General features: G+C 40.8%; 1 protein-coding gene across 1 annotated transcript; it reads left to right on the forward strand.

Moving 5' to 3' along the window:
• The first annotated feature begins 24,407 nt into the window (after positions 1 to 24,407).
• Positions 24,408 to 26,583, forward strand: LOC147904748 (sugar transport protein MST3-like). Its single transcript, XM_087392274.1, has 4 exons — positions 24,408 to 24,540; positions 24,745 to 25,067; positions 25,232 to 25,858; positions 25,957 to 26,583. The coding sequence occupies exons 1-4, from the start codon at positions 24,408 to 24,410 to the stop codon at positions 26,581 to 26,583; spliced, it is 1,710 nt and encodes a 569-aa protein (XP_087248400.1).
• The last annotated feature ends 45,506 nt before the right edge of the window (positions 26,584 to 72,089 follow it).

Here is a 72,089-nt window from a genome sequence, read left to right on the forward strand (position 1 = left end):
GGTTTCAGATGTGAGCCAATGCACATTGACTTAAAAGAAGGCAACAGACCTATTTTTCAGAAGTTGAGGAGGACACACAGAGAGCTTTTGCCCGTGCTGAGAGAGGAGTTGAATAAGTTGCTCAAGGCTGGGCTGATATATCCAGTGGAGCATTCAGATTGGGGTAGTCTAGTGGTAATCATTCCTAAGCACATAGGAGGATGGAGAGTATGTATTGACTACAAGCCTCTCAATGCGGTAACTAAAAGCAATCATTATCCTCTTCCTTTTATTGATGATATATTGGATAGAGTGGCAGGGTATGAGAAATACAGTGTGTGTGATGGATACTTTGGATACTTCCAGATTTCAATTGCCGAAGAGGATCAAATCAAAACTACATTCATCACACCCTAGGGTTGCTTTTGTCATAGAGTAGTGCCATTTGGATTGAAGAATGCATCGGCATGGTATCAAGAGAATACTGATGAAGTGTTAGCTCCTTTCATTGATAAATTTGTGAGAGCATTTCTGGATGATATATGTGTGTACAAATCCAAGAGAGAGCATGCATGGAGGCTGGATCAAGTATTCCACAGAATGGATGAAGCAGGAGGACAATTCAACCCACGAAAATGTCATTTGGGATGCTCCAAAGTGAAATTATTGGGACATATAGTATCCCAAAATGGCATTGAACCTGATCTAGAGAAGGTGAAAGCCCTTATCTTACTTCCAGCTTCCTCTACATCAAAACAGTTGCAGACTTTTGTGCAGAAAGTGAAATATATGACAAGATTCATACATTTAGTCTCTCAACTGTTGTATCCTTTGCAATAAGCTATGAAAGAAGAACCTCTGCAATGGAGTGAGGATTGTGAAGCAGTGTTCAATAGAGTGAAGGAAGTGTTGGGAGAGATTGCTTGTGTGAAAGCTCCAGATTTCTCTCAGATCTTTTATGTGAACCCTTCATTTGGACCTGATGCTGTGGGAGCCATTTTATTACAGAAAGGGGAGGAGTCCTATTATATGAGGCCTATGTATTATGCAAGCAGAGTCAAAATAGAAGCAGAGAGGAGATATACGGAGGCAGAGCTAATTCTGTTGAGCTTGGTGTATGCTTGCAAGAAGTTCAGGGCATATCTGATCTCAAAGCCATTTGTGATTTTGACTTGCTACCCTTTATTGCCTCAGCTTGTTAATAATTCAACACTTTCTCGAAGCATGATGAAATGGTTAGTTGAGCTACAAGAATATACTTTCTCATTTTTGGTGGAGAGCACTTCCAGAGCCACACTGGCAGATCTGTTAACATACAAAGAGGGTCCCATTTTGGTAAACAAAGTAGAGAAGAAGATAGATAAAGAGGAGCATGCTATCATTCCAGGAGCATCTATCTTGCATTTTGATGGCTCATACAGGAAGAGTCTACATCAAGCTAATGGAGGATATGTGATTACTGATTCAGAGAGCAAGCTGATTCAGAAGGAGGGAGTCCATCTGGAAGCCGAAAGTAATAATGAGGTAGAGTATGCAGCATTATATGAGGGGTTGCTGGCTGCACTTAAGCTGAAGATTCAGAAGATAATGATCAAGGGAGATCCTCTACTTGTTGTAAAGCAGGTTCTAGGAAGTTGGCAAGCAAGAAACCCGAGGTTGAGAGGGTATCTAGCCAAAGTAAAAAGCTGCTTCAACAATTTACACCATGGAATATCCAGCATGTGCAAAGGGAGGATAATCAAATGGCACATGAATTGGCTCAGGAGATGAGTGACCAAGATCCAGTGATAGCAAAGATTGAAGATCCAATGTACAGAGAAAGAGAATTCCTAGCTCAAATAGTGGATTTCTTACTTACTGGACATCTACCTCAGGAGCTTAAGAAGAATCAGAAATATCACTTCATACGGAAGAGCATACAGTATATGATGATTGATGATGAGCTTTACATGAGAGGAGCTGATCAAATCTTGAGAAGAGTGCCTTGGAGAGAAGAAATATATTATATACCGTCATCCAGTCATGAAGGAGCTTGTGGAGGACACTATGCTTTTAAGATTACACTGCAGAAAATGTGTGGCCTTCAATACACAAGGATGTGCAGCATTGGTGCAGATCCTGCCATGAATGTCAGAGGATGGGAAAAAGAATTCTTAAAATGGAGCCGAGAAATATTATGCTGGATTATGATATCTTTGAAAGATGGGGGATAGATGTAGTTGGTCCTCTACCCAGAACTGCCAGAGGGAAATGTTATATGTTGACTGTAGTGGAGTATTTATCAAAATGGGCAGAGGTGAAGGCAGTGAAGAGAGTGGATAGCAAAGGGGTTGCTGATTTTATATATGAACACATATGCTATAGATTTGGGATTCCCTTGGATTTACTTTCAGATAATGGTCCTGGATTCAGAGGAGAAGTGACAAATTACTTATGTAGCAAGCTGAATATAAATCATAAGTACATCACCCCATACTACCCTCAGTGCAATGGGTTGAATGAGAATTTTAATGGATATTTCAAATTGATGATGACTAAGATGACTGGGAGCCACACCAAAAACTGGGATTTGGAGATGAATAGAGTTTTGTGGGCATACAGGGTAGCAGTGAAGCATAGCACTCAATTGTCTCCATTTCATTTAGTATATATGGGAAAGAAGCAATTTTGCCATTGGATGTAGAGATACCAGCTTTGAAGATTTTAGTTGAAGAAGGATATGAGCCTGTAGACAGCTACAGGGAGAGATTACTAGCACTGCAGGTAATGTAGTTAGACAGGGATTTGGCTTTTGAGCACTATGCCAGAGTGCAAATGCGGAGGCAAGAATTGGAAAATGTAAAAATCAAGAAAAAAGAAATTGAAGATGGAGACTTGGTTCTCAGATACAATAGCAAACTTAATAGTACATTTCATACTGCATTTCAAACCAAGTGGGAAGGTGCATACAGAGTGGAGAAGAAATTACAAAATGGAACTTATCAATTGACTGATTTAGATGGTAAAAAACATAAGAAGAGAGTCAATCGTGTCCGGTTGAAGAGATACTTTGCACGGTTGATGGTAGCATTGAAAGAAGAAGATCATGAAGATAATGAGCAGTGGCAGAATTAATGGAAGTCAGTGCAAAGCAAAGAAGAAGAAAATTTGGATCTGTCATCTCTTTTTGGCTCACTGTTGGACATGAATGTCACAGCAGAAGAAAGGGGTTGCTAGCGATGTGTGGACAAAAATGTAAATATGTTTTTTACCTGTTGCATGTTGATGGGTAGGTGCATAGCTATGTATATAGCTAGTTGGTGGTGGCATTGAGTTCTGGACACTCCCAAAAGGACTCTACACTGATGTACAGATGGTAGAAACTTCTACAGGGATTTCTAGGAAATGATGAAATGCAATGTGGTTGTACCATACTTCCAGAGCAAGGGTGTCCAGTGTGTGGTCAAGTGAAATGTTTTTGGGGTTATGTAAGTCAAGTCATGAAGGGTTTTTTTTAAATATTTTCCTAAGTCAATGTGTACTTGGATGTTACCATGTCAAGGGGCTTTTTATTTACAGGGGCACATGCAAGTTTTAATGTGCATGCTAATGTGTGTGGAATTGTGTGACTAAAGGTCCAAAATGTGCATTTAATGTGATTTGGGGGAAATGTCTTGAGAGTGGTAAAATGTCACTGATGAGGTGGCAAATTAGGCTGAGGTGGCTGGACTGATTGGGAAGGCATCGTGCTCATGCATGTGGCTACGTGATAGAAGAGGTAAGCTTCTAGTTGATGAGTAAGCATGGTACGTGGAGCTTGGGCTTGCAGATCAGGGAGAAGTGGCAGGAGAGAATGAGGGAGAAGGGGCTGTGAAGAGCTTGTGGGCTGGTTGGAGGCCATTGCGATGGTGGGAGGCTCATAGGGTGAAGAGGAGAGAGCAACTAAAGGAGCGCAACTGTTAGTTGGTTGAAGGGCTACACTATAGGAGGGGGTTTCCATAGATGAAAGAGGGTGTGTGTGTGCATAAGCGAAGGGCTGAGCACCTACGAAGAAAAAGGCCTACGTACGTGATGAGATGGGTGTAAGTTTCCGACTGCAGGAACTTTGAGTATATGAGCTCTGAGAACAAGCGTAACCTTGCATTGGATGGCGTGCATTGATTGAAGGTTAGAAAGAACCATACGGGCTGGTATGGAATCTGAAGCATGGGCTTTGTACGGGGGCTATAGTACGAGGTTGTACGGGGTGTAATTGCTGATTGGTACGGGCTAGTAGTACAGTGCCTTGATTGTAGGCTGTACTTACATGTAGGGTCATTAAATATGTCTTCTACGAGCTGTACGAAGGATGGTCATCGATAAATGCAGGCTATACGGACTACTGTGCATGGTTGTATGGGGTGTAAGTACCTGTTGTTGTACATATGATTGTACGACTGCTTGTACAGTGAACATACCTACAAGTTTATAGATGATTATACCCGCTAGTTCTTCATTTGGATAGTTTGTGGGCATGAGGGGCATAGGCTGGCCGTTGCCTCAAGTTGTGTACTCATGGTTGGGTAGTGTTAAATGCTAATTACCTAAGAGTGAGCAAAGCAATGATTATAGAAGAATGCACATAGAGGTTATACTTGGGGGTCTTGCTGGCCATTGAACAGTGGACTATGGTTTCATAGTATTCTAAGGCTGACTGTTTTCTGAGTTCTTTTGGGGAAGTTCAGTTCTGAGTTTAGTCCGTTTCAGGCTGTATAGTCTTTCCCCTCTTTCAAAGAGTCTGTGTGTTGTGTTAGTCAGATTGTGTAGGAGATAGACTTGTTATTTGTGTGCTCTGGATGTCTGCTCTAGAACTTGGTCCATCTATTAGAAGGCTAGAATTTGGAGCAAATCTTCATGTTGAAATCTTGTATTTAGAAGTGCATAAGCATATCTGGTCTGTGTTGGCTTATATGAGAGAGGAAGAGCAGAAGGATTTGCTATCACGGCCAACAAGATTAGAGTGAGATGATGAATTTTGTTTTGAACTAGTAAGAGATAGTGACTTCCAGGGTCTATAGGAAGTCTGGTGCCTCTGTTTGGTGCTTTGGGTGAGCAGAAAGAAGATTTTATAGGGAGTACAAAGGCATAGTTTAGCTCTACCATTTTTTTGCAATCAGCGTCTCTCCAAGCTGTATATTTTTTGAGGGCATCGATAATGAAGAACGAGTGTCTCCTAGGCCACCTTGGCTACAACATCTGAGGTGCCATCTAAACCGCTCCATAGGAAGTTCTTGATAGGTCTCATGAGCTGAGCGGTACAACATCTACACTTGCACCAACAAGAGTAAACAAACCAAGAAGTGGCCAATATTACTCGGTTCACAACCACAACTCTAGATGCAAGGTCAAGTCTGGCAGATTTTCGGCAGATTTTCAAAAGATGAGTTTCCTCCTGATACTCTCCAACATGAGAGCAAACTGCTGTGCTGGAGAGATGCCCACCCCAACGTGGCATCCCAGATATCTGACAAAAACACCCCTCTGAATCCAAGTGAACCGTATGTCATTGTCCTAGTCTGGAGTGTCCTCATCATTGATCCAAAAGCCATTGGATTTGTTCCAATTAATGTGTGCACCTATTGCAATGCAAAAAATCCAATGCTATCCTAAATGAGGTTAGTGTCTGTGGAGTGGCATCCAAAAAAACAATCGTATCATCTACCAACTCACTGTCTAAGAGCTCATCCTCCTACCTCAATGGAAGTTTGAGCCCTACAATATTAGCTTGAGCTCTAATGTAATAGCTTATAGTTTCAACCCAAATAAGAACATAAAGGGGGCTAGAGGGCATTGCTGGCAGACTGATATCTGGTAATATCAAACCTGTCCCCCTTGACTCCACCAATAAGAACCTGACTGTGGGTTGATTTGAAGGTCCCCAAGGCCCTGAACGTTCCAACTGACAATCCTCATCTACGAGAGGAAGAGGTTGGATGAAGGATCCTACCCAAGCTAGTAGTGAAGAAAGCCCTCTCTTGAGAAAAGTTCCTCCTATGAAGAGGAGGGAAGTCAATTGGGGATAGCACACCCACAGCTACTAAGGGGGAAACTCTATCCACGGATGTCTGAAAAATGTGCTCCCTGAGTGTAGAAGGTACAAAATCCTCCTCTACCTCAAACTAAGCCAAATTTGTGAGAATTGAAAATGCATTCCTACAAGGCACTCTACCGCAAGAGTGCGAAGGAGCCCTGCAGGGCAAAGATTTGTGCCTTGGAGTTATGAATGGATGATGTCCTCAGCTCATCTTTGTCAAGTTGCATGGGTTGGGGCACCAACATCTATCAGAATAATTATGGCTTGAAGGTACTAATAAACTTGATGTAGTGCTTGGGATTCCATGGAACTTGTGAAATGTTTATGCTTGTGGGTACCTCCCCTATAAGGGCAATGGTAGGTAGAATCACAAGAACCTAGGAGCAGGTTGTTGTGTATCCACTGTGACAATCATCGATATAGGAGTAGAAGCAGAGTCCATACCTAGTGACTTTCCCTTAGGTACCCATCATTGGGGGCTTGGAAATTTAGCTCCCTTCACTGTGATAGTAGGTTCTTGTGTTGCTACTGCAGTTGTGGGTGGTGGCCTTGATTGCAACATAAGAACTCATGGGTAGAGTGGAGTCGCTTGTGGTCTTTCCTTGGTATGAGTCTTCCTAGATGGGCTAGCAGTAGGTTCTTATGATTCTACCCCCATGTTAGGGGCAGGTTCTTGCAGTACTATGACTACTGGTGAGTGGAGCAGTGAGGTTGCAGGTCTTAGGCACCTAGATATACTCATTCCACTCATAGTAATCTGGATCTTGGAGTAGCCCCTTAGGAATCCATCTGGGCTAGTTTCTTTATCTTTTGGCTTTTTATGCGTGTCTTCTTGCTTGATATTTCCTTGGACTTGCAGCTTGCAGTCGAATCAGTGTGGAGAGTAAGGGTGGAATTGAAGCCACATGTTGGGATTGATTTTCTAAAGAGGTACTCCTTTTGGAATCCAGTGGCATTCTTTTCCCTTAGAGGAAGGGGAAATTAATGTGGAAGTTACAGCTATGGGTGGCCCCTTCACTTGTCCTCTCAATGGTGTGATGGTATTTATACATGAAAGTTACAACCACCACCTGATATCAATAGAGGAGAACGAGGAAGCTTTGGTTGTATTTTGTGGAGTAGCAACCTTATTGACTAGGACCGGCATAGTGTTGGACTTACAAGTTGTTGATGGGCCTGAGATCCCAAAGCTGATTGAGATGATTGAGGTGCATCCATCATTAATCAATGTTGTTGTGCATGCCAGTCAATTTGGATATTGACCGCCCAGCACCAAGTTCTGCTGAGAATGACATGTTCATCCATGGCACCTATAGGCATAACATGTAACATTTGCTAGTCGTGCTATGGTTATTTACTAATATGGGCAATTCCACACAACCTATTATGGGTGACATATAAATCCATTCAGTACGTGTACCATGACTAAAGTGGGTTTTAGGGTTACCTTAGATGTTAGGTGTTGGGTGCACATCTCATAGGATATGAGATTATGGCTTGGGATGAAGGCTTACGTGGAGCAAATAGTTTCTTTGCACAATTGCAAGTTCACTTGTACCCTAGCCAACGCAATGGTGAGATCATCCATGGGGTTAAAACCCTTCCATGGATGATTGCAAATTATTATTAGCCCTAAGTTTTTCGCCTTTGCTTGCCAAAGCCCTAGCTTCCTCTATTGTTTTTCCTTCTATAGTTCCTTTTCCCATGGATATCCTTTAGCTATTGGAGTTTTAGGGGACCATAATAGTGTTTGAGTTTGCTACCATTGATGTAACCATCCATTTTAATGCCATCAAGGGTCACGATTATGCATGATCCTTGTGGTGTGATTTTCACAACCCGGTATGAACCCATACCATGATATTTCAATTTATGTTTCATGTTCCTTACACTATAAAAGATGCAAGGTCTCCTTCCTTTAGGTCCTTGTTCTGAAGGTTACAATCAAACCACTTTTTACGGCATAGTTTCTTGACCTTAATGCAAGATGCCACTCTCAATCTTATCCCATAGAGCTTTTCAAGCTCAACTATTTTGATAATCTATCTCTAATTGCAACTTTGAGGATTGGGACTATGAATTCCATAGGCATGACTGCTTCAACCCCAAATGCTAGGCTAAAGGGAGTGCAGTTGGTGGCGACCTTATATGTCATTTGGTATGCCAAAAATGTCACAGTGATTTTATCTTCCTAGTCAATACTACTGACCTCTATGGTGCAGGTCAGTTGCATAAGGTCTTATTTGAGCTCTCAGATTCGTTGTTTGCTCTTGGGTAATAGCGTGTGGACTTCCTATGGATGTTGACGAACTCGCTCATTAGAAAGCGAATTGTATCATTAATAAAATGGGTTACACTGTCACTCACAATTTCTAGTGGAAGGCTGAAGCATGGTATTATGTTCTCTCTAGTGGAAGGCTGAAGCATGGTATTTCTAGCGATCGTCGTCACAACCACCTTCTTGTTAGCCTTGTCTTTGGCACTTTGTAAAATAATTTGTGGCCACGATAATATATTGAGCCTGAGTCCCTTTAGCAACTAGAATGATTGATCCTACAACATTGATACCCCGCTTTTCAAAGGGATGATCTGTAAGGACTCTTGTTAGGGTCATATAATTGTGATTGTGGGATATGGAGGCTCGTTGGTAGGGGTCACAACTTTAACAAATTCAGTTGCATCCACAAAGAGAGTTGCCCACCATCCTGCTTGCAATACTAGGGTAATACCTTACAGGCTATAAGCTCCATAGATGATGCCCGAATGGGCTTCTTCCAAGAGCTCCACAAATTCATCCTCATGGATATAGAGATGCATTATACCATCCTTGTCGATAATAATGTTTTTGATTCTAGATGAGCTAGGATGTACCCACTAAAAAGACTATTGCTTTTTTTGTGATTGGTGATTTAAACCGATTGATACATGAGAAGACTATTTAGCTATAAAGGAATATTCATGAAAATGTTTAGGCTATGGATTACTTACAATAACAACTTAATGATTTGATAAAAATATGCCTTATGAGAGTATGTCTTAATCCATTGCAAGTCACATAGTGATTTACAAAAAAGTCATTTTGGCTCCATCGTTGGTAAATTTCTTGCTTAATTTCATGATAATTTTTCCATGAAAGATGATTCACACACACACACACACACACACACACACGTTAATCATACGTATTTTTCTCCAAAGGTTTATGGATTATTGAGTAGAGTAGAAAGCTTTCACATGAAGCACTATTAATTCTTATATTTTATTTACATCCAAAAGGTTCACGGATCAACAACTGGTGTAGAAAAGACAACAATGCAAACAAATGAGATATATGTTTGCCAAATAAGTAAACTTTTATTTATTTTTCTAAATTAGTATTCCAATAATTGTAAATTTTTTCAAATTTTGTATAAAGATATGCAAAACAAATAATCTACTAATGATCTGTTTACTTTCTTGATTGTATCTTTGTAGGTTGATGCTTTTAAAGGAGGCAGTGAGTAAATATTTTCATAAGGACTCAAAAGACAGTTTGATTAGGAACAATGATTGTTTGGATCTTACATTTAGAGTTCATATTGTACCAATAGGAGTTGATTATGTAGCAGATTGAGTAGACAATGCAATCATTAAGGTTGCTTGTAAATTTAAAGCAAATTAAGTAATTAGTTCAAGCCATAGGCTTAAATGTTGCTTGGAAAAGTCTCCATGTAACATCTTTATAGTTCTATATATTTTACTTCAACATCGACAAAATATATTCTTTATTTCTCAATCAACTAATGAATAATATCTTTTATCAAGTAAAATGTCTTGAATTTGTAAGATTCTTATGATTTATTATTTTTAAACACCAAGTGTATTATGAGTGATACACTGACAAGTATTCTGTGTAATATGACTATTAGTATGCCTTTGAATTTTGAAAATATTTCATAGTTAGACAGTAAATTTCATTGATCGATACAGTCTGTCAATGTAACATTTTAGCCATTTAGAATCCCACTTTAATGTCACTCTTTTACAAATTTTAAAAGCTAGTAAAACCTAACTTTCTAGCTGTTGATTAGAAACTCATAAATAAAAAAATTAATGTAACTTTTTGGCATTTACAACATACAAAATAGAACCTTCATAACAAATTTTTGCAATTAACAAGCTCTTGAATAACACTTTTATGTTGTTAATGACATAAGAGATGCAGAATGTGGTCTCGCTCTTACCATTATCATATAATAAATGGAAACTTATATGCTATTTTGACATAAAAAATGGTAATTTTTATGCCATCTTTTGCCATTCCAAATAAGACTAATGGTAACTTTTATGTCACCTTTCCCATTTCAATCCTAATAAATGGCAAGATTTGCCATTTCTCACATTTGATCTAAAATGTAGTGCCATTTCATACATTAAAAATGGCAAAAATATATGTCACTCTTGGTTGCCATTCCATATGTGGAAATGGGAAAAATATGTCATTTTTGGTTGCCATTTCATATGTAAAAATGGCAAAAATATATGGCACTTTTGGTTGCCATTTCCCAAAAATGGTGCATGTGGAAATGGCGGTAAGAAAGTGCCATTTAATAATGTAGAAATGGCACTTTTAGGCTACCATTTTCTACCTAGCTTCATAGTAGTGTGTGCAAAGATGCAAAGTATACAAATACATTCTAGTATTTGTGTGGGAAGAGTGCATGCGCGTGACATAAAACATAAAGAGTTTTTTTAAAATCACACAACACAGTATCTCATAGGTAGCATCTAATTCAGCTTACATTGAAATCTATAAGAGGAGGGCAAAAAGTAGAGGCTTCTCAAGTTTCACATTTATAGAAGGGATATAATTATTGGCCGAAAATTTCAGAGATATATAATATAGGGTAAAACGGGTTACAGAGGAGTTTTCTAAATACATTTTGAATGCACATTGTACACATGGCATACACAAGTTGGACCTCCCAAGGTCCCATTTTATCTAATATGGTGTTAAGTGGTAGCAAGTGCTGCATTTCTGTTGCTCTTTCTTAGTGGCAGCAAGGGAAGCTTGCACTCAAGTTATTTCCTGCTCTTGGTTAGTGGTAGCAAATGGTATCTTCCACTCAAGCAATTGGCCACCACCCATGGTAATGGAAGCAATGGGCACCTAATGATAGCTATCATGCCAATTAGTGGTGGCTACCATTTGCTACAAGAACAAGAGAACTCATACTTAACAGACGTGGTAGCTACTACTCAATTATTTCTTAATTATTGACAGAGCTCCTACTTGAGTACTGCTGGTAGCACTTGGTAGCTAAGTGCCAGCAATGGATGCCTAATGATAGATACTAATTTGTTTAGTGGTGGCTATGATTTGCTACAACAATCATAGCACTCATAGTTAACAAAGGTGGTAGCTAGTAGTTAGTTATTACATAACCACCACTTAATTAACTCCAACTTGAGTGCTACTGGCAACACTTGGTAGCTAAGCGCATCATTCAGTAACTAGTCATAGCAAGTCCTAGCAATTCAAGAAATGATAGCCACCATGTAGCTACTCAAAGGGAGAGTAGTGATCATCTATAACCACACAACAATAATGAATAGGTACTTATTTGCAGCAAGTCATAATGGGAGCTACCATGTAGCTAATGGTAGCTAACATGTAGCTAACAAAAACAAAACCTAAAAGTGACCATCAGCTCGTTAGAAACATACCATAGAGAATTAAGGAATGAGCTTGTGATTTTTGAAGGGATACAACCTAAAGGAATATCACCAACCTAAGGCTACTCAAGAAAATGCACTCGGTGTTTCCTGCCTATCTTTCAATAGACATCCTTCTTATTGGGCGAGACATGTGTATTACTGGTCTAGAATGATAGCACTAACTCCTTCACCTCTTTTGTAATTGCGCCCTTTATGCATGGTTTGACAAAACATGTGTGCCTCAGGATCTATGGAGCACTCTAAGGTGGATGGAACCTGTGTGGAAACATGATGAAGAGAGTGCTCATGACATGTATCTCAAGTCAATTAGGTTCCAAGATAGATTAGCTTGGACTCATAAAGAGAATCTTGAGATAGTGCAAAGTGCTTGATTGATATTACTTCAAATGAACCTCCCTTTTATAGGTGAGGGTACTTACATCCATTTGCTTGCTCACATGTGGGATATCTCCTCCATGCCATGTGGTAGCTTACCCTTTGCTCATACCTTTGCTCTACAAGTGCTCATGGCGCCACAACTCTCAACACCTCCCCTTGGTGCCATGATCCTTTGGCTACTGCAAGGTGGTCAGATGTGAGTTACATTCCATCACCTCCCCTTAGTGCATGCATTGCTACTTAAGGTGGTAAAGTGTGGTTTACATGTCAATACCTCCCCTGGGTGCTTTCATAGCTACTCTCAGGTGGTCAGGTTTGATTACAAACATATAGGCAAGGTTGGCAAGGTTTTTGCTTTTCAATACATTCCATTGATGTCACCTTTTGGCTCATGGCTTGATGATGACTTGTTTGCTTCTTTGTTTGGTGTAGCTACCTGCATGATGCTTTGTTCTTCCATGTGCCTTAATGCTTTGTGTGTGGATGCCATGCTTCGGGCTATGGTCACCTCATACACTTGTGCTTTTGGCATGCTTTCTGCATTCATGAGTTGCTTTTCCAATTATTGCAAAGGTCTTACCAATTGAATTCTTTCAATATTGGCAGTGTCTAATTGCATACAATGATTCTGATTTGACAGGCGTGTAGAGCTTGAAAAGGCGATCACTTTTCCCTTTTGGAGCGTGTTCAAATTCTTCCTGGATTGCAAGTTATGGCTTGTTGAAGCTTTTGTGAAGAAGAGGGGGTCTTGATGATGTGGCACAGGGATTCACATGCTGAATTCCATACTGTGCTTACAAAGGGACTGTGCTTGGATGGCACTGCTGACTGTGCATGCTTAGGTGGCATTTAGCTAACCTTAACCCTGCCTTGGTGGGTGACCTTAACCTTACCACAGTCAGGTCTTATCTGCCATGTGTCAAACTTTTAACCAAATGAGTTAACCCAAAGTTTAAACAAACCTAACCATTGTCACATCAAATCTTGACACGTGTCAATCAATGGTGAACCTAGACTTTGAAGAAAACACTCCGTGATGGCGTTGAAGCAACGACGATGATGGTGGCGACGCAGTATGGCATCACGGGCGGTCAATTTTGGAGCGTGCATAGAGATGGTGTCGCGGGCTGGTCTGCTAGTCCCGGGAGGCCGCTAAGGCTGTCTGAGTCATGGTAGACAAGTTGAGTCGTTCGCTGTTTGCTTCGGTCGCTGGAGTCGCCACATTTGGAGACGGAGGAGACGACCATGGAGGAGTCCTGGAGGTCGCTGCTGTTGTCGATGGAGGTCGTAGGGAGCCTAAGATGATCGCTATGCTCGTTGTCTCGCTGCTGTCGGTGCTGTAGGAGGAGCCGCTGCTCACATCGGTTCTTTTGCTTTTGGAGCTACTAGTCCCGTTCGTGGGTGCTCAGGCTGAGAAAGTCGCTAGGCTGCAGATATCCATGTCCAGGTCGCTTGTGTCTTCCAATGGATGATTCGACTGAGTGATGCGAAGGAGGAGCATAGATATTTGTCTCCTCTCGATAAGCTTCACAATCTAAGGTCGAGCCGTTGTTAGGATGTGAGCCGCTCTCAGAGACAACAGAGCCACTCTGATTTCGGCTATGATCGCCAAGCTTCGATTGCTGCTCCCTGGCTTGTATTTTGTCCTGGCCGTTATGGCTAGGGTCTATTCGCTCTTGTTCTTGAACGATGCAATCTGCGGCTGTGTCGTCCCTTGAATGTCATGGGAATGGGGCGATGCAGCCATCTCGAGCTTTGGGAGCTTGAAGCTCTATTGGAGAACCTCTCTTTGGACCTCTCTTTCTATTCAGAACCTCTCAAAGATGGGTGTAGGTAGAGCTTCGGGCTCTCTCTCTCAAACCTTTCAAATCTCTCCTCACATGGATCCTCACAAAGAAACTACTCAAGGGACGGAAATTTGTTCTTAATCTAAAACTAAAACTAACCTAGGAGAAAAAACATGAGCTCCTAAGGCATGCCTACAACTAATCTAGGAATGGGAGCAATCCTCGTGAACTACTAATGAGCTAAACTAGGAGAACTAAACCGATGCTCTGATACCATGACAAAACATGTGTGCCTCAGGATCTATGGAGCACTCTAAGGTGGATGGAACCTGTGTGGAAACATGATGAAGAGAGTGCTCATGACATGTATCTCAAGTCAATTAGGTTCCAAGATAGATTAGCTTGGACTCATAAAGAGAATCTTGAGATAGTGCGAAGTGCTTGATTGATATTACTTCAAATGAACCTCCCTTTTATAGGTGAGGGTACTTACATCCATTTGCTTGCTCACATGTGGGATATCTCCTCCATGCCATGTGGCAGCTTACCCTTTGCTCATACCTTTGCTCTACAAGTGCTCATGGCACCACAACTCTCAACATGTTATCGTTCACACAAATGCAGTGGTATCATCTCCAGACACATTCGAGATCTAGTAGCATAGAAGTTCCTACAATGCACACCCAGAAGTCTTGACACAGCCGCCAGGATATTTGGTTTCCTAGCTTGGGCTTTGGTATTCATGACCATCATCATGCTCACCCACTTCAGAAACAACTCTTTAGAGCTTTTGGGATTTTTCATGTACTTGAGGATGTTATGAAGTCTGCTTATCAATAAACCTTGTTCATGATCCGCAACTGCCTGTGAACATGAACCTTGTAGCTCTCAAAATAATGGGTGCTCAATAATGCTCCTAGAAATTTCAACCTTTGCCTCCTCATGTAGACCTTGTGTACATTGCTTGAAGTACCTCACAACATCAAGAGAAATCTTCTGGCACTTTGCAACATTCAAGTCCATGGAGTTTGCTTGAAGCTTCACCTTAATTTGGTATTTGCGCTTTCTCTTTGCCTCATACTCCTTGATAAGAGCCTATTTGCATGTCGCACATTCCAATGAGCCACCAAATTGACACACAATGTGCATAGGTTCACCTTGGTATGCATTTTTGCAAAGAAAACAGCCATAACAAGCTCCCCATGATTGTATAGTTGCAATAGTACTGAGGAGCAGTCCTCTTTTCTTTTGTAGAGAAATGATGGTATTTATATTTATAATTCCAGAATGGTCATAACATTCAGTACACAGGCCATACAGGGTAGTCTTCCAAGAGAACTAGAAAACCAAAACAGTAGAAGCGGCCTGAAGTGTAGCAATTTTGAGTCACATGGTCTAATATCTTCAAATGAGAACAAGCCAAGCCACATCTAGCTCGAGGTTCTCAATAATCTTATTGATGGACTCATTACACTCTCATAATTTTTGCAACCTACTGAGCCGCCATTCTCTTAATTTTCATAATCTTTGTGCCTACAATCATAAGCTTTTAGGTGCTCTTAGTTCCAAGCATACAAACATATGTGAGGTGCTCTGTGAGGTCTTCAAGTAAAGCGGCGAGCATCTAGTCCCTGGTCTGTAACCTAGAAGGGTGGGATCCATGGATGCGAGCAAAGAGTGATGTCAAACTCTCCTACTCTGTATGTTTTTTGAGCTACTGCAACTCATTTTTTGAGAACATAATGTTTTTCACAGCCGATGGAAGTGGATGAGCATTGGCTGAAGGATGGTCCATCACCAATCACGATGAGAGGGCCGACTCAAACACAATATCAATATGTTAGAAAGTGTTGTGGGAGGAAGAAGTCCAAGGGTGTAGGAGAAAGGGAAGGAGGGGAGGCAGTCGGAGGGGGGGGGGCTGAGGGAGGCATTGGACAAGAAGGGAGGTCGGGATAGGAAAATGAAGGGGCGAGGTAGGAGGAGGGTAGCTAGGAGAGGAGGGTAGCTAGGAGAGGAGGGTGAGGGGCATGGGGAATGAGGTTGAAGGGGCATGGAGGAGGGGTCGAGAGAGGAAGGACGAGGGGCGGGGAGAGGAAGGACGATGGACGGGGGGAGCGGAAGGGGGACAAGGGTGGGGGCATGGGGAATGAGGGTGAAGGGGCATGGAGGAGGGGTCGAGAGAGGAAGGACGAGGGACGAGGAGAGGAACGACGACGGACGGGGGGAGCGGAAGGGGGAAGGGCTAAGGGTGGCGAGGGAGGGGGCCGGGGAAGAGGGATGGGTAAGGTAAGGGGAAGGAGCTGTGGGAAGAGGAGGGGATGACAATTGGGAGGGGAGAGGGAGATGACGGGAGAGGGGTAGTAGGAGAGGGCGTGGAAGGGGTTGGTTGAGAGGGGAGGGGCTAGCTCAGAGGTAAGGGGGAGGCTAGTAGCAGCTAGAGCTATGCTAGTATATTTTAAATAAAGTACGCAGTGCACACCCGTGTGTCACCTATATCCAACCATATCACCCTGACACCTACACATTCTCCAAGAATCTGATTTTTTTGCATCTGTGACCTCGTCTTCTTCCCCTCCTGGATTCTTTTTTGAAAATCATTTTCCTTAGTTCCTTGCTCCTTGGGGGCATTTTATCCCATTCTCTTCTAATAACATAAATCATTTCTCATTTATTTGTTTCTTTCTTTATTTAAATAAGAAAGCACATGGTGCGATGAAATTTTTCATGGATTGCAAGAGAACTAAACAGAGGCTACAAGATAGGAAAGTTGATATATTCATTCAAGATACAAAGGACATTGAAGGCCATGGAAATCGATGATACAGTATCCAAATGGCAATGGAAGACACATTGCCACAAATGTAGAGGGAGTGACAATGCCAAAACAATCTCCTCCTTGCTCAGTAGCTAGCCTTGAAGAAGTAGATGCACCCATTTGAGTAGTGCCATGAAAACAAAGAACAAGAGATGTGGTTTCAAAACTGGTGGGAGCATTCAAGGCAACAACAATATGTATATTTTTCTTGGGGTGTTAATAAACACCAATTGGTGGTGCTAACAAACACGGGGGAAAGTGAGTAGCTATCCACTGTCATAGCTATCTATCTACCATGTAGTACCTACCATGGTGTTGTAGCCACCACGAGGTAGCTACCATGGTGGCCACTACTCCATGTGGCCACTATCTATGCACCATGTGGAAGGTACCAAACGTCAAGTCACAGCTATGTATATTGATATATATATTTTTCATTATGGTTGCAAACTCATATAGATATATGATCGCTTGCAAATGGCCCCCTCTTGAAGAAATCTTAATGATGATAAAATTGATCCCTGTCCAAAGAAATAGCTACTAGATCTATTTGATTTGATCAATCTTGAAGCATTGTAGTATTTAAAATTACAAGAGTTGACTTTATTCCTTAGTATAAAGTGTTAGAGATAAATTAAATTAAAACATAATGGACAATGCAAATTTGAAGCATCTTTTCTTATAACCATAGATTTTGATGTTTAATACTTTCAACTTGAAAATTAGTAACGTATTTATATACATTCTATAAGAAGCTATCAAGTAATATATTTCCATAATATGTTAAAAGCATAGATATATATAAAAGGATATTTCAATATAAATATAGAATTGTAAGAAATAAAGTACATTAATCAGATTCCTTGGAAAATGTGATTACTATAAATAATATATTTCCATATTTTTTAAAAAGGTCAAATAATATAAAAGGATATTCCGATAGAAATAGGTTGCAAGTGAAGTTCTACTTGAACTTTGTCCCTCAATAAGTATTTTTCATATCAAATATGATTGCTCACTATGGCCAAAAGATATTATCTTTTAGCATTGGAAACCATAGTATATAAAGTGGCTAGCAATGGTGTATAATATATGTAGAAACATGGAGAGTTTCACGAATGTAGTTTAATATTATTCCAATAACTTTAAGGTTATAGCATAGGAAATTTTATATTTAAAAGTTTGAAATTGTAAAAGTTGGAATTTTCCAAATTACATGTAGGTAAGGATCATTTTACTGAAATTCACATTGAGTGTACAATGCACACCACCATAGGATGATTGTGAAAGTTCTAATGTAAAATTGTCATAAGTTGGAAACTTCTAAATTATATGTAAGGATGATTCTAATGAAATCCATGTTGAGTACAATGCACACCGCCAATTTTGAAATTACTAATATAAAATATGCAAGCCTGATTTCCATTTTGGCTCTATTCTTCTGCACTTGACATGTACCAGCAAATAATATTAGTTTATGATCTTCAAATCAATTTTCAATAAATTAAATAGAGAATAGGCATTGTGAAGCATTGATTTTTCTAAACGCAAGTATGTGTATATAAAGTCAACATTGACAACTCTATTTATTAAAACTTCTTGGGTACTGAAAGAACAAACATGATTGTTAATTTATATTGTTGGCGGCATTTGAAATTCTTATTATGTGAATTTCTTCATGATATTAACTCTCAGGGGGTGCAGTAAATCCTAGGTATCATGTGCATTCAAGGCCCCTCAATGAAATTGTTTTTCCCAATAAAACTGCCCCTCTTTACTAATAGATTTTCCCCTAAAGTTGAATTAAAAAACCCCTTTTGTTATTGTAATCCTGTTAATTTTTTCTCAAAAGTGGGATTATAATACCCCTTCTTTCGAATGCACGTGGTACACTAAATTTTTTGGAGGTTAACCCCCGAGTATCAATTGTCCATAGGGTTTTAGATCCTTTAAAGACAAGATATAGAATTGAATGCTTTAACAAGAGACAGTTTAAAACTACATCCATATTTACTCATGGTTACAAACATATATGATTACATGCAATGTTCCAACCTTGTTCAAACACCATCTACCCTCTTCCACCTCATTCTCCACAAAAAAATTGGTAATTTATGCCTTGTGTGATCCACCAATTAATATGGTTTTTTTCTTACTAGAGCAATGTTGCGATCCCCTTTCCAAATGTGAAGGGGGTTTTAAATTAGACAATTTAAACATTTTTAAATAGAATTATACACTCGGAAAGGAAATTGGAATTTAGGAAAAAACTATAAGTTTATGAAATATTAGGATAAAACTCGGATTAAACACCTACATTATATAAGGGTACTTATATTGTGCCCTTGCATGCATGTGCCATATAAACGATGTTCTTACAACATGAATCCTCAAGCTTTATGCACAACCAATTAAACTACTTCTTTACGAACATGAAATTTCATAGAAGTATCATATAAGTGCATTGCATATACCTATATCTATGGATTATTTAGCATGCTTTATAAATTTTCTAATAAATAAAACCTTGAATATGAGATGTCATGCAAGTGGATATACCTATACATGTGGATGTATTTAGCATGATTTATAGATTTTCCAATAAATAAAACGTTTTGGATGCATATTGCAAAGATTAATCTGTAAGACATACTCAATATTGCAATAGAATAATTTAACACAATGTGTCATGTGATTATGAGAACTTCCCACATGTTTGCACCAATCTAGAACAGGTCTACTTTCTGTTTACATGTTAAGCTTGGGATTGGGATTTCAATAAAAAAATTCATTCAAGAAATGAGTTTTTGATCACTTTGAATCCATTTAAATGTTTTGTCTACTTTAAAATCCCTACTCTTATAATGGCCAACACATGGAGCTTAATTGTCCAAGACTAAACCACTAAATAACTCATTTCTGCATGGATACTATATAAATTAATGTAATAGTCATCATAGCTTCATAAGAACAAGCACATTACATTGATCAATTAACCACCATAACATATTGTGTCTTTATCAAAGACTATATATGTACATGAGTTGGGACTTGGCACATGCGTGTTATAACATGAGAGCCTCTGTCATCCTCAATTAATCTTTGTCTCACATATGGTGGGTTGGCAAATTTGAAGCCACCTATGCATACTATAGGGCAAGGTTGGGATGTCTTCCTACTAATAAGGACATTTTCACTACTAGTAGGCCTAGCAAGTCGTATAAAAGACATACTAAAAACCTACTAATAGGCCTATCTATCCTACTAGTAGGCCAAATGTTGAAAATCTACTATAAGAATTGGGCAATCAACCTTGGTAGTAGGCTATAACTCAATAGATATATAAATATGTAAATATTGCATAGAAGAGACCATGCCATCCCTACATCTGAAACAAGTATCCTTACTACTCACTTATAGGTGTCTATGTCCCATAAGGAGGTTTGGAATGGCTAGTAGGAGGGGAAAGGGTTCTTGACACCTCGAGGGTATCCCTAGCTATAATTTTTTGAGCAAGCAAGAGTTGTTTCATATAAAAGTAACAACTTGCTTTAGAGGCCCATTTTGGATGGATGTGAGAATTTAGAGCTATGGCTAAACCTAGTCTCCGATAAACTATGACTAGTTGACATAGCTAGACAAATAAGAAAAACAAGAAATAGAATGTAACATCAATGGGCCTTTGATGTGCTATACTTCAAACATAAAGAAACTTGTAAACATAATGAAAGAAAGGTGGGAGAACAGTATATAAAAACAAAATGATATAGAGTCAATGGAAATCTATCTTTGAATAAAGAATCGCCAATTTAGACATCTCTAGAGAAAAGCTAGGTAGACTTGTTAGCCCAATGAATGAGAGGTGGAATCGGAGAAAGAGTCAACTTGGTTAGAGGAAATTACCAAAATGTTGATTTATCTCCCTCTAGCTGATCCAGAAGCTCCAAATCAAAAGGAGAGCTTTTCAACAAAATTTCAAAGTGAAACTAGGAGTAGGAGTAGTTTGAAGTTTAGGGGAAAGTGGAGTGTGACAAATGTGAGAGGGGGAGGGGAGTCAAGGGCATATAAGAAGAGAGGTAAGAGGCAAGAAGAATAAGCAATTGCTTAAAGGAGTCATGGCTTATAACCCAAGAAGACATCTATATTTTTAATGGCATTTTCATCGATGCCTAACACTATTTCTTTCTATATATCAATGGAAATATGGATGATAGGCATTCACATACCAATTCAATGGAAAAACTGATGAAAATACCAAATATTTAACACTCCTCATGTTCAATCAATCTACGAAGAGTGAATCAGTCCCTAAGGAACCCCGAAAGGGCAAAAAATATGAATGCTTCATAAAAATTTTGGCCAATACCCAAAGCGTCACAAAATAGCATCAGAATTCAACCTAGTTCTAGCAGTGAAGCAACCGAAAAAGGAAAAGCTATTGATTGAATGGATTTTTAATGGTTCATATTTCCAAAAAATTGATTAAAACAATTTGAATCACTATTATAGGATTTAAATCCCTTAAAATTCATTTGCTTGGAAGCAGTCTCACAAAGGAAAAAAGGAAAACACTTACATCATATGCATTCAACAAAAGGGATTTTAAGTACACCTTATGTATGTATATTTTCCATAACTCCATAAGAAAATAAAACCCATTTTGCAGAATTCAAATGCTACCTTACATATTGCTTAGTGAACTCCCTGGCTAGGATGGAAAACCTAGTGGAATTCAAATCGGCGGAAAAAAATATTACCTTCATAATGGATTCTTTGTTGAAACCCTTATATCCCCATATTTATAAATTTACACATTTTAATATAATTGTTTATCACCTTCTATAAGTATATATGTGGAATTAAAAAGGAATGGAAAGGCTTTCTATGTATATTCACATGGGATTCACATGTGAAAAAATGAGAACTAAGTCCTGTATTTTAAATGTCACTTTATGGTTTTGCATGTATGTCACATATTCAAGAAGTAATTGCCCACACAGTTTAGATCTCAAGGGTAGTAGGTTATTCTTAAGACACGTACAACTAGGGAGCAACTAGGCATATAAAAAACCCTTTTCGATAGTTAAGAAAGATGTATAGTACACTTGTGATCATTGTGATTAAATTGCATATAATTCTTAAAAATTCACACTAGCAAGGGAGAAGTCTAACATTTTAGAATTAATGTATAAAAAAACTTGACCTTCTCAAATTTAACTATTAGTTGTCTTTTCCATTTTCGACTATAATTTTTAAAAATAATCCTTTGTATACTGGGTTATTTCCTTTATGTAATTGTTAAAACAAAATGGCTGAAAGAGGCATTGATTGAATCAAATAGTAGATCTCTCAAATCATTTCAATGCCCTTAATTTGTGACATATAAGATCCTTTATGGACAGATCCATATTATCCTTTCAAGACTCTTTCTTTTTAAAAGATATCTAGGTTTGCCAATAACTTGTCTATTTTCAGGCAAATGCAGTATTTAGTTTCTTGTCTTTAAACTTGCAATAATGTTGAAAGTGTGTTTTTGCATAATATGCTAAAATTTTCATTGCTTATAGATTTGTTCCCTTTTGAAACTTTAGAAATCCAAATACATGGAGCTTTTTCTAACAAAGTCTAAAATTTTTCCACTAAAGGGGGTCAAGATAGAATTATGTGCATGCTCATAGGTAGGAGGTGCAGTTTGAGAGGCTTCATGTAAGGGAACCTGGAACCTGCGATGTTTTTTCTCCTCTAGAACATTTCCCAAAACGTCGAAGAACTAAGTGGAAACACAAAATCAGCTCCATACTTCTCTTAGTATTTAAGTAGGATTGTCATTTCTCTGGGATCTAGGTGTAATTGGAATTCCTCGTCATTCCACTTATTATTAAATGAATTAGGATGCTAAAAGAACAGATCTCAAGGGAGAAGTTCATAGATTATAGCATTGCTCAAGAGATTAAAATTTGGTAGAAGTTTATGAATTGGGGGCTACCTTCAGCAAGATTTTCTTTAGTAGTCTAAGATGAAAGACTTGAGAGAAGATTACATCTGGGAGCTTCATATGCCTTTTGAGAAACCTCCCTTGATGTCAAAGGAGGACATCTATAATTCTAAACTTAGGGACATCCCCTCCTTAAAAAATGGTGGCATTCTCAAAGTGTGAGAAGGGGAACAAAACGACTATGTGGACCATTGTCCAGACCAAGTGAATGTTTCCTTTTCCATGATTGAAAACCTCGATGTCTTATTCTCAGAAGAGACATTGGCAATGTAGTGCTTATAAAAGCATATATTTAATACATTTCATACTGGCTATAATTGTGCTATTCACATTTGCACTCAAAACAATGAATTACTTTGTTAAGAGTCATATTTAACTTTATTAACTTGTGGATTCCCTTCCTCACGCGTTGCTCAACCCTCCCATCTCGCTCTCCCTCTGCTTCCATGTCCCGCCTCTCCTCTCCCCCCTACTCCTCTACTCAGCTAAGCTATCTCTCTCCCTCACCCTCTCCCTCTCCCTCTCTGGCTCCTCCCTTGCCTCTCTCACTCAGCCCAGGAATGCCTTTTTGTTGGAATGATGATTCTGTTTGTGTTTTATGCTTTCCACGCTTACTCCTCCCTTACCTCGCTCACTCCTCTCTACTACTCCAACCTCCCACTCCCGTCGCTCTCTCCTCTCCTCTCGTCTTCCAGTCCCTTCCCCCCTCTGCCTCGCTCCCTCCCTCCCTCTTCCTCACGAGGAGGGCGACGAATAGAACATTCTAGAAAACGCGTGTTAATTCCTTGTCCTACCTTTAATTTTGCCCATTAACTGATGTTAATTTTATGATTTAGCGCATTAATTCCTTGTCCTACCTTTAATTTTTCCCATTGCTTGATATTAATTTTGTGACATAGCCTCCCAAGGACACGAACTAATTAAGTAATATACGCATACTATCCATAGGGGCCCTAATTGTAGAGAATTTTGAAAACTTTGCTTGGCCTTGTACTCTAAGGACTAAAATGTAGGCGTTTAGTCTACAAAACGGACAAATTACATATTTTGACTTGGATGTGTGGAGGATGTGTGTACGAGTAAACTTTATTTTAAGAGAGAAGATTTGCTTCATAAACCATTTGCCAATATGGGTTCATGTGAAAGGGAGATGCGGAAGAAGATAAATGGTGACCATAGAAGATAAAATAAATGAAGACAAGAGAAACAATGGAATACGTGTAGGATATGTTTGATTATGCATGGGATTTCACGCCCTGGGCCATTTCCTCTCTTCATTGGTTGTCATCGTCGATTCTACAAAGCTCACCAGCTCTGATTATCCCATGGCGATAGTTGTTCTTGCAGGCCGGCATCCCACCTCTCTTCTTCCCTTCCATTAGTAGCTCGCTTGATCGCCCACTCTCAAGATGAGCCGTTGCTGCAAATGCTCAGCTTAATGCACTTTTGAATTGCAGCTCTACTAAATGTTTCAAGAAATTCTCGCACCTTGACCTGCGGCTTGAGGGTGGGCAATCCTCGCATACTCGATAAGCTTTGGAGCCGTTGTATAATAATTCGTTGCAAGCTTTGATCAAACCATTCATTTGAGGCTACAGATCTGCATGTAATTGGTTGCTGTTACGTACATCAGAACTCTCTCTCGCTCTCTCGCGCGCTCTCTCTCTCCGAGCCGGTGCAGCTATGGCGGTCGGAGGCGTGGTGTCGACTGGGCCGATGCGTGAATACGCCGGACGGACTACTTGGTTTGTTGTCATCACGTGTATCACTGCAGCCAGCGGGGGGCTGATCTTTGGTTACGACATTGGAATTTCAGGTCTGTGTAATCGTTCGAGAGCTGCCAGATTTTGTCTTAAATGAATGTTGGCATTTTCTCTTCACTCAAAAAATGATGAGCTGATAAATCTGTTACGTCGATCCCATAGATCTTATGATTCGCAACTCTGTTGTATGCCAGCATTTGATCTTCAGTTGAATCCCGCTTAAAGAGATGTTGTCTGGTAATTATCCTCACCTTCAGGTGGCGTTACGAACATGAACGACTTCCTCTTCAAGTTCTTTCATCATGTGTACGAGGAAAAAAATAGCGCTAAAGTAAACGATTACTGCAAATTCGATAGTCAAGTGCTCACCGCCTTTACCTCCTCCCTGTACCTGGCTGGCCTTGTTGCTTCCACCTTCTTTGCATCCTGGATGACCAGATTGTTTGGACGAAAGCCCTCCATGCTTCTCGGTGGCTTTAGCTTCCTTTGCGGGGCTGCTATCAACGGGTTTGCAGTGGACGTGGCCATGCTTATCATAGGTCGGATTCTACTTGGCATCGGCGTTGGTTTTGCAAATCAGGTCTGTGATCCTTCATCTCCGCATTCATCGTCTCTTGCCTATACAAAGTCTTGCAAGCCCTTACTTCCGGCGCCGCGATGGATGAGTCTCATTTTTAGCGATTTAATAAGTAGGATTTGTAGCAATTATCATAATCTCTCTCACGAATCTGCATCAAACTGCAGTCTGTACCAGTCTACCTTTCCGAAATGGCTCCCGCCAACCTGCGGGGTGGTCTCAATATTATGTTTCAGCTCGCCATCACGATCGGCATACTTGTTGCAAACATCCTTAACTACTTCACGAACAAGATGACTCCAAATGGTTGGCGTGTGTCTTTGGGTTTGGCCGGGGTCCCTGCCATCATCATGACAGTCGGCACTCTATTTCTGCCCGATACTCCAAACAGCCTTATCGAGCGCGGGCAACTCGAAAAGGGGCGAGCCATGCTCGTCAAGGTCCGAGGAACAAACGATGTGCAGGCTGAATTTGATGATATCGTAGAGGCCTGCAGGATCGCGAAAGCTGCGAAACACCCATGGCGTAACATCGTCCAAAGCAGATATCGACCGCAATTTATCATGTCGCTACTGATTCCCTTCTTCCAGCAGCTCACGGGTATCAATGTTATCATGTTCTACGCGCCGGTGCTGTTCACAACGCTTGGATTTAAAGACGACGCGGCTCTGTATTCTGCTGTCATTACGGGAGCAGTGAATGTCGGGGCTACCGTTGTCTCTATTGTGGCTGTGGACAAATACGGCCGTCGAACACTATTTCTCGAGGGAGGAGTTCAAATGTTTATTGCGCAGGTTTGGATTGAATTTGTACCAATCCAAGTCTTTCCTCTTAGTTGATATAAATTTAGTCTCCACTAAAACGATGTGGAAACAAATCTGGCTCTTTGCAGGTTGTGATGGGAGCTGTTTTAGGGGCAAAATTTGGTCTCAAAGGCGCACGCGAGGTCGACCAAACTACAGCAGTGGTCGTGGTGGTGATTATCTGCGTCTATGTGGCAGCCTTTGCGTGGTCATGGGGACCCTTAGGATGGCTGGTGCCGAGCGAGATTTTCCCCTTGGAGATAAGGTCGGCAGGGATGAGCCTCAACGTCTCGGTGAATCTTCTCTTCACGTTTGTGATAGCACAAGCGTTTCTGTCGATGCTATGCCATTTCAAGTTCGGGCTTTTCTTCTTCTTCGCGGGGTGGGTGCTGGTGATGACGAGCTTCGTGTATTTCTTTCTGCCGGAGACGAGGAATGTGCCGATAGAAGAGATGGTGCAGGTGTGGCGTGAGCATCCCTACTGGAGGAGGTTTATTCCTGCAGATGATCAAAAGAAGCTCAATACGGATGTGGAGCTTGCAGCCCAAGACGGAAGCAAAGCAGCGTTGATGAAACCTGAAGGAGGAGCAGCCGTTGACAGCCAAAGCGCAGCCGCTCAACAACCTGAAAAGTCTAGTCAAGCTTCGAACGCTGAAGAAACGTCTGTTTCTGAAGAGCCTGAGAAGAAGAAACTGCTAGCATCTTCGACGACGTAGTGTGAGCGTGCAGTCGATGGCCATGCATGGAAGATTGGTTTTCTGAAGAGCGACCTTAATTATTTTGCGGTCAACCTGCATGGAGCTTCCTTCTTATTATCTCGGTTTCAAAGAGGTGATCTGTAATTCTGTAATGAACTTGTCATACTCTGTACAGAGCCTCGGCCATACCTTGCCATTGTAATTTCTTGAAGGTTTTCACCTCCCGGGAGTTCACTATATGTAATCCAAGACCTATTTTATGTGTCAATATTGTATGATTAAAAGACACCCTTTTTGTATACAAATCTTTTAACTTTTTCCCTAAATATTTTTCAGATTATGATACGCGTCTCGCAAATCTAGCATCTTCTTGAACTTAGAATTGGCTTCCTTTCAATCCTCCTTGTGGGCCCATGGTGGGCTAATATCACTTTGAATCAATTCTTTGTGACTCTTTACAACCATTCACATCTCCCTTAATATCAGTGAACTTTCAATTTGCACCTCTCAAATCCCATGGAAAACTTAGGATGCAATTAATTGATCAAGAAAGTAGAAGTAAAGATGTCATTTTCTCTCAATCTATCTTAGCTTTTGTATAAACTATTCGAAACATTCACCTCTTGAAGAGTATGAGGTATGTGAACATGTTTTCAAAAAACAAAGACCCAAAAACATGAAAAGTATAGAAATTAGAAGCGATTTCTTTCTACCAATGTTAGCTTTTGTATGAATTACTGAAAATATTCACCTCTTGAAGAGTATGAGCTAGGTGAATGTGCTTATAATAAAAAAAGTAGAAAACCCTCAAAACATGAAAATTATAAAAAATAGAAGCAAATGTATTGTTGTTTTCCATCTAAATTTGTCTTTCTGTTTAGGCTCACAAGATTCAACACCAGTACAAGGTGTGAGAGCAAGTGTGTTGAAAGCTTGGGGTGATGGGCGAGGAAGAAGAAATGCAAATAGTGAAAGTTGTAGGTTGAAAATGATGGGGGAAATTATGTAGCCTAGCTTTTCTCCACTAAAGCATTGATATAAATGTCAAAAGCATGCTCAAAAAACGTCAAAATGAGCATAAAAAAAGCATATAATAGTTTCAAGCTAGATTTTGGATACTTTTCTTTATAATGTAAATGCCATTTTTCAATGTTTGTTTCAACACTATCATCTTCTATTTTTGATGTTTTATCAATGTTTAGATTGGTGTTTGTAACTAGAATCAACATGCATGTTCATTTGCATTTTAACAATGGAATTCCATACTTGGTGGGACTCAATGGCATGTTTACTTCTAGCACTTCTACCAATTTTTTGTTTATTTTTTAATTACAATCACTTCTATTCTAATAGAAGGAATCTTTTTTTTTGGCAGAAAAAAAAGTTTGTAATATATTATATCATCAAAGATATGATCAATACATAGTCTTTAGAGTAGAAAAGCCAGCCCCCTTGGGGAGAAGTTTCTTCAACAAAATGATTCTGACAAAAACTCAAGAGTTTGGAAACTTCTGAGTTTGTCACATAAGCTTAATTAAAAGATGGGTACCAATCAATCATCTGTATCATATGTACCATCATCAGTAAAGTAGTCAGAGACATATCTGAAACCCATATTAGATGAGTCCCCAGTATTGTCAATGTCATTAGAGGAAGCAACCTGAGCTTCACTGTGAAACTAATTCCTTCTTTACAGTTGGACGTTGGATCTGCTTAAGAAAATAAGTAAATTCAGTAGGAATTTCAATGGAGGTAGTGTTTTCCATCCCAAAGCATCTTTGTACATGGTCTTGAAGATTAGCATTAAATAGGGCAGCATCAGATCTGAACTGAGTTATCATCTCTGCAATTTTCCTTTGGTCCTGTGCATCTAATTGAGATAAAGTTTATCAGCATGCACATCAAGTTGGTTAAATTGAAATTTGTTTTTGGCTATGCAAATAAACCATAGTGTATGTGCTCTAATGGGTGCCCATATCTCTTGCTTTGTCTTTGAAGAGTCCCCTAACAGAATAGCGCATTAGGAAAAAAGGGAACTCATTTTGGGGCCTTGTAAGAAATTCACTATTTTCTTCTTTATCTCTCTTCTAAAATGTGGAAAAAGCAATAAAATACGGACATCTGTTAGTTTAGGACCATAGGTGTGTCACTCCAGGGAGGATAAAAAAAGTCATTTCAAATAATTGAGAAGCCGCTACATTAAACTCTCAATACAGATTCTCTCTCCATATAGATTTTGCATCTCTTTCGACGGCGGCCTCTCATTAAGAACCCATCATGCCATTTTTTTTAAAATATTTGAATGGTTACCACGAAAGATTAGATGAGTTTTATAAAAAGGAGACAAGATGAAGAACCAACCCTCACAAAATGGCTGCGTGCAACCATGCTGTTGAAGAAGAACCTCAAAAGAAGCGACCACCATTTACATATTAATTTAGAAGAAAAATATGCACTGCTACAGAAAAGAGGAAAGGTTCTGCTTGTGAATGATGAGCAGGTTTCTGACATATAAACTTATGGTGCGACGGACAAATTTACCCAAATTTTCCATTGAGAAATTCAAGCCCTCCATTTTCTAATCCGGCAACACTATTGAGGTTTGTGGGTGACGGGAACAATGGAATGTATGGATACATTTCGACTCAACATCAACTGCAGAAATGTACAAGACATTGTATGTCCGAGAAAGAATGGAGAAGGACCAAGAAATGTCGATAAATTCAAACTTGAAAGAGCAGTTGCAAAGGGAAATCGAAGAGCATTCAAAGACAAAGACTGAGCTAAGGAGAGCAAGAATGAAGAGAACCGTTCTTGGAGAGAGACAACGAAGCAAGAGAATTCGAAACATTGTGGAGTTGAAAGCTGGCACTGGAGGATGTAAGTGGAGAGTACAGAAAGCAAGGTAAGAGTATATCTTGTTTAGCCATTGTATTTGTATATGTGTGTCTATCTTGCAAGAAAATCTATAATATTGCAAAGTTTACTTGTTGTGGGGAAATTTTAGGACCTGAGAAAGAAAACATTTATCCTAATTTAATTCGTGTCAAACAAATGAAGGGTTTAGTCTCCACTGTTGTTGCAAAGAACATGATGGAGGAAAAGAAGTTTAAGAAGGTAAAACGTGAAGTGCTTGAAGACTTTGTATCAGAAAGTAAAGCTGATGTCATGAAAATTCAAGAGGCTCTTGATGTAATAGATTTACCATCAATTATCAAGAGTCAAGTCCAAGGACGCCATCTTCATGTTCCAAGGAAGGGTGATTTTCAAATTGAATGGCATATGGCAGGTGACCTAAAGACACTAAAGTGTATGTTCAATATAAGCAAAGGGGGTAACTCAAAATCTCCTTGCTTGTACTTGTAACGAACCAACACATATCCTAGATTCTAAATGGTGGAAAAGAGCACCCCATAGAGATAAAGTAGATAAAATTTTCAAAGCAGTTCTTGAGATTCCATTATGCAATGTTTGCATTTGTACATTGCATGCATTATGTAGAATAATTGAGAAACTTGTTTTCCTATATATTGGATTTGCATGGAAACTTTGCCCTAAGAGCAGAAGAAAAGAGGCACTACAATCATTAGAAGAAGTGCTATTAGAAATTGGTCTCCATGGAGGAGATGTACATATTACAAAGGATCTTAAAAAATCTACAAATGGAAAAGATGGATTGGCAAGAGATGTCAAGGCAGAAGTGTGGAAATGCTTAGATAAACTTTATGTTTTTTGTGACCAAGCCACCTTTAGCAAAAATGATCAACATGCATTTGAAGAAGCGGTAAAGAGTTTTGGAAAGGCAATGAAAGAGGCTTGGACAACATGTAACATCACTCATTACATGGTAAGAACAATATCCTATTTTTGTGCATGTATTTTTTAATGCAAACAATCTTAGTTTTATATATTCTAATGCCCACTTGCCTATGTATCAAAATAGAATATAATCTACAATCACCTTCCTTTCTTTGTAAAAGAATACAGATGCCCTGCAATTTGGTTCACACAGGGAATGAAGAAATCACACTACATGGCATGAAATGCATTCTTTAGACATACAAAACATTTTGGAGGAAAACAAAAAGCCAATAGTTTAAAAGAAGTGTTCCAGTGGTTCTATCGAGGAATACTACAAAGAATTCAAGCCAAGAAGAAAGTTAACACATCACAAGTTAAGCTAGCTTTCAAGTTGGCTCAAAAGGAAAGAAGGAGGTAGATTTTGGAGAACTCAAATGCAGCACAAAGACATGCTCAATGGAGACACTCAAAGATATTTGTAAACCACAAATGGATCGATAGAAGCCAAGTCCTAAACCTTGATCATCAATTGGTGTCATCAAATGTAACAATGCTTTTTTTTGCAATGACCAAAACTTGGATCTTTCATTCATAAGAAGTCATTTTATGCAACTATTGAAATATTTGAAATGTACTACATATATTTCTATTTCAAAATGTACATTGTTTTTGTCACAAATACACATAAACATAACTAAGGCATTCTAAACTGACAGTGTTCTCACAATTCAACCTTACTTCTATCTTGTAAAATATACGATGCCATATAGGCTATGCTTCCAATGGTTTGCCAACTTTTCTTGGAATCTTTGTTTTGACTTTGATTGGAGACCTTTTTTTCTTGAGCCAACTTCTCATCTTGTGCAAGAGTTGTTGTGGTTGTAGTTTACTCTTCAACTAATTTGTCAGGGGTTTGTCGGGAAGGGCCATGAAAGAAGGCTCTCGATTCCTAATGAGCTTATGATTCCAAGGAGAGGGGATTCCTCCAGCTCTAATAAAGGATCGTCCTCAATCCTTACTTCCTTGTCAACCCTACAAGATTGTGCAATAAGGGCAATTGCATGATCTTCTCTCAAATTAAGTAGGCACTGTACGTCACACAATAAGACATACTCTTTTCCCTCAATATTAAATGAGGGAAGAAAGAATGGGCACAGTGTAGTTAGACTTCTCAGCCTCAACATCATCCACTATGACATCATCTCTTAGGGTTCCATTTTTTAAGGCCCTTAGGTCCAATGCTACAACTGCAAGCTCTTCCTCTATTGGGTTGATCTTCTCTTCCACTTTTGGTAGATCTGACTTTTCCTCTGTTTCTTCTTCCTCATTGCTATCCTTTGGGTCCTTAACTGATTTATCAGCATAGTGTACATACATGGCAAATGCAAGTGCCTCTTCAAGTATCCTACAATTGCCCTTGTGTACAGTTCATATTCCCTTGTGGCAGTCTTCAAAACTGTCAAACACCTTGTGCATTTGATACGTCATCCTATTGTTTGCAGCAATGTCTTTGACATGTACAAAGTCTTGCTATTGACAACTTTTGATCCTTCAACTATAAGCTTGTGGAAGGATTCATACATCTCTCTAAGAAAATCCTTGTGTTGTGTAAGAAAAGATTGCGAATCCAGCTCCTTATTGAACATATCATGGTATTTGTGATAGTACATTTGGCATTCTAACTTCTATAAAAATTCAAAGAGCTGCAGTTGGGGTGACTCCTTTTTCTCCTTCTCCTTTCCCTTACCAATTGATTGTACACCTTTGTTTGAACTCTTGTCATTGGGATTTCTTCTCTTCATTGCATCATACAAAATCAAAAAATGAGTCTTACACATATAGCTAAAAAGAAACAGAAGCACTCATACAGAAATTCTTATCAAAAGATTCCTCCTCCTTTACAGCATAAGCTAAGAGATCAATGGTCTTCTTGACAGGTCTTGGTGCATCACCTGCATCACCTAGATGGTTAGCTCCTTCTCTTTAAAAGTTTGCAAAAAAACACAATATGACTGTCTTTATAATTAAATAGACTAAAATCACGTTTTCATCCCCACCTACCTATACTTGTGCAAAAGCCATGGAGAGAAAGGATACATGTACTTAAATATACAACAGTCTTGATCTACCTTTCCAATTTTCTTCTTCATCTATCTAATTCTACTACATCAACTAGTAGTCATCTGCTTCATCTTTTGAATTATCAAGACAACTATCTTGCAGATTCACCTAAAATTTCTCTGGACACATGGATGTGAGAAAGACTTCCTAAAGAGTGATTTGGATATCAGATTCAATTAATCATTCACCAAGTATTTGAACTATGCATAGTTATCAATGGCTTTTATGGAAATATTCATGATGGGAAGGGTTTAGGTTAATTGAGCAAAGAACTCAAACATGGACCAACTAATTAATAGGATTTTTAATTTAAAGTTTACTAGGCATAGTTTAATTACTTGTAAACTAGACTATAAAGTTTTTTTTTTTTGCATTTTCTATATTATTACATGGCATCATGGAGTAATACACAAACTCCTACATCTAACTTATTAGTAACAGTGGTGTATAGACGGGCATGTCAGGGGTATGCCTTCTTCTTTATGGGTTCTATCGAAGTGCCAAACACCCTTAATCATGTTATATGGTGTACACCTCTAGGGGTGCACTACTAAGAAACCCTAGGTATCACATGCATGCTTGTGCACATGTGTTGTGTGGTAATTACCAATCCAGAGGATCTCCAAAGATCCATAGTTCTGTTACCAATGGGCAAGTCTATTGAACTCGCCCACTCTTGATGTATTTTGCTTTCTTGATGTATTCACATCCTATCTATATATGCGATAGATGAGTGACTTAAAACTCACTCAATTGTTTGAGTCATTGTGCCTGCCTTTCTTTTTCTTCGCATACTCATGCTCTTCGTGTTAATTTTGTTTCCACTCAATGGTTATGGGCCCATGAACAAGCTCCTACTAAGCTGCATAGTCTTTACACTCATGCACTCCTCCGCCTCTGGTCACAACTTTATTTACCTGACCAAGCCCCACCCACAGCCTTCTTCCTAGTTTCTTTTATTTCCTCTTCCCCTTTTTTTTTTGCTTTTATCCAATGGCTCTCAACCCCATCACCCTCTTGAATGCCCGCATCCTTCAACATCTTGAAGGTCAGTCCAATTATGGATGCTGGAAATGGAAAATCCAGATGGTCCTTGAGGAAAAGGACCTCTTGTCAATCGTGATGACTGGCATGGAGACCGAATCCACCCTCATCTCCCACACTCCTTATCCCCAAGAAATCGATGGAGAATCATCCACCCATGTCACCCTACAGTCTATTCATGGAGCCAACGTCCCACCGCACACTCCACCCACTGCACCTTCATCCTCATAAGTCCTACCAGTCGAGCTAGCTTGTAGCTATGTTGGGTGGAATGCGACATATTACTGGGGACGTGGGTGCATTGGTGCTTGTGGTTGTGGTGGATGTAATGCAAGATATGACTAGGGGCATGGGTGCATTGATGCTTGTGGTTGCGACTATGCTTGGGGGCGTGGGTGCATTGATGGAAGGGAGGTCGAGGCAGCTCCTTTGCCTTTGTAACCTCGCCATGCATTCTTGATGTACGTGACCCTGGCATCTATAGTAGGACCCTCCCACTTTGTGTCACATGAGTTCATGTCTCAATCTATTTGACCGAGGCATTGGTGGCCCTCCATCGCTAAGTGGTACAAATACTGGTCTATAGACTCTACTGTGAAAACATCTGGAAATAGATCATGCAAGGTCCTCCCTCCAAGCTCTGCCATTGTCCTGACCAAATTTTGTACACCACTTTCACCATTTTGGAAAGCTGTCTCAATGATGTCCTGATCAACATTCATTAAGAAGTGTACATTCTCATTTTTCAGCACCTTCCTCTGAGACTTTGTGAGATCAGGTTGTTGATAATTCCTCTTGTCACTTGCGTGAGCCATCTCATATGCAGTAAGCTGCAACACAGAATTCAAAAAGAATTCAGTGCCAAGTGCAATAAGAAAATCAATGCAAGCAGTCTAAGAAATGCAAGCAGTCTAAGAAATTACTTAGGTATAATCTCTCAACTCAAGCTCAAGCCTCAAATCATGTAACATACTATAGAAAATCAAAACACAAAAAATGACCTAGGTATAACCTAATCGTGGACTTCACCATCTAACACTAGGCTTCAATTGCAACACACAACTATCAAGGGACAGTTGAGTGCCAGACTAAGTGTCTAAAAGCACATCGCATGATTTCTAACTTAGGCTATAACACACAACTATCTGGGGACAGTTGAGTGCCAGACTAAGTGTCTAAGACAACGTCGCATGATATCTAACTTAGATTGCAACACACAACTATCAAGGGATAGTTGAGTGCCAGACTAGGTACTTGAAGACATCTCTAAACTTAGACTATAACACAAAACTCTCAAGGGAGAGATGAGTGCCATAATAAGCATCTATGAAAACATCGCTAAGCTTGGACTGTAACACACAACTCTCTTATGAGAGATGAGTGCCAACCCAAGAGGTCCTGCAAACAAACATTTTTATACAAACTGAGACTGCAACACACAACTCTCTTAAGAGAGATGAGTGCCAGTCTCAGGTAAAAGATAATTATTTATATTATAATTAAAATTGCAACACATGACAAAAACAGACTGCAACACACAACTCTCGCAAGAGAGATGAGTGCCAGCCTGTCTATACACATAAATACAATACAAAATAAAAATTAAGCAATTTGAAAAGACTGCAACACACAACTCTCCTAAGAGAGATGAGTGCCAGCCTTAAACAAAAAAAGAGAGAGAGAAATATTGATTACTAACGAAAGACTATAACAAAAGAAAGGTACAGTAAGGTACCTATGACGAGAGCTGGTAGGTATGGAAGTAAGTAACAGCTCAGTAACAGGTAGTAGGTAGGCAACCAAGAGGTGGTAGGCAGGCAAGCGGGTGGCTCAAGAATATAGCTAGATGTATTCGTACAAATACTAAAAATAACAATTGTTTCAAATTTATACTATGTTTATTCATACGAATAACATCGTTTATTCATACAAATAACCTATTCGTACGAATAAATTAGGAAAAATCGTTGGATTCGTTTTAATTCGAGAAAATTGTGATTTTTTGCGTTTTTTAGAATCGAAAAAAAAAATCAAGCAAATTAATGCAACTTAGGATGACACACATTGGTACCTTGACTCCGGGGCAAGCTTCCATATGTGCTTTGACATCAATGCCTTCTCATCATATCGATCTCTTCCAGGAGGGAAGAACATTGTCATCGGGGACAACGGGTCAATCATTGCCATGGGCACAACTTCCGTCGATATCCACTTACCTCACGGAGAATGAGGTATCGATAATTCACAATGTCTTGCATGTTCCAAAGATTTCCAAGAATCTTATGTCTATTGGCATTCTTCATCAACGCGGTCTTGAAGTCCATTTCAAGGGAGGGCATTGCACCTTGTTGCATAATGGGGCTCCATACGCTCACGGCACACATAGTGGCAGGCTCTATCGACTCAATGCCACCATTTCCTATCCTCACGCACCTCACCATGCTCTTGCATCCATGGCCAAGGCAAATCACGATGTCCTATGGCATCGTCGATTCGGCCACACCTGCACCAAAAAGCTTGAAGCTATGGCAACGTAGAGTCAACTACAAGAAAATCAATGAACTCTGATAGTGTGCTAGCTGCATCTTTGGAAAATATCACAAGGAAGCATTTTAACAAAATCCTGACAACTGAGCCTCCTACCCTCTTGATCTTGTTCATTTAGACATCTGCGGCCCGATTCAGATACATTCACTAGGCGGATCCAGGTACTTTGTCACCTTCATTGATGACTACTCTCGGTATATCTACATCTCTTGTAACATCTAATCATGATTTTAATGAAAAAGAAAAATATGTGGGATAGGATGGGACTGAAACAAGTACCATCTTGCCCCACAACTTTGATTTTCGCTTCTGTTAAAACGTTGGTATATATTGATGCTTGTACTGACACTACAGTGTCGGTATATACTGATGGCTGCACTGATGCCCACACCGACACTGGTGACCATATGTTATTGATGGTGATACTGGCCTCCTCACTAATAGTTTCTTAGAAACATATACAATGACGGAATTTTTTACACTTTTCACTTGGTTAAAAAAGAAAAATTCTTTGTATTTAGAGTTGGTATCGATGTCAAAAAGCGGCCCATGTCTTGTATTGAAACTGCTTTCATGGAAGTTTGAAATTTGTATTTGCATCAAAAAGCAAGTTAATTTTGACCATCAAGGGAACAATACCAATGGCAAACAATAATGGAGCCAAGGGACACCCATGTCTGACTAACCTCTTCAGGGCATAGTTTACAACAGCTCCCCCATTAAGGCCTAGGATGGCAAAGGTATTTTCAAAGAGTGTGCCCACCATTTTAGCAAATTGAACACCGAAACCCAAGTGAGATAGCACTTGAAGGATGAATTCCACTGGACATGGTCCTATGCCCTATCCAAATCAATGCCCAAGAATAGAAAGCTTTGGCCAAATGTTGCCACATAGTCAATAGTTGTAGAGACATTCGGTACTCTTGAAAATGCCTCTAGATTTGATGAAGTATGCTTGCTCTTTATCCACAACTATAGTACATATTTACCTTATGCTCAAGGCAAGAACTTTTAGCAATGATCTTATAGGAAATTTTGAACATTGTTATTAGCCAACAGTCAAGTCCAAGCCTCACTTATCTTTTGGGAAAGAGCTTCACAAGCCTACAATTACGTCCTCTAAAAGAACACCTCTCCCAAATGCATCATTAGCCATTTCAACCAATTTTGCCTTTAGCATATCCCAAAAGTGTAGGTAGAACTATGATGTAAAACCATTTTTCCCAAGTGACTTTTCCTTACCCATACAAGAAAGGGAATTCAACAATTCCTCCACCATGATTGGCCTGGCAAGCAAATTCCTTTGAACATCTGATATCTTATTCAAGCACCCTGAAAGCAAGGAATGCATTTTCCCAATCCACTATATCATCTCTGATGCCCTTTGTCCCAACAATACTTCTCAACTTAGATTGAACACATCCACAATGTGCCAATAGTCAACAATCAACTTACCCTATCTATTCAACACCGCGTCAATCAACTCCCTGATGTGTTTTTTTAAAATTGACTGACAAAAGTTTGAGGGGAAATCCTCCAGTGATAACCACTGTATACTTCTTTGAACTTGAGCCTCCTCGACTTTCTAGAGCTCTAGATCATGGATGGCACCTTCCATGTCAGATAACAGAGTACTTATTATGGCATCCCAAATAAGAGAAAGATCCAATTCTATCTTCAAGGTTGTATGCATATGAGCCAAGCAAATTTCAAAGTTTCTTCTATCAATTCTCTCCCCAATGCCTCGTTCTTTGTCTTTAATATGGATAGATTGAATGTCCTTAATTTAGTGAGAAAAAAAATCCAAAGTTCAGATACCATGAGCAAATATGGAGAGAGGAGAGGAGAAGAGTGGAGATGAGGAGAGAGGGCACAACTAGAGAGCACAACACAAATGACTAATTGTACACTAGATTTAGTTGAAAATGTAGAATATATACAAACCCCTTTAGGGTAGGGTTAGGGTTTCTTACCCTTTCCTTTATAGCACTCTATTGAGTTAGTGTTATGCACATATTGAACCCATAATTTTTGAGCTTTAAGTGTAGCTATGCCCATCCATTCCTTGAATTTGGAATGTTTGGAGAATGTTTGAGATGATCCAAGGGCAAAGGGAGATATTTCTCAAGGGAAGGGGAAAAAATAAAGTCTTTATACTTGGAATTCAAAGTCAACACCTTTTGTTTGAATAATTGATAAGAAATAGAATGAAGAATTGAGTCAAATGCTTGATTGAAATGGAACCTGAGAAGCACTAATTTAATCCCATACTTAACCAACATAGTCCAATGCAATAGCCACATTCAAAACATTTTTGAAGATATTTGAGACTCTCCCTCTTATGAAACCTTTTTGCTCTTTGTCCACCACTGTAGAGCACACATCTCTGATTATATTGGCCAAGTCTTTCGCTATAATCTTGTACGAGGCATTTAGCATAATAATTAGCCTCCAATATCCCCCCACTAAAATTGGATTCTCCTTCTTAAGGAAGAGTTTCATCACAACCCACATTGACATCCTGTAATAAGGCTCCCTTTCGCAAAATTCATCCACCTTGATAACATCCCAGAAGGCAGAGTAAAACTATGTTGTGAACCCATATAGTCCTACTAGGACTTCTCCTTCTTTAGGCATTCTAGCAACTCTATAAGTTCTTCCTCAGTCATCTACCTACCAAGGCATGGTCTATGTACATGGGATACTCTATCGCCATGACCTTGCAAGAACTCGTCCATCTGACCTTCACACAAGGCATCTTTAACTCTAGGATCACCCTTAATCTCAAATAGTCCTCCTCTAAAAACCTCTACCACTTGCCAAAATTCAATCTTTGCTGCATGGCACTAAGGCAAAAATTGTATTTAATGCTCGATCGACCATGCAAAGCATATCCGATGGGTATAATACTTTTCCTATACCTCAACTTAGGTCGTATTAAAATGTTGTCAAAGAGGCACACCCATCCGATAAGTACTTGGTCAGATAACATACCTAAGGGCGTGTTTTTTTGCGGATGTGCATACCACTAGGGAAAAAACGGTGTATAATGCGTGATCAACCATGCAAATCATATCCGATGGTGACAATACTTTGCACACACCTCAACCTAGTGGAAAAGGACTTGCTTGCAATCTGGAGCCCCCATCCGATAAGTACTAGTTTGAATAATACACCTAGGACCGTGTTTTTTCATGGTTGTGCATGACACCAAGGCAAAAGCGGTGTTTTATGCTTGATCGACAATGCAAAGCATATCCGATGGGCACAATACTTTGCACACACCTTCAACTAGGTAGAATCAACTTACATGCAAAGTGGCACGCCCATCCCATAAGTGCTTGATTGGAGAACATACCTAGCAGTGTGTTTTTTGACGGATGTGCATGACACTAGAGTAAAAATAGTATTTAATACTCGATTGACCATGCAAAGGATATCTGATGGACACAATACTTTGCACACACTTTCAACTAGGTGGAATTGACTTACATGCAAAGTGGCATTCCCATCGCATAAGTGCTTGATCGGATAACACACCTAGGAGCGTGTTTTTTTACAGATGTGCATGGCACTAAGGCAAAAATGGTATTTAATGCTCGATCGACCATGCAAAGCATATCCGATGGGCATAAAACTTTTCTCATACCTCAACCTAGGTGGTATTAAAATGTTGTCAAAGAGGCACACCCATCCGATAAGTACTTGGTCAGATAACATACCTAAGGGCGTGTTTTTTTGCGGATGTGCATACCACTAGGAAAAAAACGGTGTATAATGCGTGATCAACCATGCTTGAATCATATCCGATGGTGACAATACTTTGCACACACCTCAACCTAGTGGAAACGGACTTGCGTGCAAATTGGAGCCCCCATCCAATAAGTACTAGTTTGAATAATACACCTAGGACCGTGTTTTTTCATGGTTGTGCATGACACCAAGGCAAAAACGGTGTTTTATGCTTGATCGGCAATGCAAAGCATATCCGATGGGCACAATACCTTGCACACACCTTCAACTAGGTGGAATCGACTTACATGCAAAGTGGCACGCCCATCCCATAAGTTCTTGATCGGATAACATACCTAGCAGCGTGTTTTTTGACGGATGTGCATGACACTATAGCAAAAATAGTATTTAATGCTCGATCGACCATGCAAAGCATATCCGATGGGCACAAAACTTTTCGTATGCCTCAACCTAGGTGGTATTGAAATGTTCGCAATGAGGCACACCCATCTGATAAGTAATTGGTCAGATAATACCCCTAGTAGCGTGTTTTTTTACGGATGTGCATGGCACTAAGGCAAAAATGGTATTTCATGCTCGATCCACCATGCAAAGCATATCCGATGGGCACGATACTTTGCACACACCTTCAACTAGGTGGAATAGACTTATATGCAAAGGGGCACGTGCATCCCATAAGTGCTTGATTGGATTACATACCTAGCAGCGTGTTTTTTGACGGATGTGCATGACACTAGAGCAAAAATAGTATTTAATGCTCGATCGACCATGCAAAGCATATCCGATGGGCACAAAACTTTTCGTACACCTTAACCTAGGTGGTATTGAAATGTTCTCAATGAGGCACACCCATTCGATAAGTACTTGGTCAGATAACACACCTAATGGCGTGTTTTTTTGCGGATGTGCATATCATTAGGAAAAAAATGGTGTATAATGCGTGATCGACCATGCAAATCATATCCGATGGTGACAATACTTTGCACGCACCTCAATGTAGTTAAAACGGACTTGCGTGCAAAGTGGAGCCCCCATCTGATAAGTACTTATTTGAATAACACACCTATGGCCATGTTTTTATATGGTTGTGCATGACACTAAGGCAAAAACGGTGTGTTATGCTTGATCGACAATGCAAAGCATATCCGATGAACACAATACTTTGCACACACCTTCAAATAGTTGTAATTGACTTACATGCAAAGTGGCACGCCCATCGCATAAGTGCTTGATCAGATAACACACCTAGCAGCGTGTTTTTTTACGGATGTGCATGGCACTAAGGCAAAAATGGTATTTAATGCTCGATCGACCATGCAAAGCATATCCGGTGGGCACGATACTTTGCACACACCTTAAAACTTGTGGAATAGACTTACATGCAAAGTGGCACGCCCATCCCATAAGTGCTTGATCGGATAACATACCTAGTAGCGTGTTTTTTGACAGATGTGCATGACACTAGAGTAAAAAAAGTATTTAATGCTCGATCGACCATGCAAATGATATCCGATGGGCACAAAACTTTTTGTACACCTTAACCTAGGTGGTATTGAAATGTTCTCAATGAGGCACACCCATCCGATAAGTACTTGGTCAAATAACACACCTAATGGCGTGTTTTTTTGCGGATGTGCATATCATTAGGAAAAAAATGGTGTATAATGCGTGATCGACCATGCAAATCATATCCGATGGTGACAATACGTTGCATGCACCTCAACGTAGTTGAAACAAACTTGCGTGCAAAGTGGATCCCCATCTGATAAGTACTTATTTGAATATCACACCTATGGCCGTGTTTTTATATGGTTGTGCATGACACTAAGGCAGAAACGGTGTGTTATGCTTGATCGACAATACAAAGCATATCCGATGAACACAATACTTTGCATACACCTTCAACTAGGTATAATTGACTTACATGCAAAGTGGCACGCCCATCGCATAAGTGCTTGAGCAAATAACACACCTAGCAGCGTGTTTTTTTATGGATGTGCATGGCACTAAGGCAAAAATGGTATTTAATGCTCGATCAACCATGCAAAGCATATCGGATGGGCACGATACTTTGCACACATCTTCAACTAGGTGTATATGACTCACATGCAAAGTGGCATTCCCATCGCATAAGTTCTTGATCGGATAACACACCTAGCAGCGTGTTTTTTAACGGATGTGCATGGCACTAAGGCAAAAATGGTATTTAATGCTCGATCGACCATGCAAAGCATATCCGATGGGCATAATACTTTTCTTATACCTCAACCTAGGTGGTATTAAAATGTTGTCAAAGAGGTACACCCATCCGATAAGTACTTGGTCAGATAACATACCTAAGGGCGTGTTTTTTTGCGGATGTGCATACCACTAGGGAAAAAACGGTGTATAATGCGTGATCGACCATGCAAATCATATCCGATGGTGACAATACTTTGCACACACCTCAACCTAGTTGAAACAGACTTGCGTGCAAACTGGAGCCCCCATCCGATAAGTACTAGTCTGAATAACACATCTAGGACTGCGTTTTTTGACGAATGTGCATGACACTAAGACAAAAACGGTGTTTTATGCTTGATCGACAATGCAAAGCATATCCGATGGGCACAATACTTTGCACACACCTTCAACTAGGTAGAATCAACTTACATGCAAAGTGGCATGCCCATCCCATAAGTGCTTGATCATATAACATACCTAGCAGCGTGTTTTTTGACGGATGTGCATGACACTAGAGTAAAAATAGTATTTAATGCTCGATTGACCATGCAAAGGATATCCAATGGGCAAAAAACTTTTTTTACACCTGAACCTAGGTGGTATTGAAATGTTCTCAATGAGGCACACCCATCCGATAAGTACTTGGTCAGATAACACACCTAATGGCGTGTTTTTGTGCGAATGTGCATATCATTAGGGAAAAAATGGTGTATAATGCGTGATCGACCATGCAAATCATATCCGATGGTGACAATACTTTGCACGCACCTCAACATAGTTAAAACGGACTTGCGTGCAAAGTGGAGCCCCCATCTGATAAGTACTTATTTGAATAACACACCTATGGCCGTGTTTTTATATGGTTGTGCATGATAGTAAGGCAGAAATAGTGTGTTATGCTTGATCGACAATGCAAAGCATATTGGATGGGCACAATACTTTGCACACACCTTCAACTAGGTGGAATTGACTTACATGCAAAGTGGCATTCCCATCGCATAAGTACTTGATCGGATAACACACCTAGCAGCGTGTTTTTTTTATGGATGTGCATGACAGGAGCAAAAATAGTATTTAATGCTCGATGGACCATGCAAAGCATATCCGATGGGCACAACACTTTTTGTACACCTCAACTAGGTGGAATTGACTTACATGCAAAGTGGCACCCGCATCCCATTAGTGCTTGATTGGATAACGTACCTAGTAGGCTCATGTTTTTTTACGGATGTGCATGACACTAGAGCAAAAATAGTATTTAATGCTTGATTGACCATGCAAAGGATAACTTGGCATGTCCATCTGATGAGTACTTGATCGGATAACTTCTCCCACTAATAAATTAAGTACTAATTAAAAATTATAATAAATAAGTAGATTATTAAAAAGAGACTAATATTTATGTAATTGTTGCCACTGCAGCTTGCTTGCGAAGGACTCTCACAAAGGAGATGGCTATAGATTTTGTTCCAGGGATGGATGTGATTTTATGTGGCAAAAGAGAAGTAGTTGCATTTGCTACAATCCATGATAGTGATCCCAATTCACTTTGCCACTTTCGAAGACTTGGCGAAGATAAGGTAGCAGTTACTGTATCAAAGATTCTTAGCGCACATGTTGAGCTAAAGTATAAATGTGGAGATATGGAAACACTTGGAGATGTTATGCCCTACAATACATCCAACAAATCATTTATAGCATGGGACAAAGATGAGACTTATGCAACAGACATTATCAAGAATACAAAGTGCACCACCTTGGATTTTACTATAGGGGACATTTTACAAATGAGATCATTTGCAAATAAGATTGTAGCAGAAGGTGAAGTATTGGGATTTGAACAAGTGGAGCAATGGTCATTTGTGCAGATGAGGATTCTAAAAGTCACTGATGATGGTATGGTTGATAACATAACATCCTTATGTGATCCCTACTATGAGGTAGGCAAGAATATGAGATGGAGCATGCAATTTTTAAACATGAGAAAGAGGCACATGGTTTTCAATGATAAAGACAACGCATACTACAATATCAAAGGACCTAAAAAGCGTGCCCATGTGCCAGGCTCTATCACTTCAAATGTGGATGATTTCAATATACTCAATTATAGAAGTGACATCTTATCTGGAGTGGATGAGTTCATTGGTTCCAAGAAACAAAATGATTTTAGAAGCGAAGCCTTATCTGGGGTGGATGAATTCTTGCACAGTGAGAAGGGCAAAGGTTTCAATAGCGATGTCTTGTCAAGTGTGGATGAGTTCATGCATATTAACAAACCTGGTGTCAATCAAGGTTGTGGATTTGTGAAAGCCATGCAAGATGTCCCAATGAGTGATGTTCTCTCAGGAGTGGAAGAGTTTCAAGGTTCTCAATACTCTCGTAGAATATTGAATTCATTGAATGGTCCTAAGAGTATGTTAAAAACGAGGATGAGATCAACAGAGGATTATTCAGTATTTAACTTTCATTGTGATATGAACAAGGATGCAACGACCAATCATGGATGCTTGGTTACAAACAAATGTGAGGAGAAGAAGTGCATAAATACAGATAACAATGTGCACGAGGAACGAAAACGGTCATACATATGCATGAAGAGAAAGAGAATCCAGGCAGATCCACAAAAGTAACCAAAGAGGAAGAGAGTAATGAAGGAGGAGAACATGTTAAATGCATTGGGATATCTATGTTGCAAGCGAAGATGTATGCACTTCATTGATCTTGCAGACATCAGGGAATGTAGAGGACACATGTGGCAAAGAAGGGGAAGCGAAAGAAATGAATACCTTCTCACAAGTCTCTCTTGCTTTCTTCAGAATGGCAATAAAAGGCTAAGTTCAAGACAAAAGGTAAAACCTCTCGTAAATGGAAAAAGGATTTGCAATAAGGCATATCGCAATATTACTGGATTATCCCATGGTACATATTGGGATTTAGTCACCAAGGCAAAGGGCGGCAACAAATTTAGCATTCACGGTAATAGAGGAAGGTCCAAATCAAGAATCTCAACTGTCAGGGCAGCAGCAATTTTGCAAGACTTCATACATGAAAATGCTTTGCCTCAACCCCATATATCTACCAAACTCCCTAACGGTGACGCGATCACTGAAATGCACCTTCCAATGGGCTTGACAAAGCTCGAAGTATTTGACTCTATTGCAGAAAAGCAAAGGCAAAGAGGGGATGCCGTAGCTTCTTCTCATACTTTGTATACTCTTTGGAAGAAGAACTTTGGATATGTTAAAATCCCAAGGAGGCAAAAAATGTCAAAGTGCAATGTCTGTGATGATTTAAAGCGAGCGATTGAGAGTGCAACATGTCCAAATCAAAGGGAATTATACAAAAAAAACCAAAAATCTCATCATGACCTTATTTGACATTCCAGACAAAAATATGCATTTTGGAAGGAGCAAGCTATTTCGCATCCTGATGACTACATGTGCCTTATTGTAGATGGCATGGATCAGAATACAACAACATTGCCTCGTTTTGTTGCCACTCCACCTAAATTACAAGGAAAGCACTTTCTAAAGACACATCTATGTGGAGTGTTAGTGCATGGAATTAAGTTCTTTGCAGATATATGGATTGATTCCTTGCATCTACATGATAGCAATCAAGTTGTAACATCTATTATGAAGGCAATTCGCAATGTACATGCAGAAAAAGGTTGCCTGCCACCGACTTTGAGAATACAAGCTGATAATTGCTGGCGAGAAAATAAGAATGTACTCATGTTTGCATTCTGCTCCATGCTAGTTGCTCATCGAATCTTCAATGAGGTCGAATGTGGATTTTTGTATGTTGGGCATACACATGAGGATATCGATCAGGTTTTTAGCACAGTCTCAAGAGAGCTTAAATGCAAGGATGTGGAGACAATAGATGACTTGGTAAGAAGATGTGGCAGGCAAGTTGGTGGTCGTAAGGAAAGTACAGTATGTGAGAGGCTCGAAAGAATGTATGATTGGAAGAGCTTCATTCTACCTTTCATACAAACGGGTGGTGATGCATTGACAGGTCATACCAATCCACACTACTTTCGTTTTTTTTTTAAAGATGAAAAACCCGTAATGCAATGGCAACAGTATTCTCATGATACAAAATGGGAACCTGAAGAACCTTACAGTCTCTTAACTTCAATTCCCAACAAGGAAAGGTATCCAACATGGGCTCCTATACAAGAATTTAATGAGAGGTCTAATTGTGAAATAGATGGATTAAAAGCATTTATTACATACAAAGAGGAAATGCTCCGGAGATATCCTGATTCGAAGCCTACTTGGAGAGAACACACTACCACTGTAATTAACAAGACATGAAATTTAATAAAGGACCTTGAGATAATGCGAGGCTCAAAGGATGTCAAGGAAGAATGCAATATGTTTTGGCCAAATGTTCATAACGACAGCTCCAGTCTTTGAAAATGATTTTGTATCATTACTCCCACGTCCATATTGTGGACCGAAGAAGAGAGAGTTTATGCCACAAGTAGATATAGAGGTCGATTGTTTTGTTGTGGTTCGGCCATCGGATGATGAATATGAGAATGTGAAGTTTTGGGTTGCAAAAGTAGTTGATGTGCAAAGAGATGACCAAGGGAGAGCTACAACATTTACAGCGGTATGGTATGAGCCAAAGGGCAGGAAGGAGAATATGGATAACAACACATTATATACTAATTGTATAATGAAGGAGTGGGTCCCAAATGATGAAGCAGTCTCTCAAGTTTTGACGGAGACAATCATAGTGTCTTGGCATTCAAGGGCAAAGAAATCAAAGAAGCACATGGGATATGAGGTAGAAGGAAAAATAAAAATACCACAGCAAACTATTTTGCATATACACGAATTTTTAAGGATGCTCGCCATGGAGGAAGTAGAAGGAGACAGCGCAAATGAAGAATGTCCATGATTAAAGCTTTGTATTGAAGTCCATTGATTCAGAAGGATTTTATTTGGGTACTAGGCAAGGAGCCAATCCAAGACAATTATAATCAGAGTCATCACCTCGTATGTCAAATGAGAGTCAAAATATGCACTGGATGTCACCCAAGGGTCAAGGCTTGCCAAGACAATAGGGAGTTAATGCAGATGGCACCTGGCAAGGGACTATCACATTGAGCAATAAGACAATGGGGAGTCAATGCACCCAAGGGGCAAGGCTTGGCAAGATAACTTGTGGGAGTTAATGCAGATGATTTTGCACTGGATGTCACCCAAGGGTCAAGGCTTGGCAAGACAACAGGGAGTTAATGCAGATGGCACCTGGCAAGGGACTATCGCATTGAGCAATAAGACAATGGGGAGTCAATGCACCCAAGGGGCAAGGCTTGGCAAGACAAGCCTAGGTCAAATTATGCAGATGGCAACTGGCAAGGGACTGTCGTGACATTGAGCAATAAGACAATGGGGTGTCAAATTATGTAGATGGCACGAATTGAGGCTCTTTAAGAGCAACAATTTAAATTGTAAACATATGTTCAATCTATATCATTTTGGATATAAAGACTCTAGCTAAGAGCAACGTCTCTCAATGTAATCATATACATAAAGCTACAATTGCTATTATCCCTCTTTGGTCTTATGGCATCATGTCTTCTTTCTATTTATTAAAAGTTTTGTTAAATTTTGTGCATATTGCCGAGTGACAATGTTATTTTCATGAAATATTTAAGTCTCCTTTCATGGATTTATAAATTTATCACGTCAACGAAAAACGTCAAGGAAAAATATTAAAAATAATTAAATTAACAAATAACTTAGATATAGCTAGAATTTCTAATATAGGATTATTTCAAATTCTTGCATGTTGGTGCAAAAGTATAGATTGAAAAAACAATATTTGTATGTGAATATGATAGAGCCACAAAGTGAACTTTTGATTTGGGAAGGAAAAACGTCAAGGGAAAATATTAAAAATAATTAAATTAACAAATAACTTAGATATAGCTAGAATTTCTAATATAGGATTATTTCAAATTCTTGCATGTTGGTGCAAAAGTATAGATTGAAAAAATAATATTTTTATGTGAATATGACAGTGCCACAAAGTGAACTTTTGATTTGGGAAGAAACTTTTTAGAAAGTAAAATTTTGATTTGGAAAGGATATTTTCATAAAGTAAAGTTTTCATTTAGGAAGGATTTTTGGGCTTCGTCCAAAAACAACACAAAAAGTCCAAAATTAATGAAATAGGTGTTATCTAGCCCTTTCCTTCATAGCACTCGATTGGGTTAGTGCTATTCACATATGATCACATGATGGTGCTATGAACACATCATCGCATGATGTTGAGCGTGAAACTTCTCAACAGATCCATCGAGATAGAGCATTGGGCATCATTCATCTCAGTCAGCAAAAATACATTCGAGACATGCTCACAAAATACAACATGATGACTTGCAATTCAGTTGACACTCCCATGGAGCTAGGAGATGCTGTCATGCTACTCAACAAGTCTTCTCCCTCTTTCGAAGATACCTCAGCATTTCCTTATCGCAATCTCGTAGGAAGTCTCCTTTATGCCATGGTATGTTACAGGCCTGACATTGCTTTCCCAATGATTCTACTCTCCCAGCACAGCTTGAACCCCTCTTTCACTCATTGGCAACCTCTCAAGCGTGTGCTTCATTACCTCCAAGGCACTGCTCATTTTGGGCTTCACTTTCGCTCTTCACAAGGTTCTTTCCTTCAGTTTGATGCATTCTCTGATGCCAATTGGGGCACTGATCTCACCACAGGACGATCTGTTACTGGATGTTGTTTTTTGGTCAATGGCGTTGCACTTAGTTGGATCAGTAAAAACAGCAACGAGTTGTTGCCCTTTCTTTCACTGAGGCAAAGTACATTGCTACCTCCACTGCTTCTCGTGAGGTGGTATGGCTCCAACGTCTTCTCCAAGATATCTCATGTTTGGACGTTAATGAACCAACAACACTGTGGTGTGACAATCAAAGTGCCATAGCACTCACCAAAAATCCCATTCTGCACTCCAAGACCAAACACTTGGCACTCTACTATCACTTCATTCGAAATCTTGTGAAAGCAAGAAATCTTCAAGTCCTATACCTTCCTACAGATGATATGCCGGCCGACATCTTCACCAAACCGTTGCCTCACCCTCGTTTTTCTCTCTTAAGATCTCTTTTAAATGTGGTTCCACATCCAGCATCTGCTCTCATATAAACGAATCAAGGTTCCTTGTCATCACCTCGATGGACAGGTCGTGATTGAGGGGGGAGGGATGTTGGGTCACTCACGACCTGTGCACACACACACATCACGCATGCATGCCATGTGTTGTTGATGCATGCATGCTGGCACTTAGGTAGAAGCCACATGGACAGACTAGATGACTATCACATGCACCGCACCGGCTCATAATCGATGAGCACATTCTCATCCCTGTTGTTTCAGGATTCCTCATGAGGGTGCTGTGTATAACAGGGAAGATGCATAGTAATGGAATTCATCGTGTTCTCTGCCTTTTGTTGTTCGCGTATTCCATTGTATTGTTTTCTTCATTAATCGCAAGGTCTGACTTCGACAGTAGGCCTGTAAATCACGTCAAGACTTATATACGATGGGAGAAACACTCCAATATTCTTGATTGTGCAAGCGATGGGGAAAGGTAGAAGGTATGTATCACTTGATTCAAACCAAGTATGGTAGGGGAGGCCACCGTGGGTGCCCCCACTGATGTAACAGAGGCGGGAGCATATGGCACGACCATGAAGTCAGGGAAAACGGACCTAGCCTCAGATATAATACCAGCAACCTCAAAGGGACTCCGTAGTTACTCGAGGTTAAGGGCGCGTTTGAGGACGGAGGTCAAGTGGAAAGCGAGACATGAGCGTATTTTGGGAAGGTCGACGGGCACATTGTGTAGTCACAACTCACTTGTTTGAATCTAAACATGTGTCCGAGCCTGTCGGAACGTTGGAGCGATTGAGTGAGCTGAAGGGGGACACTCAAAGACCGAGGGTCGTGAAGTAGTATCCTCTTGGAAGCTGGTTCTTCTTGTGCGGCATCCTTGCAGGTAGAACCAACGCCACCTCCACCATGGCCAACGGCTGTGCCTCGAGCAGCAATAGTAGCAACAGCAGCAGCAGCAGTAGTCGGAAAACCAACGCCACCTTCACCATGGCCAGCAGCTGGTCCTCGAGCAGCAACAGCAGCACCAGTAGTAGTAGCATGAAAACCAACGCCAGCTTCACCATAGGCAACTCCCTGTGATGAAGACTATCCTGATATCTGCTCCAATAGCTCCCTCACCCCAGTAGCAGGAAAAGCAACGCCACTTCCACCATGGCCAGCTGCTCCTCTAGCAGGAACAGTAGCAGCAGTAGCAAGAAAACCAATGCCACCTTCACCATTGCCAGTAGCTGTAGGAATTCGGTATTGCTTCTGATTCTACTCAGAGAGAGAACACACACAGAGAGCAAAAACCTTTGTTACGTCATATTTCTTGAATGAAGGAATACATAGTTTACGAATCAGCGTGTCCAATCGACTACGCCTCTTTGTATCATAATTATTTACAACAATTAATAAAATGTTTATGAAGTGTTTGCATTACATTTCTACACACCACCTTAATGCTAACACTATAACTATCTGAGTCTTTTTAAACCTAGATTATTACAGCAAGATTCATGTTTTGATGCGGGCACTGATTTTGTAAGAAAATTTGCCCACATCAAATCCGTTGGAGAGTGTTCCAATTGTAGCTTGTGAGACAACCATTTCTCTTATGAAATGGTATTTGAGATCCACATGCTTTGTCTTCTCCAAGTGCTTCGGATTACTTGCAAGGTAGATGCACGAGAGGTTATCACAGTAGATCTTCAGAGATATCCTTGGAATAATCTTCAATTCTTCAATCAACATTTGAATCCAAAGTCCTTCTTTTGTTGCTAATGCTACCGCAACAAATTCAGCCTCTGCAGTTGATAAGCTGACTGCTGTTTGCTTCTTTGATTGCCAGGTCACTGCTACTCCTGCAAGAACAAAAGAAAAACCAGCAGTAGATCTTCTAGTATCCATTTCCCCCCCCCAATCTGAGTCAGACCAGCCAATGATTGATGTGAGAGGACTCAGAGTGGAGTTAGAAGAATACAAAAGTCCAAAATTTCGTGTAAACTTCAAATACCGGACCACACGAAGAAGTGCCTTCTAGTGTTTAAAACTAGGATTGTGCATGAATCTTGAGAGAAAATTGATGCTGTAGCAAATATCCAAGCGGGTGTCTGTGACAAGATACCTAACACAACAAGACAAAGCACCCATAGACGCGCGCACAGACGCGTTTCATGAACTAAATAAAAAACTTACGGGCGTGTCTATTTACGCGTCTATTTGTGCGTCAAGAGACCCGCGTCTATTAGCACGTCTATATATCAGACTTACGCACATATAGACGCGCTCATACACGCATAAATAGACGCACAAATAAACGCTTTGATAGACGTAAATATAGACGCAAATCGAACAGACAGACGTGAATATAAACGCGTTTGTAAACGCACTGATAGACGCGCCTTTTTTTTTTTTTTTAAATACAGAATACTGTGTATGTTGTGTATGCTATATACTTACAAGAATCCCATATCCACATTCTGTAATTCAATTCTTACAGCCAACCTCATTTTAATTACAATTCCAAATAAAATATTACAACTCCAAAACGCAATAAAATTGAAAGCTCAAAAAGTGCTTGTATATACATATAGCACGAAGCTAAGCCACGTCATGTGGCTCCAAGTACAAAAAATAAGGAAGCTAAGCCATGTCATGTGGCTTCAAGTACAAAAAATAAGAGGAGTCTATATACAAGAGGCACGAAGCCAAGCCAATGGCTTTAAGTACAAAAAAGAATAGTAGCACTACTTCTACGACTAATCCTCGCTGCCTTCCACACTCCCTTCTGCGCTGCCTTCTACGCTGCCTTCTGCACCTCCTTCCTCGTCTTCCTCGTCGTCTTGTGCAGGGGCGCCCTGTAAACAAGGGACAACATATATCAATGTATGAAAAATCAAATCTTTACTTATAATTTTGGCATTATTCAATTACTTTCAAATACCTGGGGGGCCTGTCCCCAGTCGCTCGGGTATACTGCTCCTCAGTAATCAACCCGTCATCATAGAAGTGCCTCCATGTATCTCCTCTGCGATGGTGGCGGTGGTAGGCTGTCTCCACTGGAGTAGGGTATTTGCCCACGATCTCAAGCTGCATGACCGCGATACACTTTGTGGAGGGATTAGTACAAAGAAACAACCAACCTCCTAATAAACTACATAAGCAATATAATTTGAGATCGATACTTACAAATTGGGCCTCCCATGATTCAACACCCCCAGCTCCAAAATGCACGCTCCCATACTCCTCCATCTGGATCCTCCGTGCCTCCACGTGCTGCAGACTGGGCTCCTCCCTCGCTGACTTCATTGCCTTCTTCCACTCACGCTTCTGAGCGGTGTGGGGCGGGCCCCTTGGAGGTTGACCTGCCTCAAGTCTGGCAAGCTCCGCTAGTGCCTGCCTCTTAAGGGAAGATCTTTTATTGCTAAGTATCGTAACAATCTTTGACTTCCCCCATTTATCTGTGAACTGGCGATTGGGGGGGTTAGGATACCTAGAGCGAACAGTAGCGAGGGTCTCATCAGCCAACCTCTTTGGGTGGTCTTTATAGTGGATAAAGCAATCTCTGTAATTATTAGCAATTACAGAGCGCATGAAGGCCATTATATCCTTCCCCCGCTCATCCATCAAGATGCCTCCTGTCTGGGTGATGTCATAATAAATCGTACCATCACCCAGAGGCACGTCTAAATCATCGGAATCATCATCCTCGGCCTCACCGCCACATGGCCCAAAGCACTGTGCCATGCATCCGCCACCGCTCTCCCTGCTACTACGCCTGCCACCCTGTCGTGTCGAGCTCTTACGCTGGCCACTCGTAGCTGGGGACTGCGCGGGACTACGCTGACCACTCGTAGCTGGAGAACCCAGTCTTGACGGCTGGGGAGTACGTCGACGACTCGCTGAGGCAGAAGGTCCTCCTGAAGGCATGGGGGAAGGGGCATAAGACGGGATGGCAGAAGGGACATAAGACGGCATGGGGGAAGGGACATAAGATGGTACGGGGGAAGGGGCATAAGACGAGGCATAAGACGGCTGTGCGGACTCCGCTGGGGTGATCTCAGGCGGTGTGGGGTGGCTCGGAGTCTGTAGTGCCGACTCCTGGGGAGTGTTAAGGGTACTCGTCATGTACCCGTATAACTCCGCAGGACTAGGAGGGTGCCCTAAAATATTATATAAATCCTTCCATATCGATTCACGCGGATCAGGTGAGCTAGAAGCACTTCCTCCCCACATGTTAAACTGGAAAAAAATAAACAAATCTATTACTTTGGGAGATGAGAAGAAAGTGGGGAAAAAAAAAAAGAGGCTCTGTCAGAGCGCGTCTATAGACCCGTCTAATCTTCACGTCTATAAACACGTCTAACAGAGCATTTAACAGTTCAAGTAAAAGCGCGTCTACCACCGCGTCTAACAGACCGTCAAAACAGCCGTCTAACAGTGCGTTAAAAAGCGCGTCTAACAGCCCGTCCAAACATCCATTTAACAGCGCGTCTAACAATTCGTTTAGAACTCCGTTTAACAGATCATCTGTTTGAGCGTCTATATACGCGTCTGTGCATGTCTGTAGCAAGCCAAACGTGCAAATAGACGCGCCTATAGATGCACGTTTAGACGCGTCCTCAGACGCCTGTATACACGCGCTCCGACAGTCGAGAATACTCAAAAGTAGAAAAGGACGTTTCGCCCGACAAAAGAATGTGTCGCTCATACCTAGATGCTGCGTTTCGTGGATGCGATTAAGTACAAAACTGGAAAGAGCAAGCAAGAACAACTTCAAAAGGACTTACTTGGAAAAAGGTATGGAAGGATCTTTCTTTTCCAAACTTGTTTCTTCTCCTTGTTCGTACTCCTCCTCTTCTTTAGGCTTGGAAGCAAGCTGTGTAGGTACGGTCCCTTTGTCTTGAGTGAAAGCTTGGAACTGTGTATGGGAGGCTCTCTCTTAAGCTTCGAATCTATAGAACTGCTAATAAAGAAGGAAGAAAGCCGCTTGCGAAGTTTAAGTAGTCAAAAGAAAAGCAAAGCGAGCGGCGCGCCGAAAAGCAGGTTTAAAAGTCGCGGGTATAGTCGCGTCTATTAGCACGTCTATAGTCGCGTCTGAATACACAGAGTAAATGCGTTTATAGTCGCGTCTATTAGCGCATCTACAGGCACGTTTAAATACACAGAGTAGATGGGCATTTAGACGCGCAGATAGACGCGACATTAGACGCGATGATAGACGTGGCGATAGACACGACACAGAGTTTTTAAGTTAAGAATTTGAAGAAGAGCAAATTTGGTGGGTTGTTTGTTTGTAGGATGTCTCCATCTTCAACAAGCAGCTCCAGTGAGGATGAATCCCTCCGTATCCACCATCGCGAAATGTGGTTGGAGCAAAAAATCAAATGTCTGTGTGATCGATGTCGAGGAAACATGTATCGTGCACGCAGGATTACGCTCAATCATATCTCAAAGTATGGAGAATGGGATGTGACCGTAAACAGGGTAAGGATTTGTAAGTTAAGGTTGATTGAGATACCTATGGGAGTTCATATGTTTGAGTTATAATGATCTCGTTTTAATTTGATACAGGATGCAGTGCCACACCCGCACATGTTACCCTATGCCCGTCGTGAGGAGGCGAAGCATCGGCGATATGAGGTGGGATCTTCAGGAGGGACCGTTACGGATGCATGGAGTGATGGTGATAGTAGCCCTCCACCATTAACTCATGAAGCCATGGAGGAGGAGGTGTTTGATGATATGGTGCGGGATTTATATGTCCATCAAGGGAGGGATAATAGCATGGAGCAGGATGATCTTTTTACCGCAGCATCGACTCCACTGTTTGAGGGGTGCACATTCTCTGTTCTACGTGCCTCCCTTGAGTTACTAAACTTGCAAACCATCTATGGATGGAGCAATGCAAGTTTGAATGCATTACTCAAGTAAGCTTTAATTTAAAGTCGATTTTGCAAACATGGTGAATTATGCGCGTGGGTCAATTACTCGAATGCTTTTCCTCATTTATGGTCTTCACGTGCAGGCTATTGTGTAAAATGCTTCCAAGGGAGAATAAATTACCGACCTCAAGAGATATGGCAAGGCAACATGTGACCTCTCTTGGAGGATTAGATTACAAGCGCATCCATGCATGTGTCAACGATTGCGTTTTGTTTCGTGGACTACATAAGGATGCAAGAGAGTGTCCTACTTGTGGAGAGGCAAGATATAGAGCAGATCTCAAAACCTTGGACGTGCCTCGTAAGGTATTGCGACATTTTCCCATAATCCCTCGCATCCAACATATGTTCAAGTGCAAATCTATTGCAGAGCTCATGTCATGGCATTCCTCCCATCGATCAACCGATGGCAAGTGGAGAACTCCCGCGGACTCTCTTGCGTGGAAGCATATTGAAGACACATGGCCAAGCTTCAAGGAAGAACCTAGGAGCTTGAGACTTGGATTGGGTATGGACGGTGTGAACCCATTTGGTCTCAAAAGCACGTCTTACAGTGTATGGCTAGTGGTATTGCTGAATTACAATCTTCCACCCTCTATGGCTATTAAGAAAGGACATGTCATGCTGTCCCTTCTAATTACAGGGAAACATAAAGTCAAAAACCCTGATGTTTATTTGGAGCCTTTGATTGATGAGCTAGAGATACTTTGGAGAGGTATCGAGGTGCATGATGTGAGCAGGCCTCCCTTGTCACAAGACTTCAACTGCAAAGCAGTCTTGATGTGGACGATGCATGACTTCCCAGGCTATGGCGAGTGTTCAGGTAAGCATTGCATTTTTTAATTATGAATAGGCAAGGACGTGGCACCCTAAACCCACCTTCCACTCTTAATTGCATCTATTGTTTCAGGTCTCACTACATCGGGTTACCATGCATGTCCTGTTTGTGGTCCTTCGCTAGTTGCCTCACGGGCAGACGCATTGAATAAGGTCATCTATGAGAATCACCATCGATTTCTCCCACCTGATCATCCTAGATATGTTGCCCCTTGGAATGAAGTCCTCCCACAATCACTCACCGCGGGAGATTGGATGAGAATTTGGGATGGTTCCACGACTCCTCCACCACTTGGCATGAGCCGGTAAAGATTTGTAACTATTGGTTGGAAGTAAAGATTGGCTATATTGGTTGAAAGTGAGGATTGCATGCTAACACTTTATTTTGTTTAGATACTCCATCTTTTATCGTTTACCATATTGGTCCCACCTCAATATCAATCACCTGCTCGATCCCATGCATATCTTCAAGAATGTGGCATCTACCATTTGGGAGCATTTGAATGGGACACAAGATTCGGCAGGCATAAGGGAGGATCTACGTACCACAGGGAGGATGCGTGAAGCTTGGCCTCAAGAGAGACCAAATGGGCGTGTTTTTTTACCTCGTGCACCATGGATGTTATCAAAGCTAGAGATGGCGACGGTGAAGCGCGCTATTACTACAATTCGTACTCCCACTGGATGCATGAGGTGTTTGAAGGGAGCCTTTACAAAGAGCAAGAAAAGAGGTGTAGAGCAATTATATGGCTTGAAATCTCATGATTGGCACAAGATGCTCCAAGTAAGTATTTTATATGCATAATATCTTTTTCCTTTCAAATTTGTGAGTGAACAGCTATAAGCAACTAATCAACCACCTCCTCGCAGGTTCAGTTCATACTACCTACTAGCATTTCACGTAGTGCATCAAAGGACGTGAAAGATTGTATTTACAAGATGGGCGAGCTTGTGAGGTATGTGAGCTCAAAGGAAATAGATCCCACCACGCTTGAGAATGCTCGAGTTATGTCAGTGGAGGCGGTTTGTTTTAGTGGAGGAGACATTTCCACGTTCTATTCTCACAAGCCAACTACATCTCATAGTGCATTTGGTGGATAAGATTGCTATATGCGGTACTATACATGCACGATGGTTGTTCTTCCTCGAGCGCTTCATGAAGACCTTGAAGGGCTTCGTGAGACAAAATGCAAGACCCGAAGGTAGCATGGCCGAGGGTTGGTTGGTACAAGAGTCACTTGTATATATTTCTGAGTTTCTTGTTGATGTGGATAGCTCTCTCCCACGACTATGGAGAGATGATGAAGACCTAAGGATGACCTCTATTGTGCCTCAAGGAAAAGGACACAACAAAGTAATAGACACGGAGTTGCGTAATAGTATCAACCTCTTTTGCATGCTTAATAGTGATGTGATGAAAAGATGGGTGACAAGATACGAGGATGCAAAGGCAAGAAGACAAGAAGAAAGGGCCCTCTTTCGTACACACCATGGATCTCGTGTGCCATACCCTCAGCGTCTAAGAGCACTTCCAAAGGATATTGGCTACTTGATGAAATGGAGAAAGCAGAGAAAGACGAGGGGATGCATATCACAATGGAAGAATGGGAGTATGCTAGGGGATGCATGAGCAAGGTCGGTATATAGAATGTTATGCATAAGTTAGGAGGTTTTTATAATTTAGATTGCTTATTTAATTGATTTTTTCTTGGTGTAGTGCACTATGTTCAATGCTATATGGTGTGAGGGCAAGCATTTTCGAACACAACGGATTGATGATAAGAGAAATACACAAGATTGCGGCGTCATTGCTAGCTTTGAGGGAGCCAATGGAGTCATGGATGATTATTGTGGCATAACCCAAGATATCATTATGCTTGACTTTCGACGCTTCTTTGTGTATGTTTTGGATGTAAAGTGGTTTAAGGACGTGGTGGAAAGAGGCCCTAATGTAACAATCAAACGCCATGCAAGTGGCTTTGTAACTATTGACTCCACAAAGTTTTGGCAAAGTAGGAAGGACACACTAATACTACCGCAACAATGTGAACAGGTACTGTGCACACACATAAAAATACTCGCTTTTAAATATTTGATGCAAGAAAAGTAACATGATTGTATTTGTGTTTGAATTAGGTTGTCTATCAACCAATGGTGGATAATAATAGGTGGTGGCATGTCATACCTATTATGCCACGTTCCAAAGTGATGTATAGTACATTTACTAATATGGAGCGTATGGAGGATGATCATGGCCATGGACGTGATGATGACCGTGATACAAGAGAGGAGGATGATTATGAGATAGGAGATATAGATATTGAGGCCGGCATTACCCGTGAGGACGAGCCTACCATTGGAGATCTTGATTTCGATGAGCACATGAGTGGCACAAGTAGTAGTGGGTTGAATGTATTTGTAGATCTAAACACTTGTTTGGATTTTGAAGTAGATAGTTTGGCAAGGGTTGATCTCATTGAGGATGAGATTGAACCGTAGCCCCGCAATTGATATTAGCAAAACTATTTTACATATTGTCTCATTCTCCTCATTTCCCTTAATTCTTGTATATGTGGGCTTGCAAAAAATTATGTGCTTTGGTAATCATGGGCAATGTTTGGAAAGCAATGATGTACACCAAAATCTCACTTTCTGTATTCTCTGGAGCGCGTCTAAATGCGCATCTGATTCTCAGTGTAAACGCGCAAATAAACGCGCAAATACATGCGCAAATAGACGCGCTAATAAACGGGATGTTAGACGGGCCCGTATTTTCTCAGGTCTAACGCGCAAATAAATGCGGTGATTGACGCACAAATAGACGAGCATTTAGCCGTGCTAATAGATGCACCCGTAATTTCTCTACTAGAGCAACGCTTATAGACGCGCCCGCTATTTTGCGCATCTACCAAGCGCGTCTATAGTTGCTTTGTGTTGTTGTGTAAGTTTGCCAAGCAATTGACGATATGGAAACTATGTCATGAACCTCTTGTCATGCTCAGATTCTGAACAATCTGTGAGTGACAGTTTGCAAGGGATGGCTAGTGGAGTGGTAGATGGTTTGATGTTTGACATGCCAAATTCGTGAAGAATCTCGTCAAGGAATTTTGTTTGGTGCAGGTGAAGCGTGCCACGGGTTCGATCACGGTTGACTTGAAAACCCAGAAAGAATGTAAGAGGACCCAAATCTGTGATAGCGAATACGGACGCAATTTCTTTTATAGCAGTGGTTACAAGTGAGGCGGAGGAACCGATTAGTGGAATATCATCGACATATAGAGCAACAATTAAAAATGAAGTAGAAGTGTGACAAATATAAATGTTCGGTTCAGAGAGGAGACGGTAGTACCCGTGTTGAAGCATGAATGTATTAAAGCGTTGGAACCACAACCGGGGAGATTGCTTTAGACCATAGAGTGAACGATGAAGTCGACACACATATTGAGGGCGCTCAGGATCAACGAAGTGTTGAGGCTGCTCCATATAGATCTCCTCAGGTAAGTCTCCATGAAGGAAAGCTGTTTGAACGTCTAGGTGGTGAATCTCGAAATTCAGATATGTCGCCAGCGCCAGTAATATTCGAAACGAAGCCATGCGAAGCACAGGGGAGAATGTCTCATTATAGTCCAAGCCTTCGACTTGGCTGAAGCCTTGGGCCACTAATCGAGCTTTGTAGCGTGCTATTGTGCCATCAGAATTAAGCTTGCATCGTAAGATCCATTTGCAGCTTATAGTATTCAGGTTTGATGGAAGGGGTACAAGCTCGCGACCACGTGCGGTTGGAAACGAGGGATGCATACTCAGATTGCATTGCGCCAAACCAATAAGACGAATCGGGACCTGCAAGAACTTGATGTACCGAAATTGGACTTTCACCGGTAGGGAGAGAAGAAGTCGAAACGTCGCAGGTAGATACAACAGAGAAAGCGTATTCAGGGACAAAGTGATGTGCAGCCAAAAGGGCATCGACCCGTTCTGTGGTGTGATAGAGATCGTCTAAGGAACGGGTTCGATGGGATGAAGAAGATGGCCGTTGTTCGATTAGGGGAGCAGGCAAATCGACATCGGAAGGAACACTTGCATGAGGCGAAATTGGTAGGATGTCAATTGGGTGAGTGTTTGCATGATTGATGGACGTGGTAGAAGTACGGCGGATGGAGTGAGGGGTCTGTTGCCCGGATGGACGCCAAGGTGGTCATGAATAAGGACTGACTCGACGGCCATGAATTGGTGATGGGCGTTGTTCTAGTGCGGGACTATAAGCCAATTGCCTGGAGGAGCGATGAGCTTTTGGAGTGTGAGATCGTGTAGCACTGTGAGGCTGTGTTTCTGTTGGTTGTTGTGGTAACAGAGGTGTTTCTGGAGGGATAAGGCTCGGGGATGGAGGAGGTTGTGGGAGCACAGGTGGATTTGGTGGTGGTGGTGCCATAGGACCAGGTAAGATTAACGGATCGGGAGGAGCCCGCCAAGTCACAGTTGTGGGAGGTCTTAGTCGACAATCAATTGATTGATTACGAGAAGAGGAGCGCATTTCAGACACACTATGTGTTGAGACAGGATTCGAGGTACTCCCAAGAGAGGAGATAAGAGAGTCCTCATCAAAAATTACTGTGCGTGAAAAGAAGAACCGCTGACTTTGTGGGTCAAAGAGACGGAATCCTTTGACGCCATGTGGTTCACCATAGCCCATGAAAATGGTTTTGATAGCGTGTCCAATCGACTACGCCTCTTCGTATCATAATTATTTACAACAATTAATAAAATGTTTATGAAGTGTTTGCATTACATTTCTACAGTAGCTGTGCCTCGAGTAGCACCAGCAGCAGTAGCATGAAAACCTACGCCACCTTCACCATTGCAGGTCCGTGTGATGAAGACCCTCCTGATATCTACTCGACTAGCTTCCTCGCCATCGCGAATTCTTCAGATGATGCAATAATTTAGTTGTTGGCTCTCCTTATACAGCTTCGGAGAACGTTGCTTTCCCGGTACTCTACTGAAGCTTAACGGCCAACCGCAACCCAAACGTTGTATTATCCATGAGTGAACTATAGATCTTTGGAGGATTGGTAATTACCACAATCCCTCCCTGAATCCAGAATATTTGTTGTGGGTACAAGTCCGATTCCTGAGCGTAGGAAGGTGAAGCGTTCTTTGGCGAATGGCTTGGTGAACAAGTCAACAAGCAACCTTGGTGAACAAGTCAACAAGCATATCATGCGTCGGGCAGTAGGTGAGTCTGAGAGCACCCTGTTGAACTAAGTCGTGGACGTAATGGTATTGAATTTCAATGTGTTCGCTACGTTTATGATGGCAGCCATTTTTGATGAGGCAGATGCAACCATGGTTGTTGTTGTAGAGGATAATGTTGGAGAAATTGATGCCGAGTTTTGCTGATAGTGCTAAGAGCCAGACGTATTCCTTGGCAGCAGTGCAGACGAAAATGTATTTCGCTTCGATGGAAGAGAGAGCAATTGATCTCTGTTTTGTCGATGCCCATGAAATCGGTCCTCCAGCGAGAAGGAATACATAGCCACTTGTGGATTTGCGATCATCCGAATCACCAGCCCAGTCAGAGTCAGCATATCCAAGGAATTTGGGGGATTTGGTGTGGTAGAGAATGCCGAAGGAAGAAGTACCCTTGAGGTAGCGCAGTACCCTTTTGGCAGCGAGCCAATGTTGAGTACCGGTTGGTCATGAATTGAGCGAGCTTTGTGATGGAGGTGGAGATGTGGGGTCGTGTATAGACCATTGTATACATGAGGGACCCAACCAAAGTACGATATGGAACATTCGACATGGATTGTTTTTCACCTGGAGAACTGGGACACATTTCGATGGATAATTTGACGTTGGGATCAAGGGGAGTTGCAGAGTCAGTCATGTTGTATTTCTCAAGCATGAGGTGGATGTAACGTTGATGATGGAGGCATGTGTGCCCTTTTTGTTGATTGCGAGTGACTTCGACCCTGAGGCAGTAATGGAGGGGGCTTGAGTTAGTCATGGCGAATGTTGATTGGAGTTCTTGCTTGAATAATTGAAGGCGAGGCAGATTAATGCATAGGAGGATTAGATCGTCGATGCCGCAGCCTCCCATTCATTCCATTGGGCAGAGGCTTGTGCTTCATGGAGGGTTGAAGGTTCACAAATCAAATGTCCTTGGGTAATGAAAGAGTCATTGTCAAATTGCATGGGTGGTTACCGAGTGCGGGAGGAGTGACGAAGAGGAGGTGGATTCCACGTGTGGAGGGACTAGAGGAGGTGGCGGTGGGGGTGGCTCGAGGTCCAATGGCATGGTGCATTCGCCGGCGAGCAGCACGTTTGCATGGGGAGGAGGGGACACATGGAGCAGGAGCTCTTTTCCAAGGTGACGAACAGGTGGAGATATGGGTTGCATGGGGGAAGATGACATGGCATGGGGGGGTGTGGCAGGGGACTGACGAGTGCAAGGGAGTGAAGCATGTGGCAGGGTGCCAAGGGACAAGGGGGGGCAAGTAGATTATTGGTGGAGCAGAGGGGGCGGAGATGCATGTGTCAGGGTCCGAGGTTGCATCTTCAACGAAGATAATGTTGCTGGAGACCATGAGGGTGCAAGTCGATGGCTTGAAGATTTTGTACCAGTGGCAATTGGTTAGGTAGCCGACAAAGATCACAGCCTCTCCTTTAGGGTCAAGTTTTTGTCGATGTTCATCGGAGATGTGAACAAAAACGGGGCATCTGAAGACTCGGAGATGGTGGACGGTGGGGTGATGACCATGCTAGAGTGTGTATGGTGTTGATAAGACGATCGGAGTAGTGGGGGTGCAGATGATCAAGTACACCATAGTCGAGACGACTTTAGCCCACAAGTACTTGGGCAAGCATTTGTGGTGAAGTTTGCAGTGGGACATTTCCATTATGACATGATTCTTGAATTCAGAGATCCCATCCTGCTCTAGAGTTTGTGGGGTTGTGAATTCTGTGTGAATCCCAAATGAGGTGTACAGTTGATTGAATGCATGGTTGCAGTATTCACCGCCATTGTCGCACCGGAATCATTTGATATGGTGCCCAATTTGGTTTTCCACTAGAGCTTCATATTCGATGAACTTTTTGAGGAGTTCATCTTTGAATTTGAGAAAATAGATGTAGATATACCGAGAGTAGTCATCAATGAAGGTGACAAAGTACCTGGATCCACCTAGTGAAGGTATCTGAATCGGGCCGCAGACGTCTAAATGAACAAGATCAAGAGGGTAGGAGGCTCAGTTGTCAGGATTTTGTTAGAAAGCTTCCTTGTGATATTTTCCAAAGATGCAGCCGGCACACTGTCAGAGTTCATTGATTTTCTTGTAGTTGACTCTACGTCGCCATAGCTTTAAGCTTTTTGGTGCAAGTGTGGCCGAATCGACGATGCCATAGGACATCGTGATTTGCCTTGGCCACGGATGCAAGTGCATGGTGAGGTGCGTCAGGATAGGAAATGGTGGCATTGAGTCGATAGAGCCTACCACTATGTGTGCCGTGAACGTAGAGCCCCATTATGCAACAAGGTGCAATGCCCTCCCTTGAAATGGACTTCAAGACCGCGTTGATGAAGAATGCCAATAGACATAAGATTCTTGGAAATCTTTGGAACATGCAGGACATTGTGAATGATACCTCATTCTCCGTGAGGTAAGTGGATATCGACGGAAGCTGTGCCCATGGCACTGATTGATCTGTTGTCCTCAATGACAATGTTCTTCCCTCCTGGAAGAGATCGATATGATGAGAAGGCATTGATGTCAAAGCACATATTGAAGCTTGCCCCGGAGTCAAGGTACCAATGTGTGTCATCCTAAGTTGCATTAATTCGCTCGATTTTTTTTTTCGATTCGAAAAAATGTAAAAAATCACGATTTTTCCGAATTAAAACGAATCCAACGATTTTTCCTAATTTATTCATACGAATAGGTTATTCGTACGAATAAACGATGTTATTCGTACGAATAAACGTAGTATAAATTTGAAACAATTGTTATTTTTGGTATTCGTACGAATACATCCAGCTGTATTCTCAAGCCACCCAGTTGCCTGCCTGCCACCTCTTGGTTGCCTACTTGCTACCTGTTACTTACTTCCATACCTACCAGCTCTCGTCATAGGTACCTTACTGCACCTTACTTTTGTTATAGTCTTTCGTTAGTAATCAATGTTTCTCTCTCTCTTGTTTTGTTTAAGGCTGGCACTCATCTCTCTTGGGAGAGTTGTGTGTTGCAGTCTTTTTAAATTGTTTAATTTTTATTTTGTATTGTATTTATGTGTGTAGACACGCTGGCACTCATCTCTCTTACGAGAGTTGTATGTTGCAGTCTGTTTTTGTCATGTGTTGCAATTTTAATTATAATATAAATAATTATCTTTTACCTAAGACTGGCACTCATCTCTCTTAAGAGAGTTGTGTGTTACAGTCCAAGCTTAGCGATGTTTTCATAGATGCTTATTATGGCACTCATCTCTCCCTTGAGAGTTTTGTGTTATAGTCTAAGTTTAGAGATGTCATCAAGTACTTAGTCTAGCACTCAACTGTCCCTTGTTGATAGTTGTGTGTTGCAATCTAAGTTAGATATCATGCGACGTTGTCTTAGTCTGGCACTCAACTATCCCTAGATAGTTGTGTGTTGCAGCCTAAGTTAGAAATCATGCGATGTGCTTTTAGACACTTAGTCTGGCACTCAATTGTCCCTTGATAGTTGTGTGTTGCAATTGAAGCCTAGTGTTAGATGGTGAAGTCCACGATTAGGTTATATCTAGGACATTTTTTGTGTTTTGATTTTCTATAGTATGTTACATGATTTGAGGCTTTCAAGAACTTGAGTTGAGAGGTTATACCTAAGTAATTTCTTAGACTGCTTGCATTGATTTTCTTATTGCACCTGGCACTGAATTCTTTTTGAATTCTGTGTTGTAGCTTACTACATATGAGATGGCTCATGCAGGTGAGAAGAGGAATTATCAACCTGATCTCACAAAGTCTTAGAGGAAGGTGCTGAAAAACGAGAATGTACACTCCTTAATGAATATTGATCAGGACATCATTGAGACAACTTTCCAAAATGGTGAAAGTGGTGTACAAAATTTGGTCAGGACATTGGCAGAGCTTGGAGGGAGGACCTTGCATGATCTATTTCCATATGTTTTCATGGTAGAGTCTATAGACCAGTATCTGTACCACTTAGTGATGGAGGGCCGGCGATGCCTCGGTTAAATAGATTAAGACATAAACTCATGTGACACAAAGTGGGAGGGTCCTGCTGTAGATGCCAGGGTCACGTACATCAAGAATGCGTGGCGAGGTTATAAAGGCAAAGGAGCTGCCCCTTCCATCAATGCACCCATGCCCCCAAGCACAGTCTAGCCACAAGCATCAATGCACCCATGCCCCTAGTCATATCTTGCATTACATCCACCACAACCACAAGCACCAATGCACCCACGTCCCTAGTCATATGTTGCATTCCACCCAACGCAGCTGCAAGCTAGCTCGACTGGTAGGACTTATGAGGATGAAGGTGCAATGGGGAGAAAGAGTGTCGGAGATTCGGTCTCCATGCTAGTCATCACGATTGACAAGAGGTTCTTTTCCTCAAGGACCATCTGGATTTTCCATTTCCAGCATCTATAGTTGGACTGACCTTCAAGATGTTCAAGGATGCGCGCGTTCAAGAGGGTGATGGGGTTGAGAGCCATTGGATAAAGCAAAAAAAAAAAGGGGAAGAGGAAATAAAAGAAACTAGGAAGAATGCTATGGGTGGGGCTTGGTCAGGTAAATAAAGTTGTGACCAGAGACGAAGGAGTGCATGAGTGTAAAGACTATGCAGCTTAGGAGGAGCTTGTTCATGGGCCCATAACCATTGAGTGGAAATGAAAGCAACACGAAGAGCATGAGTATGCGAAGCGAAACAAAGGCAGGCACAATGACTCAAAGGATTGAGTGAGTTTTAAGTCACTCATCTGTTGCATATATAGATAGGATGTGAATACATCAAGAAAGCGAAATACATCAAGAGCAGGTGACTTCAATAGACTTGCCCATTGGTAACAGAACTATGGATCTTTGGAGATCCTCTGGATTGGTAATTACCACACAACACATGTGCACAAGCATGCACGTGATACCTAGGGTTTCTTAGTAGTGCACCCCTAGAGGTGTACACCATATAACATGATTAAGGGTATTTGGCGCTTCGATAGAACCCATAAAGAAGAAGGCATACCCCTAACATGCCCATCTATACACCATTGTTACTAATAAGTTAGATGTAGGAGTTTGTGTAATTACTCCATGATGCCATGTAATATAGAAAATGCAAAAAAAAAAATCTTTATAGTCTAGTTTACAAGTAATTAAACTATGCCTAGTAAACTTTAAATTAAAAATCGTATTAATTAGTTGGTCCATGTTTGAGTTCTTTGCTCAATTAACCTAAACCCTTCCCATGGAATTCACATAATTAGTGGCTAACAGACGTAGTTGCCCCATTATCAGCCTACGATCATTAGGAAGGTGTTGAAGGAGTCTATTGATAGAACCTTGGATTTATTGATAAAACTTTGGATTTTTGTTCTCACTAGTATAAGGACATTTGATCTATCCATATTAAAGACAAAGAACGGGGCATTGGGGAGAGAATTGATAGAAGAAACTTTGAAATTTGCTTGGCTCATATGCATACAACCTTGAAGATAGAATTGGATCTTTCTCTTATTAGGGATGCCATAATAAGTACTCTGTTATCTGACGTGGAAGGTGCCATCCATGATCTAGAGCTCTAGAAAGTCGAGGAGGCTCAAGTTCAAAGAAGTATACAGTGGTTATCACTGGAGGATTTCCCCTCTAAAACTTTTGTCAGTCAATTAAAAAAACACATCAGGGAGTTGATTGACGCGGTGTTGAATAGAGAGGGTAAGTTGATTGTTGACTATTGGCACATTGTGGATGTGTTCAATCTAAGTTGCCTGCCAGGCCAATCATGATGGAGGAATTGTCGAATGCCCTTTCTTGTATGGGTAAGGAAAAGTCACTTGGGAAAAATGGTTTTACATCATAATTCTACCTACACTTTTGGGATACGCTAAAGGCAAAATTGGTTGAAATGGCTAATGATGCATTTGAGAGAGGTGTTCTTTTAGAGGACGTAATTGTAGGCTTGTGAAGCTCTTTCCCAAAAGATAAGTGAGGCTTGGACTTGACTGTTGGCTAATAACAATGCTCAAAATTTCCTATAAGATCATTGCTAAAAGTTCTTGCCTTGAGCATAAGGTAAATATGTACTATAGTTGTGGATAAAGAGCAAGCATACTTCATCAAATCTAGAGGTATTTTCGAGAGTACTAAATGTCTCTACAACTATTGACTATGTGGCAGCATTTGGCCAAAGCTTTCTATTCTTGGGCATTGATTTGGATAGGGCATATGACCATGTCCAGTGGAATTTATCCTTCAACTCCTATCTCACTTGGGTTTCGGTGTTCAATTTGCTAAAATGGTGGGCACACTCTTTGAAAATACCTTTGCCATCCTAGGCCTTAATGGGGGAGCTATTGGCAACTATGCCCTAAAGAGGTTAGTTAGACATGGGTGCCCCCTGGCTCCATTATTGTTTGCCATTGGTATTGTTCCCTTGATGGTCAAAATTATCTTGTTTTTTGATGCAAATATAAATTTCATACTTCCATGAAACTAGTTTCAATACAAGACATGGGCCACTTTTTGACATTGATACCAACTCTAAATACAAAGAATTTTTCTTTTTTAACCAAGTGAAAAGTGTCAAAAAAGTCTGTCATTATATATGTGGGTTGGATGAGCCTCCCTAAGAATGAAACAAGTTTTAAAAACTAAGAGAATCGATTGTAAGACAACGGTGATAGTCACATTAAGGTATACTCACATTACTCTTGCTGCCATCTTACGCCAGCCAATTGATGTTGTACATCCCTCATCCTGCTCTTCTGCAAGCCTAACCACTTCTGAATCTTCAAATCTAGCCTCTAAGTCCGGATCCTCGTCCGGAACTTCGGATGGATTGAATGTACCTCCCTAAGAATGAAACAAGTTTTAAAAACTAAGAGAATTGATTGTAGGACAATGGTGATAGTCACATGATAATGATGAGGATTGAGGTGTACTCACATTACTCGCTACCACCTTGCACCAATTGATGTTGTACATCCCTCACCCTCCTTCTCCTTAAACCAAGCATGGGCTCCAATCTTGAACGCCCTTCTGTTGAACTCACATGCTATCTTACTTTTTGTTAGGGAACTCTTTGGGCCTACCAATCATAGATTCCTATGGATCCAAATTCAAGGAGTTAAATCTGAATAACAACATTTGAACAACTGAACATATTAGATATTTAGTCAAAGATAAATATATACTTACCACCCATGCCTCGTTGCCTAGTCTAGCACCACTCTCAAGGTGCAAAGGACCAATGGTCTCTAGGTGTATCCTTGCCTCCCTCCACTAAGCCTTGAACACATCTGGATTCTCCTTGTACTCCTCCTTTGCTATCTTCCAATCTTTCGAGTCCATCCACCATGGCTTATGTTTCCCCCCCGTAACATCCGACCTTAATTCATATCTTCAAGACTTTAGGAGGAGATCCCTCATCATGCATGTAAGCATGGCATTTTGATCAAAATCATACCCTTTAAGGTTGATAAATCATCTCTTGAGATCTATGAACAGCCTCCTTGGCTCTATTGTCCTATTGTTTCCAAGGTTTGAATATATATTTGGGGAAGTGGGTGCTCAATAACCTCCTCATGTATCTAATGACCTTCTTCCCATCATCATCTTGTATAACTTCCCCAACGTTATTCACTTAGTAAGACAGGAGTCCGAAGGATGCACGATGGATGGAGTAGCAGAGCTAGAGCAAGGGGTGGAGCGATCTCTTAAGGAGCGAGGAGTAGGGGAGTGAGTGGTCTCTAGGGTGTTGCATCATGTGAGAGGGGAGGGCAAGGGACCAAACTATTACTGGGTCTCATGAACAAGGGGAGACCTGGAGCGGTGGGAGCATGCAAACTCGTCTACATCTCCTGTGCCACCACAGTAGCCTCGACACTTACTACTCTTTTTGGACCTACGATGGCGACGCCCAGTTGATGATCCCTCGAAAGGGGCAACAGGGGATGACTGTTGATGAGTACGTAAATCCATTGATGTCCCTGACCTATCTCTAAGGGGTGCAGGAGAGGAAACAATGGAGCTCCTCTGGGACAAAAGAGAGAAGAATATCACTACCTATGCGTCGCTCATGGCTGTAACAAACTCATCATGACTCTGGACGAAGCCATGGGCTACTAGCAAAGGAGTTCCCCTAGGGTTAGTACCTTGAGGAGTTGGCCCCTAGAGAGTCCAACCTAGGGATAGTCCCCTAAGGAGTCGATAGAGTGGAATCAAAGTCCTTTGGAGAGTAGATCCCATGATGTCTCCTCATACGATGAGTCCAATGATCATGGGGAGTCAACTCTCTAGACATGTGACGTGATGCCATATCTAATTGAATGGGATTTGGAAAAACACAAACACAAACAAGAAAACAAACACAAACACAAGATCGGGTAAGAATATGAACAAACAATAAATACTTACACTTTACTTAAAAGACAATTTACTACTTCAAACTCAAGTTCAATTTACTAAAACTATGATAAATTTGTATTGATAAACAAAATTCATATTGATAACAACATTGGTCTCCATAAAAAGACATTATCAAATGTCTCCATGAAAAGACATACACCAGCTAGCAAGATAATTGGCCTATGGCATCTATGGCATCAAGTCTTTGGGTTAACTGTTTTTATTGAAATGAGTGATTTTCACAAGTTGGACTATCTTACACTAAAAACCACTTTGAAATTTGGCTCAACTTTTCATTTTTGAGTGTTTTTACTTGGATTTGACATTGCAACAAGCTTAGCAATCACACTAGCTACCTTCTTGTATAAATGAACATAAAAAAACAATCAAAAACATGCTCAAATGCATGAAAACAGCTCTATGGATAGAAATGAAAGAGCCATCTTGTTCTACTCTAAAATCGAATGTTATCCATTATTTCATGTTTGGTCTCCCTTATGGCCTCTACGATTGTCTAGTTGGATTGGACGTCCTTCCAAGGGGCCTGATTTCCCTTCCAATAGTACCTATTGAACTAGTTGCTATGCTTCATGGTCTTCACCATCTCCTTGGATCTTCTGAAGATCCCTCAATACACCTATGTGTATTTCTTTTGGTCCTTCCATCATAGACCCTTGTCCTTCTTGGGTGGTGCTTCCAATGTTGAAGCACTAACCGGATCTTAGATCTTATTACTACAAGGATTACAACCTTGTCTGCTTCCTTGTACTATGTTTCTTTTTCATTACAAGATGAGAAATCACACTGTTGTAGCTCATACAAGTCATCAGTGGGTGAGCATGACATATAGTCTGTATCTACCAATACCTCAATCTAGATGGAATTCACTTATTGCTGCTACTATTGTAGGCAAGAATTGCTCTTAAACAAGAAGTCCTCATCATGGATATCGTATGAACAATTCATTCAGTCAGATGAGCATGATATATAGATTTATTTGCCAATTTCGTAAGTCAACACGACATTTTCCTACTATGAGTGGTTGTTGATCTTGAATGATAGGTCCCTGTCATGGATACCATATAGTATCCTTCATCTTCATCTGATTCCTCCATATCTGAGTTAGATTCATGATATGGATCATATGTCTCTTTCTTGGATAATCTCCCTAGTGACCCACGTCTTCTTTTTGCTCTTTTCGGAGCATCAAGAATTAAAGATAGTGTGGATCTCTCCTTGGAGTCCCTTACCTATAACCTTTTCTACTCAAATGAGTGATTTCCACAAGTTGGACTATCATACACCAAAAACCACTTTGAAATTCGGCTCAACTTTTCATTTGTGAGTTCTTTCAATTGGATTGACATTGCAACAAGCTTAGCAATCACACTAGCTACCTTCTTGTATAAACAAACATTAAAAAACAATAAAAAACAAGCTCAAATGCATGAAAACAACTCTATGTATAGAAATGAAAAGGCATCTTGTTCTACTCTAAACTCACATTTTATCCATTCTTTCATGTTTGGTCTCCCTTAAGGCTTCCATGATTGTCTAGTTGGGTCAGATGTCCTTCCAAGGGGCCCGATTTCCCTTCCAATGGTACCTGCTGAACTAGTTGCCATGCTTCATGGTTTCACCATCTCCTTGGATCTTCTAAAGATCCCTGGTTATATTGGGTCTTAGATGAATGTAAAGGAGTTTTTTTAGATATTTTATCTTTCATAGAGTACTATTGTACTTAGGCTCTATATACAATAGAAGGAATTGGTGTGTTGTGGTAGTTATAGAAAACAAGGCTACATTAACATTTGAACATGATTAATATATCAAACTGCACAAGAGATGCCAACTAGCCCACCAAATCTAATTGAGTGGGATGTTGAAGTAATGGACACAAGAAGATTACATCTAAAATAGATGCTCGGCTTGGAAAAAAGATGCAATTGGAGGTCTTCCATGCATAAGAGTTCACTATTTTGGGTGATGGTAAACATGAGATTACTAATGAATGCAAAAGATATTGGAAATATCAATTGTATTGACAAAAAATCACGATTCTTCCAAAGTTTGTTAATCATCATTGCAATGTGGTAGGTCCTTTGCTCAGAGAAATAGTCCCAAAGTCTATATCAAAAGGGATAGTATTGGGGGAAAGCACTAAGAATCTTGATTATGGAATTGCTATTTAGATCTCTTGTTTTACTTGACAATGAGGTAATCCCACACGCTACTCCTAACACTGTGACCTCGATTAAGGAGAATTTCTCAATGAAACTATTTGCAACCCTAAAGAAGGCAAATGATAGATTAAGTGGACTAGTTGCTCTGTGGATGGTCCTAGAAGTCTAGAAGAGGATGGTAGGAGATTTTTGTGGCCCCATGAGCAAGTCAACTAACTAGATGTTGGAGAGGTCAAATAGATTGTAGAGGAATCAGTTACATGCAGAGCCAAACCGGACAATGTGGACTATCGAATGCTCATATTGAAAGTGC

The sequence above is a fragment of the Dipteris shenzhenensis genome, chromosome 2 (genome assembly GCF_047967505.1).
Source record: "Dipteris shenzhenensis isolate YYH24624 ecotype China chromosome 2, Dip_SZ_1.0, whole genome shotgun sequence".
In the NCBI taxonomy this organism is placed as follows: Eukaryota; Viridiplantae; Streptophyta; class Polypodiopsida; order Gleicheniales; family Dipteridaceae; genus Dipteris; species Dipteris shenzhenensis.

Coding starts and splice junctions, on each gene's coding strand:
- LOC147904748 (XM_087392274.1), top strand. CDS start 24,408: ATGGCGGTCGGAGGCGTGGTGTCGACTGGGCCGATGCGTGAATACGCC. Junction 24,541..24,744: donor TTACGACATTGGAATTTCAG/GTCTGTGTAATC, acceptor CCTCACCTTCAG/GTGGCGTTACGAACATGAAC. Junction 25,068..25,231: donor GCGTTGGTTTTGCAAATCAG/GTCTGTGATCCT, acceptor ATCAAACTGCAG/TCTGTACCAGTCTACCTTTC.